Genomic DNA, 72,089 nt, shown 5'->3' on the forward strand with positions numbered 1-72,089 from the left:
ATATGAATAATTCACCAAAGTTTCATGATAATTGGTGTGTTTTTTTCTGAGTTATTGTCGGACGTGTTGATGACGGAGGGATAGACAGAGGTATACCATACTACATCCCGTATATGGGCGTACAAAAGATGTGTCTATTTATCAAGAACATTTCATTTAAGGGCAACAACTTCCAATTTTTGGATTGACAAAAACCTGGTGTTTCAATGTTATCAGCACCATTATGCAGATGGGGACAACAATGACTAAGGCAGTTAAATAACAAGTCTTGTCAATAAGAGGTTTATTCCCCTTTTAAATACAAGTGATAATATATTACACAGCAGGATCTTATAAATAGGTGATATGGAGAGGTAACTATTGGCAGATTAAAAATTACAATGTCCAAAGCTTCCTTACTAAAAATTTTATAGTCTGTTCAATATTTAAACTTATAACCTTTGACACATTTAGCACTTAACCTTTTAAACACATGTATAAGTAACATCTTCACAGAAAACGTCTTTTTTATACTTATGAAGTATGAATTTTAAGACTTAGAAAAAAACACAAGACAGGATTCAGCAAACTGTCTGTATAATAATCTGCTGCATAATTTTTGAGATGTAATCATAGTTTTTTATTTCTCAAAAATACTTATACTTGCTCATCTGTTTGATTTCAAATAGTCATAATCAATTCTTCATCTATCTGAACAGGTTCTATCATAGACCATTGAGTTCTAATGTCGAAAGGTGTTTATATAACAGGTGTCAAATCATTTCTAAATTTCCTGATCAACTTTTGATAAGAAAGGCTTTCAAACACTATACTGTCAATAGCAAGAAACACAAATGATCAATAAATTACTGAAGAGATCAAACATTTAACAGCTGAAAGGAATGATAACATTAGGTAAAGGGAGATAAACATGTTCAATGTGATCCAACTTGAAAGACGGTTAACTAATCAATGTAACATGATGCTTTATAATGACAACCATGATTTCATTACCAACTATACACAGGGCTACATATCATGTAGTACCCATTGAACAGTCAATGTCTACAAAACCAATATGATGTAGAATCCAATTTAAATATTATTTTATAAATTTACATATTTTTTTTTTCATATATAGAACATGAAAATTTCAGTAAAAACATACAAACTACCATGCTACCATCTTTCAGTCAAATTCACTTTTGCTACAGCCATTAAAATTAGCAGCACTATTAACAAAGTACATGGTTAAACTAATAAGTACTAACCAACATACTTTAAACATATTTGTCAATCAAGCAATAGATATCTCAAAAACAATGTAAGTATAAAAGAAAATAATGCACTTTTAAAGTTTTTGGTGCACTATTTATAATCCTCAGAAATGCAGGTTGTTTATGAGAATTTAATGAAATCATTTTGCACTTGAAGTGTCCAAATGGGGAAGTATTCTCCTATTAGGATGCACTATGCAGCAGATTTGACCAGACTTGGAAAGTCAGCTTCATCGTCAAATCTTGGAGCAGTATCCCGAGAATTTCCTCTTCTGTCACCACGACCAAGAGAACCCCTAGGACCTCTTCCTCCACGTGGCCTCCTACCACCTCTTCCTCCTCTTCTGGGAGAATCATTGAAAGTAATCCTAATTGGAACTTGACTCTTCGACTTGTGGTCATCCTCCTAAAAATTGAAAAAAAAACCAAATGAACTTTCAAGTAGACAACACATCATTTATAATTATTACACCTCAGTTATCATTTTCTGTAATAAAATAAGTACACAATGTTTTCACTATTTGTTAAATTGCAAGTGTTGAACTATTTGAACGGTCAATACTTTCTAACCATTTGCCCTGGAAACTATTTGACTGCAAGCGTCATTATAGTTCACGAAATTTCAACTGCAGCTACAGGATTGGCTAACGTTTTTTTAAAAATTCTTTCAGGACTATCAGAATTTATTTCAATTATTAATGTCAATTCCAGAGTCGTTCAAACACACACCAAGTCACATCAGAAGACAGGACAAGAGTTGTTAAAAGTGCTCAAGATTTAAAACTTGTAGACATTAAATTGCATACAATCAAAACCTCTAGGCACAACACTATAAGCATTCATAGGAATCATAACTCAGAACAGACATTAGGCACCAATCAATGAAATTTAAACCTCAAAACAGTTCATTGCAATCATTTATTAAATGAATGGAGAATGTGTCCTTGCGACAGGACACAGATGATGCCCCTGCTTCCATATAACCTTATAAAGGGACATAACTAAGAACTGTAAAAGTGATGCCACCCAAATTTGAACTCGAGTTTAATGGCAACAAGCATTCTGTGAGTATTGCATGGTAATACATAGTCCCCTACCAGTTAAAAATTCATTGTAATGGAACGAAATTCTAACTTGATCTATAACTTGTCATGGTGTAAACTACATAAAAATATCAAGTCAAAAACTTCAAGCATGACGAAAAAAACTGTTGTCCAAAAACCACAACTCTGCACAAAATCATCAAACCGGAACAAAATTCCAACTTGATCTGTTACTTGTCATGTAAAACTATATACTAATTATCAAATCAATATCTTCAAGGATGACAAACAAACTTCCACTAAATTCTTCAAACAATTTACCAAAGACAAGGAAAAAAATCCAAAATGTCATTTTGTCTTGAATTTTTTTTTTAAAATGAGTTATTTCCCTTTGAACAGAAATCTACTAATTAATAAGTATTTCATCAAAAATTTAATTCTAGGCAAAGGGCTTTAACTGTGCAAAGAGAAAAGCTAAAATCGTGAAAATTGAACTTGACCTGTAACTTGTCATGATAAAACAATAAACCAAATATCAAATCAATATCTTCAAGCACGAAGAAAAAAAGTCTGGAAAACTGATATGTCGGACTGACAGACAGACAGACGGAGTGCAAACCTAAAGTCCCCTTCGACTTCGTGGGTAGGAGACTAATAAACAGCTGCGCCATGAGTGCATGATACGCCCGTCACATTTTCTAAGAATAAAGTTCAATAACTTCTCAATGTCATATCAGAAATTTATGAATAATTAAAGGGAGGTTACCTTAATAGATATAAACCAGGCATCAAAGTTAAATGAAAACTGCTCAAAGCACTGTAAAGGTATTATATATAAGAATTAAACCTGACAGGAGTGTTGTCTAGTGAGAAGTAAGAAGGTTTTAACTTTATATCAATAAAAGACTTTAGCAGAAAGTAATTTTTGATATATACAAGAACATATGCTGAAACCTCTTAAATCTACTAACGTTTTTCAAAAGTTTCAAGCTATGTATTGCATTAGAAAACATACATAGGTGTTTAAGAATGACAGACCAGGAGCCTGTTTAACAAAATATTATGGCTTGATCTGGGCGGAGTCTCTGATTTGCGTCACAAAGATGGCCATACGCGATGGCATAAAAGCAATTGCTTTAAAAACGAAAGGGAGCTCACGTCAATAGATCTAAACAATTCACCAAAGTTTCATGCAAATTGGTTAAAGCATTTTTGAGTTAATGTGCGACATGTTGACGAAGGACAACAGTATTCCATAATACGTCCCATAAACGGGCGTATAAAAAGCATTGTGTATAAGTTTCACAACATTTGGTTGAGGCAAACTAAAGTTAGAGAATGGAAAATAATTTTGGGACGTAGGTACATACAGACGGACACCGTTAACACTAAGCCCCTCTGCTGCCGCAGGGTCGTAAAAAGAGTTTAACCACTAAACATAACAATATTGTTATCACAAACACTCAATGAAGATGTCAACAACAAACTGTCGAAGAGTTTCAATCTCTAGACATTACACTGCAAGCAATCGAGATTTTAACCTCTAGACATTACACTACAAGCAATAAATGAGATTTTAACCTCTAAACAATTCACTACAAGCAATCAATAAGATTTTAACCTCTAAACATTATACTGCAAGCAATCAATGAGATGTTAACCTCTAAACAATATACTACAAGCAATTAATGAGATTTAAATCTCTAGTTACACTACAAGGTAATCAAAGAGATTTTAACCTCTAGTTACACTGCAAGCAATCAACAGAATTTAACCTCTTTACATTACACTACAAGATATCAATGGGATCTTACTCTATAAATTACACAATAAGCAATCAATGGGATTTTACCTCTAAGCCAAAAATATATATATATATCTGTTTACGGTTACACGACCGACCCCATGTCATTTTATTTCTGTTGTAAAGTGAAAAATTAACTAAACTCATGTCAAAAGCGAAGTTCAGAGTTGCCAATAAAATAAATCAATTGCCTGATACATCTAAATGGTCACAATAGTGAATATGACAGCTGTTTTATGGAAAATCGCGACTTGTGTGATGAAACAAACATTTTGCCGCCATTTTCCCCCAACCAATAACCAAGGGAAATAATACAATCATTTAGAATATGGGCAAACTTGGACCACAGCAAGACGAACAGCACGACTCAAAATCATGTTGCAAAAAAAAAATAAGCTGAAATATAAATAAAATGGAAATAGACATTACACTGTAAACTATTAACAAAATCATTATTTTGTACATAAATTACGCCGTTAGTTTTCTCGTTTGAATTGTTTTACATTTGTCATTTTTGGGCCTTTTATAGCTGACTATGCCGTATGGGCTTTGTTCATTGTTGAGGGCAGTACAGTGACCTATAGTTGTTAATTTCTGTGTCATTTTTTTTGTCTTTTGTGGATAGTTGTCTCATTGGCAATCATACCCAGGGTTTGAAATTAATGCAGGACCGATAGCCCGAGTCTAAAATAATTACCCTCCAGGTAGGCTCAATTGTTTCATCATAGACTGTGTCTCTAGACAATTTGCATTTATCAATTTCCGGAAATTCTGTTCCGTGCGGTATTTGTTCTTTATATAAAAATTCATTATCTTTTCGATGCTTTAAATAATACTATCTTTTCAAATGAATATTAAAGAGCGAACATGACTTTGATAAAGTTCAAGGTTACTTTTAGTTTACTCATGTACCTCAAGCTGCCATATATAAAGTGCAGTTGAACGAGCCTGTGATCATGATGATAATTTTGACAAATTAAATTTTAAAGTCAATGCTCTGCCAGTCAATGTTTGAATACATCTGTTGAAACTCGTTTTAGAAAACAATGAATTTGAATTGATGGGAATACATACATAAACAAATAAAAGGTACAACTTTTTTGGTGCAGTCCCTTCACCAGAAATCTGTGACATACTTATATTTGAAACAATGAATCAAGTAGTTTTTGCATTTCAACTTTAAGACAAAATATTCTATTAAGTTAGATACAGGGACGATGGATTCACAATATAAAATGGAACATCTAGCCCTGTGGTCTAAACTACATTTTAAACTAAATTATATCCCTGCATACCACATCTTTTTTATATTTAACCTTTAAACATTACACTACAAGAAATCAATGAGACCTTATACTACAACCTATCAACAAGATTTTAACCTCTAGACATCACACTACACGCTATCAATGAGATTTTAACCTCTAGACATTACACTACAAGTTATCAACGAGATTTTAACCTCTAGACATCACACTACAAGTTATCAACGAGATTTTAACCTCTAGACATCACACTACAAGTTATCAACGAGATTTTAACCTCTAGACATCACACTACAAGTTATCAACGAGATTTTAACCTCTAGACATCACACTACAAGTTATCAACGAGATTTTAACCTCTAGACATTACACTACAAGTTATCAAAGAGATTTTAACCTCTAGACATCACACTACAAGTTATCAACGAGATTTTAACCTCTAGACATCACACTACAAGCTATCAACAAGATGTTAACCTCTTCATCCTCTTCCTCTTCCTCATCATCACTGGTATTTCCTGGTTTCTTGTAGGCAGTACCCTTCAACTGGGATGTATCTGATCCTTCATTAGGCTTTCTCAGATTGAAGTCAGTCTTTAATCTCTTTTTCTCTTCCTGGGCTTTCCATTCATCAAGTGTCAGTTGTTTTGGGGTCTTGTCACCTTCTGCAACGGTCTGTTCTGTTGATTCTGTGCTTTCACTAACCATTTTAAAACAATGTCAAATATTAATATTATTCTCTCTTTAAAGTTTAAATATAAATTTGCATTAATTATCAACTTAAAAACTAATTATTTTTAATGTATATTCAATATTTTCTCTCATGGTCCAAAATAAACTGCCATTTTGATTAAGTGATTTATGGTGATGATCTCCCCCCAAAAGGTTGACAATTTCAATTTTTTTTCATCATTGAACTCATCCCAATTTTTGACCAGTGAAAACCTTCATTAAAATTGAAGAGGAACTGATAAAAATATGAAGGCAATTTCCTAGTGACAAGAATAATAATGAGATAATTTTACAAACCCCCCTCCCACATAATGGTTCCAAATTCAGATTTTCAAATTATATAATTTGAAGATTTTGATGTTGGAAAAGCTTCATAAAAAAGTGGAGGATTTGATAAATTTATTTCTTTTTTGAATTAACCAAGATCTGTGAGGTTTTTCAAAGATTAGTAGTCCCCACATCCAATGATTTGTGCCAACTATATAAGGTGTTTGGCAGGTATTTCTTTATCTAGTCTCATTACATGAAACCACATTAACTCTCATTCTTTAATGGGTAATTGATATTTGAAGGTTTTAAAGGGTTAACATATCAGTTTGCATCAGTTGTTTAACTTTTGATATGCAAATAATTTAACTACTGGTGTGTTATACACATGATTTATGTAATGTATATGAATAAAATCATAAGGAGTGCTCAATAGTATTTTAATTGATGACCATTAAGTCATACTTAGGGTCTTGGTTTTCTGCATCTTCTCCTTGGTTCCATGATTCTTTGGGTTCCTCATTTTCTTTGCTTGCTTCTCTAATAAAATATAAAGTAAATTCACAAAAATTAAAGTTTGTAATGTACAAATCCAATCAATTTTACGTATTGATCAGGGTTCTCACTAAGGCGATTCCACGAGTCCTCTACTCACCATTTTCAAAATTGGCTAGTCCAAAGATACATCAAATTGGTACAAGTTGTATCAAGATTCAACTGAGAACATATATATTATTATTTTATTTAAAATAATCTAGATTTGATTTTATTTCCATGCTCTTTTTTGTCATGGAGACTGATAATAATAAATTTTATTGCAATAAATTTCATCTTCTCAATATTGGACTCGCCATGGCCAAAAAATGACAAGTCCCTGGACTCGCCTTCAAAAATCCTAAGTGAAAACCCTGTTGATGACAGACAGGATGGAAAAAAGTAAAGATATTTCCAATTATAGTAGAATACTTATAAAAAGCCATCAAGTTCATCCTTTTTCACCATATGTTCCAAGGAGAGCAAATTGAGATATAGCCATTTTGGTCACTGTATTTTAGACTACTATTCAATAATGACTCCTGCAAGATCAAATACCTTTAGAGGACAGTGGTTTAAACAAATTCCATAATTTTTTTTACTTCTTTCATGTTTGGTTTAAATCAGATGACGAAAAGTGAAAGTGTAGACCACAGATGATGGACTCTTCTGGTTCATTCAAACCAAAAATATGAGAATGAGGTTGCCGAAATGAAAATCAGCTATGCAATATAAACAACTCCATTAAGGACCTCAGATTTGGAGTTTTCAATCCTCATGATCCTGATGTACTAGTATAAAGGGAGGGTTGCTGATTGCTGGACTGTTTCTCTACCCATTATACAGATGAACACATTACATGCTGGTTTGACTGCAAAACATATTTAAGAACTTCTAAATCTTTCAAGCCGTGTTTTAACTCCAGTACAAACTAGACATCATTGAGATGGGAGCCATCTCTGTTGGCCCCGCTGACCTTGAACTTTGACCTAGGAAGTTGTACAAACATTATGACACACCCTCTGGTGTTGGTTAATATAAATGTCAAGTATAAAGTATGAAATTATAACGGTTCTCTAGATGTTGAGCGGACACAATTTGTTACGGACAGACTGATCACTATAGGGCAGGGCCCTAATTATAAAACCACAGCCAAATGAGCTCAGCCTACCGGAACAGTTCCAAGAATACAGAGTTTTTTAATTCTGGTTTATTGCATTTTTTCTTGGGTATAACCACATAAACAAACCCTAATCAGACAATTGGGCCTTACATAGGGTCTTCATTGTTTATAAATTGCACATGAATCCATTGACATACAAGTCAGCTCACCAAGATTAACCCATGTCCTATCATAAATTAAATTTAAATATTCCAAATTCTATGCAAAATCAAGTATTAGAAACAGGACTTTAATGCAGAGTAGAAATAGCATGTGAACACAGAGAAAACCCATGCTTAGTTTCCATTGTCTTTCCCTTGACTTACTCATCCAGATCATCTTTAAAGGTTCCCCAGTTGTGAGCTCCACTTCCTTCTCTCTTCTCCATGGCCTTCACACCACTGCTATGTCAAAACATGGAAGAAAAAAAAGTTTTTATTTGCAAACTATTACTAACTTTTCAGTACAAAAATAAAATCAATGCAAGCAAACAGTTAGGCAAATTAACAATATACTTGTTTATACAAGTAGTTACCAGAAAGTCACTTATTTGTTTATTCCTGACCATTAACATTTTTTCTATCTTAGGAAAATGAATGATCAAGTTCTTTTTTTTTTGGCATGAAATTAGTGTTCATTAACAATTTGGCTTTCAAAATCAAACGCTGTGGGAAAAACAAAAGATGTAGGTGTAATTGCCTTCTATCTCTAAATAATACATGTAGTCCTTGTCTTGGTAAGGGACATCCCAAAAATCACTGGGATCAAATATTTGAATAGCATGTTTGTGACTTCTGGTGGTGTAGAAAAATATCTTAAAGTTCTGTCCAGCAGTTTCATGGAGGTAAAATTCAACATACAGTAACATAGATGGCAACACAACATAAAAGAAGTGATCCCTGTGTGTTGCTGCAGCTGGATGCTGTTAGGCGACATAATAAAATACATCAAATTTTAATTTAAAATACCGGTAAATGTTATTAGTATAAAGTAAATGTGTTTCTTTTTTCAACAATTTATCAAAAATTTTCTCTTTCTATGTAACATTTCTGTCTTTGAACTGCAGAAAATGCTGCAAATTACTATTGTGTGATGATTGTGTTACCTGATTGATCAATAAAAGGAAAATTAAAATGAAATTGAAATGCTGACGAGCCAACCCCATTTTTTCATGGATGCATCTGTTATCATACAATTGTTTTGGCCTTAGAAGTATTAAATACTGGTATAATCTGTATGGGTTATAGAAAATTTAGAAACTTAAAAACACTGGGATACTTCTGTGTTCTAAGGACTCTTTTCAATCAGAAATCTTCTTTGGACTGCAATGATTCATAGAGAATATGATAATCTAATTTGCTGTTTCAAAGTAAGTCAGACTTTGAAAATAACTAGTTGTGTTTCAAAATGTTGAATGAGATACCTCTACAAACTATGAAAGAAGAAGGTACCTTCTGTGTTTATATAACATCCTACATGTATGTAAATTTCAAATATTGACTAATTTTCATTAAGCAATCAAAAATAAATGTGTATACTATACTGTTACCAGACCAACCCTATTTTCACATAAAACAGTGTTTTTTAATAATATATTCCAAAATTCTATTTCCAATAGTTTTTAACATTACATGGCAATAAACAATGCAACAGTGATTGTGTGATGACTATGTTTCTTGAACAAAAATAATATAAAATTGAATTGCCAGCATCCCTACCCACCCAATTTTTGTTATTGATGTTCCCTAATTTTAAAATTCAAATGCACCTTCACTGGAAAAAAGTCTTATATTCCAGTTTTCCAAGTTACTGAATCAGTTAAAGCTATTCCAAACAGAAAGATAGATATCGATTCTTACGTTCTATCACTTCCACTGTGTCTTTCAAATTCACGTTTTCCACCAAATCCTCCTCCACCAAAGCCACCCCGCCCTCTACCCCTAGGACCACCTCGTCCTCTTGGTCGTCCGGAAAATCCTCCTCTCGATTCCATCCTGTTACCAAACCCACCTTCTGGCTTGTCTCTAAAATCAATGGAACAGGATTGTTATACAAAATATGTTTCCTATGGGAAGTTTTTGCATGAGCACGCGACAGTATGTCATATTTGAGCAATAAAATGCCTGTCCATAGGTATTCATACCTACATGTACAAAATGTAAACTTTCAGTATCAGCCAGTATTCTTTGATAATGTCAAATTCTTTACTGTGGATTCATTTATTTTCTTGGGCATCTATTTTCGTGGATTGCTGGAAACTTGAATTTTCGTGGATATTTGATAATCTCTGTATACAAAGCATATTGAAAATGTTATTCGTTGAACATTTGAATTCGTGGTTCACCTAGCCCCTGTGCCCACAAAAACCCACGAAAATTGGTATCCAACGAAAATAATAAAGAATCCACAGTATAATATTATACAACTTTAAGTTTTTTGGTTGGTTGCTTACAATCCATGGATGTTGTAATGTTTTTGTGGTCTTAATAACATGTAATTGTTTTTCCTGGTATTGATTTATATTGTATAAACATATTTTGTTCCTATACTGATTGCGATTTAAAAGGGGAAGAGTTTGAGATCTCAAAATCTAGTTTAAACTGTCTCATTCAGACGCCTATCACTAGTCGAGAAACTTTCAGTGGTTGTCTACAGTCACTCTGGAGCCTTGTCAGTGGACGTCTTATCGAACTCACAAGCTGAAAAACAAACTGACAATGTAATGGCAAAAAACAATAAATGGGGAATGTGTCCATGGGACACAGATGATGCTCCTGCTTGCATGTAACATTATAAAGGGACATGACTCAAGAAAGGTAAAAGTGACACTATCCAAATTCGTACTTGATCTGAGTTTTGTGGTAACAAGCATTGTGAATAAGTTTCAAAACATTTGGTTGGGGCAAACTTAAGTTAGAGAACGGAAACGAAAAATTCAGCAATTTTCCCTTTGTAAAGGGGCATAACTATAGAACGGTAAAAGTGACGCCAGCAAAATTCAAACTTGAGCTGTGTTTTGTGGTAACAAGCATTGTGTACAAGTTTCGGAACATTTGGTTGAAGCAAACTAAAGTTTGAGCACGGTAACCAATTTTGGGATGTACAGACGCCCAAGGGTAAAAAATGCCCCCTCCGCTACGGCGGGGGCATAAAAAAGACTGACAAGTCTACAAAACACAACATAGAAAACCAGGGACTTAGCAACATGAAACCAGGGGTGATATTGGGTGCCCAGGATGGGTAAACAAATCTTGGTCCACATGTGGCACCAGTCTTGGTGATAAGTCTAATTTGGTAGATCATATCCGAGGAAAAGAGGACTGTGGTTATGACAATTGAAACATACATCTGTCCCAAATCAGGAAAATTGTTAAGAGCCGTCTCAGGAACCTTGTCAGATGTCACTTTGCAAAAACACACCTGGTCCTGACAGCCAAAATTCCATCAGGTCCACCTTTATCACATTTGAGCTGGTCAGATAGTCAAATTGATTTGGACAGACAAAAAGCGTCATTGCTTTTAGTTCTGTCAGTAGTTGTCTATAGTCGGGAGCCTCGAGTGTTGTTGTCTCGAGTAAAGAACAATACAAATAGTTGTCCCATGGCAGGAAATTTGTCATTTGTTGTCTCAAGTCAGCAACCTTATCTTTTGTTTTAAGTCATATAAATCTTCATGCCTTTTTTTTGGTATTTTAAAAATTAGGAGTTGATGGAAGATTTTTGATAATTTCTGTTCAATTTATTTACTACTTTTTAGACACTGGTGATTTTTAAGTCCAATATATATTAAAGATGACTGATGTACACCTGTATTTGTTGTTGTTGGGTTGCTGTCTCATTTTTGAAAACCCATAATATCCCATTATTCATACGGAATCCTGCTTTGAAAAACCTGGCAGAAGAAAAATCCAACTTTGTTGGTGAAAGCCATCCAGTTCTCAGACACAACACTCCATGACAACTACAAAATGTGTACTATAAAGTTTATAGAGGTACCTGATCAGACATTTCTTTCAGCATTGACAAGATTTTTGAACATGCTGACACAAAAAATTATTTTGGGAATCAAGCCAGGAAATATTTTCATAGTGTTTCCATCATCTTACACTTTGGTAGTTTGACATATATATGATCAGTCAATGAACAAAGCAAAAATGTTAATGCTATTGTTTAATTTTGTCCATATCAGTTTTTTTTTATTTGTATGTAATAAAACCGATATATTTATACCTTGGTTCGTTAGTCATAGATGAGTTTTCTTCAGGTCTTCTTGGCCGTCTATCTTCCCTTGGTTCTCTGTTTTCTCTGTTTTGTCTTGCACTCCTTGGGGGCCTTTCATTTTGCTGGGTCCTAGCTTGGGATGGAACCACCTTTTCTGTAATTGTAAATAAGGATTCTATTTTATCAAACATACAGTGATCAATTAGTGCAAATCCAAAATGGACAATTCCAAGGATAGGGGAGCTTATAAAATTCCCCATTTCACACTATTTGTTAAGTATCACTTCTTATCAGGCCAGGTAAAAATGCATATTTTTTAAAGGTTGTTCTTCTGAATTTTCCTTTAATTTTATGCCTACTCTAATAAACTGCTTCGCTGAGCGCAGCTGGATTCGCCCGCAAAGGTCTAACCCTGAACAGTTGGGGCAAAAATGGACACAATATTCAAGCTTGATACAGGTCTGAATTTGGATTGTTAGTAAATATTTGACATACATCTATTATAGGTTTCTGAATAAATGTAGTCAAAGAACTTGAAGTTGGTTATATGAATTGAATTTATATTCAATTAAAGATTTCTTGCTGTTGTGCAATACACTGTGCTGTTGCGCAATACTTAGTAAATCTGTTGTCGGACTATAAACAAATAAAATTTATAAAATTCTAAAGGGATCTTACATCAATAGATATCAACAATTCATCAAAGTTTCATGAGAACTGCTGAAAGCATTTTTGAGTTACTGCCCGAAAACTGGAAAATCCCCCTTTTTTTTATGAATAAAACCCCATAACTCGGAAACGTAAAATCTAAAATTTATAAAAATCCAAAGGGAGCTCATGTCAATAGATATAAACAATTAACCAAAATTTCTTGCAAGTTGGTGAAAGCATTCTCGAGTTATTGTCCAAAAACAGGAAAATCCCCCTTTTTTTAATGAATAAAACCCCATAACTCGGAAACATAAAATCTAAAATTTATAAAAAACGAAAGGGAGCTCACGTCAATAGATATAAACAATTCACCAAAGTTTTAAGCAAATTGGTAAAAGCGTTTTTGAGTTAATGTCCGACATGTTGACGACGGACGGACGGACAGACGTACAACGGTATACCATAATACGTCCCATAAACGGGCGTATAAAAAAATTGTTTGGACTATGGTCAATTAATGATGAAGTAGATTGTTTTCCTATTTATTTAATCACATAGCCTTCTTACACTAAGGATATTTAATTATTCGTGGAGTACCCAATTTTGTGGATTTCCTGTGTACATTTCAGATGAAGCACAAATTTAAATCATAAACGAAATTTCCTCTTAGCTATAACAAAACCATGAAATCAAATACCTAAGGAAATAAATGATCCATAGAATGTAAATATAATTTGGAAAATAAAAATTATTTTACGGTTTTTATAACCTTACTACTATTTTTATAACCAATGAATCCCTTAACTATAATGGTTTTGTTGTATCATGGAAATTTATCTTTATATGCTCTATTGTATATATTCGATTGATATTATATATCTTTTTTTATTATCAACCAATTTTTGTTTGTGTGACAAGACTGAAAAGTAAGGTAATGTCACAATCAAAAGCTGTAGAATTTCCAGCAGTTTTTTAATTACATTTTTGCTAGTCAGTCTTGAGTCTAGAGGCAGAGACATATAATACATGTATTATATGTCTCTGCTAGAGGTTATTGGCACAGACTGGCTATTTAGCGAGTATCCATTTAAAAACACAGCTGCAGGTAGTACCTGGCAAAGAAATCTTGGCAATTTATGCAATCTTTTAACAATAGTTAAATTTGACAGGCTGGACTCCAGGAGTACATTGAATTTGGTACCAGAAAGATTGTGGACACCTGGGATATCTAACAAGGACACAATGGTCACTAATCAAGACACATCATGTATCTTCTCACAGAAGAGCTGAACATGACATATATTTTACTCGTGTGTTTTAAATTAAAATTGTAAATTTTTAAAACATTTTGGTAGTGATGTTCTGATGATTGATAATTATAAAATGGGTTTCTTGAAATTTTTTGATTAAGCATATCAACAATGTCATTCGTGTTCCTTTTAGTTCTTTTATACACAACTGTATCATGTATGATAAAGAGTTAGCTGGTTTATCAATCATAACCGATCATCTGTAGCAATATTTTTTACTATGCTGTGTGTCAAATAATGTGAAACCAAAAACGACAAAAACATTCACAAATTACATCCCAACTTTAATAGCATAAACTATATTACACTTGTTTCCCTGAAAGACATATAACTAGGTTCAGGATCAGAGAACATGGAGGAACATCACCAAACATGGTAAAGAACACACGAGAAACATAAAATTGGACTTCAGTATCATTGAAATATACACTGTATATATCTATAATCTGGTACAGCATGTAACCAGTTATCATGCCTTTACATGTGAATGTGAAGAAAAATAACAAATTTTAACAATTTATCTTGGACTTCAAGCGTGCTATCTGTAAACAAATGTCAAACAGGGTTACCTTCTAAACAATCAAGACAATGCAAATTATCATTGCTGCACAATACAATTATTACCTTCTTTCTTTTGTGTGTTTTGCTCTGTCAGTTTAATCTTGTTATCGGTTTGTGGTGCTGTCTTTTTAGACTTTTTTGTTGGTTTAGACTTGTCAGCTTTCTCCTTCGCTAAAGCCTCGGTTCTCTTCTGTTCCTCTTGCTTAAGGATTTCATATGGATCGACATCATCATCGTCGTCAAAAAGACAGAACTTATTCGTCACTGCTATGCCGTATTGCGAGTCCATTGTTCCTCTTGATGCAGAGGATGGCAATGGATTTTTACGGCCTTACTTTTTAAGGTGCTACAAAATGGCGTGTTTCTCTCCAGACACTATGAGCATGCTTTGGAATTAGAATATTCGGAGGAAAAATCCTTCGTTAGTTGTAAGATAAAAACCCGAGAGTTTCGACAGTTCAAGGTTGTTTTCTAGTTCCATATATAGAAATTTGGCGGGAGTAAGTCAAAGAAATTTTATAGCCGCAGTTTTGCCACTAGATATGTCATATTTTCACAATTTCAGAGGATAATGAAAAACAACAGTCGCCATGCAAAATTTAATTCAGACTCAAAATAAGGTGTTTTAAGAAATTGTAATTTATATCCCACAATGCATAGCAACGACGGGGAAACCACGAAATCCTTTTTTTAGATCTATTTTTATACCACATACCCGATTGGTGGAGTTCAGTTGGCACGATAACGGGTTTATACAGGTAAGAATTAAATACCTATGAACAAGGGTGACACAACGAAAGGTAAAGAAGTGATTTAACCATGCCGTCGTGGGGATTTAAAGATGAAAGTAAACCAGAATCTATAATTGAACCAGCATCAAATATGGATAGGAATTCCCCTGATGAAGATTCAGCTGATTTAGAAGATTATATGAAGAGAGGACGTCCAAGGGCCGAGCTAATCACTTCATTGATCTTCAAAGGTGCAGTGTCCCACAGTGGAATACGTTGTCATGTGTGTAATCGGGTTTTTCCTCGAGAAAAATCTCTTCAAGCTCATATGAGAACGCATACAGGTCAGTATTTAATTTATTTTACTTATTGAAAAAAATGCATGTGATGTTGATAATTTACTATTTACTGACCAAACCAAAAAGTGTCAAACTTGTGAAATCAGAAAAATCTTGGCTTTCAAAGTAACTATTTGACAGTTCCATGGAATTTAAGTTTATTATTACTATAAACATCAGTGTTTTCAGAAGAGGTTACTGATTGGAAATTATTCAATTGCTACAGTTGGAATAGTTACGGTACATTGACCATTTTAGTAAAACATGTACAGTTGAAGTTATGTAACATGTGAGAAACGTCTAATGTAATTTAATACTGGGACAGGTAATGAAATCAAAAGTAGAATCATGAATATAATATTTGTGAAGTGCAAACCACGTTGTAATGTTATTAATATTAATCTTTGTTTACATCTATATTTGTTGCAGACATTTAAACCTCCAATTTAAATCTACTACATGTACGAATATTTCCAATCAAAATTTAATTGGGGTGATATTTAAATGGCCGATCGATCAATTCGTTGATCCACTGTGTCGTCAAGCAGACAGGTAATAGGAGATCAAACAGTACACCATTATCTTCAAGCTTTAACATGCTACCTGGCTTTTTAACAAAGTCCCGCCCCTTTCTTTTCGTCATGGTCGAGGTCCCGTTACACGCATGTTAAACCACTAAAGAGCACTTTGTCTCAATCCATTTGTAACGGGTTTCTTTAGCAACAACGAAATAAACAAACACAACACAAAATACCTATTTACAAAGACAAGAGATGTGTTTGAACGCGTCCCAGTATTACACCTATATTGATCACGGATTTTACCTGTGTAAATCGTCTTACCTGATTTTTAGTGGTGTTATTTTTCACTCCCGTACCTTGTCTTTCTTCTACCAAATTCTACCCAACAAATGTTAGAAATTTTCAACATTTCAAGCCTTTAAATTCATCATTTGGGACATTTAAATTTATTACCGTATGTTTTGAGGTACAAATAAAAATTTAAATGCTCAATATCTTTTTAAACCGAAAGTTGCACTTTCAGAGACATTTAAATTTTAGAGCACGTGTAAAGACATTTAAATCCGATATAACCATTTAATTTTGTTTTCAGCAGCCGAGAAGGTCCATTTAAAAGTTTTTATTGGAGTAAAAGGGTATTCCCTTAACAAGCTATTTATAAATTCTACATCATATATACCCGGAAGGCTCGTCACAGACCAATAAGCAAATAAGATCCGTATGTTGTCAGCATATTTTAAACATAACGAGCATGTTATACTTTTTGTTTGTCAAAACTTGTTCCATTTCGTCAGTTTTAACCCGTGATCACTAGTCCCACACGATGTTTTATTCTATATGTATAAGACCATCATAGATGTCGACGGGAAAGGGGGGGGGTCAAAACTATGTTTTGCCTACCCACTGTTGGCCTACTTTGTTTATTAAAAATGAAAATGGTAGAGGACAATGACTACGAAAATGTTATTTTTGCTTGTCACTTTCAAAAGTTTGCTCGAGTTAAAAAAACAAAGTTACAATACCCAAAATGATTTAACAGAACAAAACCAGCGTATATTGACAATGCCTACGATATTTGCTTCTTAGCGTTGTTTTATTGAGACCCATTAAGCATTTTGAAAGACTAATTACGTAATATACAGGAAAACCCCGTGGTACATGCAAGATAAGTGTCCTCGAAGTAGCAAAAACATTCAAAACTTTTTCACTTAGGTACAAAATGTCATTTGTAATGTCCATTTATTATACTTAAGACATTCGACCATTTTAAATATAGATTTTTTTTTAATTCAAGGGATATGAAAAAGATACCGCGATAGCTTACATTGCATCCAGTTGCATAGTGTTCTGCTTTCCTTTTGGGATTCTAAAGTAATTATTTGCGCTTCCATCAACCATTTGTATATATAAGCAGACTGGTTCGTCATCGTTTCTCATCTTTACTTTTTCCATGTATTGTGATTTGTGGACTTTTTATCTATTTTTTCCTAATTAGAATAAGATAGTTTATGTGTATATAGCCCTGAAGCTCTTTTATAATGGCGTAATTGTATTCTTAACGGGATACATGATTTTTCTGTTACCATTCAATTATAATGTGTCTATACTGTTACCAATCTAATAGGTACATAAAGTATGAAAATAATTTCAATTTTATCAGTGCTATTGTATGAGCTATTTATTCTTGCGAAATGAACCGTAATTTCGTGGAAATGTTTAACAGTTGACGTAGTTTCACGGAATACACCTACCTGTATTACAAAATTTATACTCGACAAGATATTATGCAATACTGTTGGTCAATATTTATTGAAGTTTGAAAACTCGGATTGTTTAATAAACCAATTTGTGAATAGGTCGTAGCCCAGTCAACTGGAAAGCAAACAAAACTCCGTTATATTGTTGTACTAATATTACTGAACAATTTCACATTCTGTTCAGTTTTTCGACTTTCTTTTCAGTTTACCTTTTTATTTTACCTTTTTATATCTGTAATTGTGCAGATTTAGTTCGATTCTAATGACTCATGTATCGGTAACCAGAATCAAATTTAGTTGGTTTACTGGATGTTCGTATAAAAAGTTGAAATGTAAATACATTGAATAGATTTTAGGCTCGAGGTTTATAATATTTTACTAACTAAAATATTGAAGTAAAATATCAAGTAATATTTGTGTATTTTTGAATGGCCTTTGTATGACTAAGTAAGGTTTACGAGTGATTAAGCAGGATAGGCCAAGGACAAAAGGAGATATAGTTAACTGAACCGTTATTGTTCTGTAGTTTTTTGTAAAGTGTGTTGTGTACATTTTATATTCCTTTGAACACGCAGTTTGCAGAGTATCTGTTCGGATTACCAACAAAAGATTACAAAAATTGTGAAATTTTAACAATTACATGCCCGTAATTGCACACACACATTGATCTACTTGATTTATTTTTAACATCACGATAAAACCATATATATATATATGCATTAAAAAAAGGATACAAAACTTCAGATTGCACCACCGCAATGTTCATTTTATTGTACTTGAACACCACCTTTCATAGGTTTTCATAGGGTCCGATCCGAAAAATTAAAAATTAAATATGAAAGGAAACATTTTTTTCGTTTGAATTGATTCATATTTTGTCATGTCGGGGCCCTTTTATAGCCTACTTTACAATATGGGTTTTGAAGGTCGTATGGTGACCTACATATATAGTTGCGTGCTTAAATCAACTTTGTTGTACTCTGTTAGATGTACTGAGTTGTCACATTGGCCATCATACCACATCTCCTTATTTTTATATCATACCATATTTTCTTTATTTTATATCACACTACACAGTCATATCAGAAACATATAAAACCGTAAGAAAATTATAGGGTAGGTCGGTAGAATTTTCTTTATTAAGCTCATTTTCTGGGACTAATACACTGACTGATCTTTTATTCCCAGTCATTTTGTACTTGAGATTTTGGGGATAATTGCAACACTGTCATGATTCACTACCAAGACTTAAGGGTAGGCATTGTTTGGCTTAAAATAGGTAGGTAGGTAAATCCTATCCTTTACCCAAGTACTTTTGTCTTGAAATACCGTAAACTACACTAATAGGGTGGACAAGGATTGCATGCACATTTTTGTTTGAAAACTCAGATTGTGTGTTAAACCAATTTGTGAATCGGTCGTAGCCCAGTCAACTGGAAAGCAAACACAACTCCGTTATATTGTTGTACTGATACTACAGAACAATTTCACATTCTGTTCAGTTTTTCGACTTTATTTTCAGTTTACCTTTTTATATCTATAATTGTGCAGATTTAGTTCGATTCTAATGACTCATGGTTCGGTAAACAGCATCAAAGTTAGTTGGTTTACTGGATGTTCGCATAAAAAGTTGATATGCAAATACATTGAATAGATTTTAGGCTCGAGGTTTATAATATTGTACTAACATTTTCTTCTGCAAGAAAGGAGGATTTATGTATTGATACTATAGAAAAGCAGACATTCAACACATAATTTAAATGTTAACTTCCACCCTTTTTTTTAAACCGGACATTGTCAGACTTTTAGGAACAGAATCTTTACTGTTCTCGCTAACCCAACTTTAAAACTATAACTTAAAATACGACTTTCCCCGTAGATAGAACTTATTGATATGAATGATGAGGACAAGGGGTATAGTTATCAAAGAGAATAGACGGGTCATTTTGTACAAACAAAACAATTATTGACATTTTTACCTATTATGTCTGTTTGTTTTGCTCACACATTGTTGTCAATATAATGGAATTCTATGCACTGTCATACAAGTGAGAGGTTTAGCTAGCTATAAAACCAGGTTTAATCCACCATTTTTCTACATAAGGAAATGGCTGTACCAAGTCAGGTGACAGTTGTTTTCCATTCGTTTGAGCTTTTGATTTTGCCATTTGATAAGGGACTTTCCGATTTGAATTTCCCTTGGAGTTCAATATTTTTGTTATTTTACTTTTTGTTTTTATACAAAAAATAATTTGATACAGATAAAGATCAGACAAATTTTAGGTACACAGTTTTCTAGTGTTATATGTTTTATTGGTACACAGTTTTCTTATGTTATATGTTTTATTGGTACACAGTTTTCTTATGTTATATGTTTTATTGGTACACAGTTTTCTTATGTTATAAGTTTTATTGGTACACAGTTTTCTTATGTTATATGTTTTATTGGTACACAGTTTTCTTATGTTATATGTTTTATAGGTACACAGTTTTCTTATGTTTATATGTTTTATTGGTACACAGTTTTCTTATGTTACCGGTTTATATTTTATTGGTACACATGTCTCTTTGCTTTGGATTTTTCTAGTGATTTAGAAGTTTGAAATCAATAAGCAAAATGTTTAATTTTATACATTGCTAAATTGTGTGATATTTTCTTAGGTGAACGTCCATACTTGTGTGATTATCCAGGATGTAACAAATCCTTCTGTCAAAGTGGTCAACTTAAAACCCACCAGAGGCTCCATACAGGAGAAAAACCATTTCTGTGTACGGGAGAAGGTAAGTGGTATTATTAACTCGATGATCTAGAATCAGTTTATAGTATTTCATACACAGTTTACATTGTTTCTTTTACTTTGTTTCAAATTTTTGAACTTTTTTTAGTTAAGTGGATCAGAATATTATCCAATGTTTCACATGCAATGGTGCTTTAAACTTCTGCTAGCCTATTTTTTTGTAAAATGAAAGTGTAAATTTTCAACTTGTGCCCAAGTTTCAGTGCTTTTCCCATTTAAAGCATCCAAGCAACAAGGAAAGTTTTTTTTCTAGGAAACAGTATCTTTAAAAAGCAAAATCCTAGAGAAATTAATTTCTGATATTACCAGAGTACCCTTACCAGTAAAGCCTTGAGGATGAACATTAAAGTTTAACAATAGAGAATCATTTTAATGTGATAATTTGAGTCTGAGGACTCAAAAATGTAGTGAACACTTTTCTAAATGTAGTTTTGTATTTCAGGATGTCTAATGAGATTTACACATGCCAACAGACATTGTCCTGATCACCCTCATGCCTCCCTACAAAGAATCTCGGCCAAAATTGCTGTGGAAGACCTAGAGAAAATGAGAGATGCTGAAGCTAACTGTGACATTAGAGATTGGCTGGACAGGTATGTAGAAATAAGATAAAACAGACTTGTTAATCTTGTGACCTACACATCAATCGTGTGGTTATATAAAGATCTTCCAGTATAACCAGTGGCATAGCTTCCATGCAGGCTATGAGGCAACTTTCTCACCAGATGAAATATTACATGGTGACCTTATAGAGTTAAGATAGCTCTTAACATTTGATCTCTCTATCCTTTACACATATATATTGTTCCACATTGTTAACTTATAGACAGAGTTAAATAATTAATCCAACTGTTTTTTTATAAAAGCAACCTAACTGTGAAACTCAGACAGATGCTTGATTTTTTTAATTGACAACATGTTTGTAATAATTGTCCATTCCATTAGAACCAATTGTTGTCCTCTACTGACCAAAATAGTATACATAGATATCTACCATATTAAATTGACAAATAAAAAAAAGATAGACAAATAAATGGCCAAAAGAAAAAAAGATTAGACATACAACAATCCACAAGCACTATACACAAAACTAAATGGAACCAAAATTCATAGTAAACTTTGTGTTCCTGAAGGATATGATGAGTTCCTGCAGGCTCCAGTTATGGCACCAGTCCTGTTGCTCCTGACAAGACATTCAGTGATGTCAAAGACAAAAAAAGGAAGTCAATATTTAGATCATAAAGTTTTATTACTTGATTATTTGTTCAGCTGGTCTTGCGTACCTTCCAGCTAAAAACTCTTCTTGCAGATAAATGTAGTTTAGATCAATTTTGTTTAAGGCTTCAAATATTATGAGTTAACAGCTGGTGGATATTTGGGCACAATTTATTTAAAGCTTAGTTTCTTCAGAATAATAATGTTCCACTATTGTTGCTGTTTATATGTGTAATATAAAAATATAAGGAGATGTGGTACATTGTATGATGGATAATGAGACACTATCTTACAGAGAACAAAGGATTGAGGATGTAAATAACATGATTTAACTGTTTAATTTCAGGCAAATTGGCATTCGACAAGACAGAGGAAGTTACCGCTCACGATTACAGAAACGATTCCGTCCAAATCCTTCTGAAAACAGTAACTCCCCAGAACCATCCTTAGACGATAGCAATACTTCACCTGAACCAAGCATAGATACACAAATTTACCCACAAGCCTATCCACATCCTGTGTACCTATATCATAACAACAACAATACTGAATTCTCTACTAAAGATTATACTCAGAAAGACTATAGTCCTCCAATGGAAAATCCTCATATCATGAAAGACACTTACAGATACCAACAGATGGAGGAAAACTACTATAATCTACAACACTCATATGATCCTTATAATGGATACAGTATGTTCAATGGTGTTCAACCAATAGAGGACTGTAATGCACATCAACCAATCAGTGATTTCGTTACATATCAACCTGTGATGGATACAGATTATGGCCTCCATGTTCCTGAAGAAGAAATCAAATGTGAACCAAGAGAACTGACTCTGAGTGAACAAACTGACAAGTGGATATCTGCTTTAGCCTTGGTAGAATTATCCCATGGCATGGAGTCGTAAAGACCACTGGATATTTGTTTTAGCCTTAGTAAAGTTATCTCATGGAATCCTAAAGACAATCAAAAAAGGGCAGGCTATATCAGAGAAAGTTTTATACTATTACATTCAGATACAATTTTATATTAACACTTTTGCATAAATGCTTGATTGAAAAGAAATGATGGCTAAGCTCAAAATGAAAAAAAAATGCAGTCCCATTGTTTTCAATTATAAGGATATGTAATAAAAAATTAGGATGAAGTTTGTGAAACTTTAATGAATATAAACCAATGAAATCTGTATGTCTGTTAATGATATTAGATTCTAATTTCAGACTAAAGTGATAAAGTAGTCACTCATACTAAAAAGGAGTTTGAAACCCTCAAGACAGTTGTTATATTTTTCTATATTTCTCCCTAGACAGCTATAAAGTAAATAATTTAATTTTTGAAATGATATGTACAACCGTACCTGCAATCAAATATAAAAGATTAGCTATCGGAAGAGCATCTATGCAAAAGACAGATTTTTATATTATATTTTTACCTAATAGATCTGAATTTTTTTATCTCAAAGTTTATTCAATATTATTATATATGACAATAGATGTTTGTACAGTTTTCTAGACATTTATATATAGTGTTTAATCTAACTGCTGTAGAAACTAAATATGGTGATAATGTGATATATTATGTATGTATATACACAACACAGTTCATGCTTTTGTGATATTGAAATCCATGATAAATCTACTAATATCCTGCATTTATTATTTATATATAAAAGTTTGCATTTATTAATCCTATATATGTGAGTTACTCTCAGTTGGGAGTGAAACTGTTGTTGAATTTTGTTAACATTTTGAAGATGAAGAAGTCCTACTACATTTGTTATCTACAGACATACATATTGTTACTATGTAAAAACCATCATTTTATATACATATTAAAATTTAAACCTTCCAGGATTAACTGCTGTTTTTCAAAGTTTCAAATTTGTTTAAGGATGTACACCTCTGAGGAGCCAAAAATTTCTAGAATTAAACTTTTTTCTTTACCTGATTTTTGGGTTTAAATGACTCTAAAAAAATAATTGGTGAAGAAAAAATCATATTGTGGTGCACTTCTTTTTTTTGCTACGACCACTTGAAAGTACCCAATTCTGACAATTTTCCCATTTTTCATCATTTTTTACCCATTGTTGGGCTATTATCTAGAAAAAAATCACAGTTTCACAATTAAACTTTTTTTCATACTTTCAATAAAGATGAAGTGGACCAATCTGAATAAATTTGACTTAGAAAAAACTATAGGTAGGTGTTAATATAAGAAAGTTTTATAAAATTTTGTTGCCTTTTTGTGTCAAATTTACCTTGCTGTCAGTTTTGTAAATTTTGGATTTTTCTCTTTTTTTAGAACAAAAAGCATATAATTTCAACTTCTTTGTTATAAATGATTGAAAAATACATATCTAAGAAAATTGAAACGAAAAAATTGATATGGGATGCACATGTTTCTGGTAAAATCATTTCTTGTATCCCTCACCCATTTTTTCAACATTTGGCTAATGAGACGGACTCGATTGGTAATAAAATTTGAAAATTTTATTACTCAAAAACTACTTTTTGTAAAAGCAAAATTTTTTCACAGATTTAAGTTTGATTATAATATTTTTTAAATTCATTGATATTTTCTTCTTGTATCACATGTTTTGGAAATAATTCTAGAACAAAATTTCAACGAGACTGAAACGTCAGAAGAATACATCCTTAAAATGCAGTTTTAAGAAGATTAAAAATAATTTTTTTAAGAAAGGGAGATAAACCTTAAAAATTTCCACTGTGGAGAAAATTACCTATTTATTGTTTTGTTTTGTTGTTGTTATTTTTTTTCTTTTTCTAACTGTTTTCATTTGACTAATTTTGTTCGATTTAAGAAATATATGTACTGGTTCCTCAAAATGATGAACAAATTAGAATTAATTCTGTTTGCAAATAAGTTTAATAACTATGTTGTATTGTTTTTGAACAAATTTTAATTACACATTCCTAGCGAACAAATTATAGAATTAATATTGCTTAAGACCAAGATTTGATCTTTACATGAGTTGTTATTCAATATACAGTTTGAATAGGAATATAACATGAAATCCAATGACTATATTATAGAATTTCCACATTCCTGATGTATTTTATACTCAAACTATGTTTTACATATTTATATTTCTTTCTAGTTATAATTTGTATAAATATATATTTGTGAGTACTTGTTTATCTGAATAGCTTTGTTTACCATATATAATAGAAATCCATTGTAAATATTTACTCTTGTTAAAAATTGTTTATTATTGAAAATTTATGAGTCAACAATTCTGACTGCCGTCCATCCATTCTGTTGATCTTATATAGAATAATAGTCACAAATTCTGCATTTTACTCTAATATCAATGTGTTCAATATTGTCATCGATTTCATCATCATTATTATTACCCATATAATATTTAGCTTGAGTCTTATAGCAAACTCTATGATCTATTGTATACTTTATGGATTGTTATTCAGTAAATGATCAAGTTCAAGTAAAACTATATAAGGTTAGGCCATCAAAAAATCTAAATTGTCATCAAACTTTTATATTTAAATTGTGGTTGGTTGGAAATTTCATTATCATCTGTTTTTCTGGTCAAATTTTGTGAAAATTAAAGCAAATTTTAGAAAACAGCCAGAAATCAAAATCGGAATTATTTTTTAGTCTTAAATATTGGCCAAGAGGAGCTGAGAATCTCTGTATTATGGCCTTTATGTGAGTAACAATGCTTTGTTCTTTTATATTTAAATGATTATAGATTGATGTCCAACATGTGGCAATTAAAGGTAGCATTCAGCATGAACAAAATGTTCCTATTTAACACTTTATAAAAAGTTTGAACATCTTAACAACAGATAAGTACGAAATTTTGTACTGACCAGATCAACTTTTTTTCATTTTTTGGCTTTTTACATTAAAATTCCATAATCAAGAGTACAAAGTCAAAATGTGTGTTTTTACTAATAATTTACTATTGCATACAGTTTTGGTTAGGTGAAAACATTTATACAATCCATTTTTTAAGTAATTAAAGTGATGTTTTTATTGTTATAAGATTTCCAAAGTTAAGGTATCACATGGCTTAATATCACTACTTGTTTAATTTGTTTGGCACAGGGTAAAAACTGTTTAACAACTCTACAAATTAACTGCTTACTTTTGATAAAATATGCTAGGTTTAATGAAATATGCAGGTGGTTTTATTTCTTCAATCAAATATGCCAAGTTTAACCTATAATAAAATGTGCAATGTTTGAATCTTTAACAAATATGCCATGTTTTAACCTTTATAATAAAATATGCCAAGTTTAACCTTTTTAAAATAAAATATGCCAGTTTTGAATTATCAAACTCATATTTGATGTTTATGCAATATTCCTCACCCAAAGAAAACTTTTCATTGTGTTTTTCTTTTCACCCAAACTCATAAAGTTTTCTGTGCAAATAGGTATGATGAATTCTGTAAATGTTATGCATAATCAAATATTATCATTGAAATGGTGCTTTGAATGAACACATAAGTGCCCCAAACTTTTAAAATCAAAAATATTAATCAAATAACAATACATTTAATCATTAAGGAGATAGTAGTTCATATATCAGTTTATTCTTTTTTTGTGTACTAAATGACAATATAAATATTTTTTAGTGTTCTTGGAAGATACCATTGTACATGCTTATTTATGGAATGATTAGTTCAATTATGAAAACACGGTTTCAGACTTGTAATGGGGATCATGGGAAGGAGTGTGTTCACTTCAACTGTGTTTTAATTGATTAAGATATATACAGGGGATACAGTACAGAAAACTAGAGAGTGAATAGCGCTATCCCACTAAAAATAAAATACGGTAATAAAATATGTGTTACAAGGCAACTTACATTCAGAATTTATTGTAAGGGCTTATCTTTTTCCAGTAATATATTGTACCTTAAAAGTATTGGCAATTTTGAACAAAAAACACCATTCACTCAAAACCGCCTTTAAGCAGACATAGTGATGGTTACTGTTGGTAGTATGTCCCAGATTAAATGTTGAAATTGTTATTTGAAATAAGACAATCAATAAGTTACCAGTTCAGATTATGTTGTTGTCATGTTATATTGTCATGTGACTTGTCATGTGATTTGTTATGATTGAGAATGGTAAAATAAAAGGTGGCAGTATGTGTGATACTGTATTGTTTGTTATATATCTTATAAGTTTATGAGTAGTGTTTTCATCTTTTAGAATATTTTAGTTTTTGCATTTAACTAACACTTTGTATTATAGTGTTTCTATGGTGATATTATAATGTATTAATCATTAGATCTCGGGGTGAAATAGAGATTTTTGTACTAAACTAAACTTTTTTTGTACTTTTTGATTATAGACTTTAGATTGAATTTATATGATCCAGAAGAAGATGTTCTGACATTTTAATTATTATTTATATTTAAAAAGCTGTTTCTTTTGTAGAACTGCTACTCTTCTAAACACAGATGTAAAGAGTATTTTCACAAAAAAGATTCTGTGTTTATGACCCGAGGTCTAATTAATCATAGTGTGTTTTCTACTAAGTCATGTGACAGATCTGACCAATCATGATGTGTGTTTCATTTCTGTAGTGCTAATGAGCAGTGTTCAGACATTAACATTAATATGCTCTTTATACTTTTGACATGTTTATACAGAGACTATTTTGCAAATAAAATCTGAGAAAATATCCTGAGCTTACTTTTTTATTGCCAATTTGTTCCACTCAGTCTAGTGGTAATCAAGGGTAAGTAACTAAATAAATAAATTGTAATAAAAAAATATCTGAATTTACATTTTTGTCAATATTTAAGTATATTGTACATTCTAATGAAATGCATATAAAAGAATATTATTTTTAAAGAAGCTCAAATCTGCTCTTGATTTTCGAAATTAGCAAGTTTTTTTTTTGGTAACTCAAATTCCATGAAATTGGATTATCACTCTCTTATACTTAATTTAAGTAAAATTAATGACAATGTAAAAAGTAATGTACATACTATTATACGAGTTCAGTATATATTTTAACACTATATCTTAGAAGAGAGGCGAAAGATACCAAAGGGACATTCAAACTCATAAGTAGAAAATAAACTGACAATGCCATGGAATTATTAATCATATTAAGCAATTTATACACTATAGTAATTAATTATTCATTAAACAGAATCATAGATTTAAATACAGAATAATGTATGAAGAAGGTAAAAACTGCTATAATGAATTATCAATTCTCATAGAATCTAATGTCAAGTCAATAATTGGTCATTACAATGCACCACGTACACAGTACATTAGAGTCCTATATTTCCCATACCGACCGTGCAAGACCCTCATGGGTAGTCAAGCTCGTTAACCCCCCCCCCTTATATTTCCCATACAGAGTACAGTCCACGTGTTTAATGCCACATCCGCAATATAGCCCACATTACAGAAGGGATACATTTGTCTTTTTTAGTCATCCGAAACAATGCTGGTTTTCATTGTTTACTGAAATTGATATTGCCAAGGTTCTTGATTCATTTTATGAACAACGTGTTTGTACTTGTTATTCAAAAGTATAAAATAATAAAATATTATTCTCCACCTTAAACTTAAAAAGAGATTCGAAATAAAATAGCCCAACATTGTCTCTTAAAAGCGAATGGCCGTTGATGAATCATATTTCTTGTTTTAGGAATGGACACACCATACTTTGAAAAAAAATCCAATTCTAACAAGCAGTTCGCTGAAATTGACATCACCAGCAACATATTTGTTACATTTTGTGAACGAGTTTTTCAAATGACATTCGGCTTTTCTATAAAAACTCCTTTTCTTGTAGACTTTTTTCTTTTTTGCGTAGACCATACCAGGACAGGGACAATTAGACTCTTCAAGTAGAATTGTCCTTAAATGTAAAGTTTGGCTATTAAGATAATGACCTTCCCTAAACAATTCAAAGCTAGGTTAATATGTTGTCAAAGACAGATGGTATATAGTAACCAAAACTAAGAATGGACAACGTAGATTCAAATAAATGTCTCTAATTGAACCGACCTCGTAATGATGCACGATTTATGAACATACAACTATTCAGTAAGGTCTAAATCACTCACCTGCTGATACGGCACCTGCTGATTTTGCACCATCTGCTGGCGATACGGCACCTTTTTGGTAAAATTTGGTTTGCCTCCCTTTGCACAGTATCTTAAGTTTTCAGAGAATAACTAAACGAGATGTGTGCTCCCGCAACCATTTTGAAATTACAAATATATCCACAAATGTATTTTTCACAAAAAGATTTAATATACATCTCTTTTCTTCTCATTTTAAACTTATGCAAATTGTTTTTGTCAGGATTTATATGAATTAATATTTAGAAAATGTAAGTATTTTTCATTGGCTCGGTAGTTTAAATATTATGTAAACTATAAGCTAAAAAGACTAAGATATAAATTTTGTTTTAAATATATTTTTATATAACTATACAAATAATGATGCCTGTAGTGTCATATGCATAATGAAGTTTTGGGTGGAGTTTATACAATAGAGAATCATAGACAAAGACCACAGAAAAGACACAAAAAAAGGAATAAAAATAATAGGATAAAAATAGAGAATAATATGTAAACTAAAACAAAAAGACTAAAATGTAAATTTCGTTCTGAATTTTTTTATTTAACTAGACAAATCGTGATGCCTGTCATATACATGAATGAAGGTTTGGGTAGGGTGTTGAGAGAGAATAATGGTAAAAGACTACAGAATGGACTAAAAATAAACAGAAAAAAAGAGTAAAAATAGAGAATAATGTGATGCTAAAATTTAAAGAATAGAGAATAAATAATAGGGTACTAACATATATACAGAATAGAAAAAAAAACTGGGGTGCTAAAATACAACGAAAATATAGATAGAGCAGGAGCGATTTTTTTTTCTATTTGAATTTATTGTCCAAAAAAAGAATTGCTCTACGAAATAACTGTGTTCAATTTATTTTAGAATTCTTTGACTGCACTACCTAGTACTCATCCCGTTATTATGATCCAAATTCAAAGGCTTTGTCTTTCGGCCTCTTTTATTTATCTTCTCTTAAACTATGATAATAATGATTAAAAAAAAACGGTAAAAAAACTCTCTGTGCATGACACTTCGAATATTCACCTGCTTAAAAAATCGCGTTTATAATATAAATTCGACTTCCGCTAATCGAAATTGAACTTAAAAACTTAACACATTTCGTAATCACGACAATTGTGGTATAATTCTGAAGCTCAGTAGATTGTTCAACAAAAACACACTTGTATAGATCCACAAATATTTCCGAGTAATGAAAAACTAAAAATGGACTTCTGTGATTTAACTATTCCATTTGAATAATACATCAAGACAAATTTAAAAATTTAGATTTGTCAGTGAATGTCTTTTAATTTTACACCCTTATTTAGTTCTACATTAATTAGAAAAGACTTGCAATCTTCGATGTATTAAAGACATTTAAGTAAAAAATATATACCATCTTCAATTTCTTTTTTTGCAGTTTTAAATCTTTCAATAAAATTGAAAATGGAAATGGGGAATGTGTCAAAGAGACAACAACCCGACCAAAGTGCAAAAACAACCGAAGTCCACCAATGGGTCTTCAACAAAACGAGTAAATCCCGCACCCGAAGGCGTGCTTCAGATGGCCCTTAAACAAAAATGTGTACTAGTTTAGTGATAATGGAGGCCATATTAAATTCAAAACATACAAATAAACTAAAATTCAAAATCATACAAGACTAACAAAGGCCGGAGACTCCTGACTTGGAACAGGCGCAAAAATGCGGCGGGGTTAAACATGTTTTGTGAGATTTCAACCCTCTCCCTATACCTCTAGACAATGTAGAAAAAACAAACACACATCAATACATACATTTAATCTCATTTAAAAAAAAAATCCGAGTCCGATGTCATAATAGGTAACAAAAGAAACTAAGCAAAGTGACAATAATACATAAATTAATAAAGGACTACTAGAAGTTACTGACATGCCAGCTCCAGACTTCAATTAAACTGATTGAAAGACTATGTCTTCATCATTTCAATCTCTATTTCTAATTTATGTGCAATTATAGTCGACATTTAAAAATCTATAAATAAGAAGACAATCGAAATAAATCAAGACCGATACATTAGGGGTTATAGTTAAGTCCAGGAAAGTAGCTAATAGATATAAGAAGATGTGGTATGAGTGCCAATGAGACAACTCTCCATCCAAGTCACAATTTATAAAAGTAAACCATTATAGGTCAAAGTACGGTCTTCAACACGGAGCCTTGGATCACATCGAAAAGTAAGCTATAAAGGGCCCCAAAAATTACTAGTGTAAAACCATTCAAAAGGGAAAACCAACGATCTAATCTACATAAAAAAACGAGAAACGAGAAACACTTATGAACCACATCAACAAACGACAACTACTGAACATCAGATTCCTGACTTAAGACAGGTACAAAGTATTGCAGCGGGTTTAAACGTTTTAATGGTACCAAACCTTCACCCTTATCTGAAACAAAACAATAGTGTAACATCACAACATAGAAAGACACACTATAAAATATCAATTATAATGGCTTAACTCAATCAAAAGACATATTAACACAACAAGTTTTTATAGCGAGTTAGCTAAGTCGTTTTAACGAGTTAGTTAAGTTGTTTAATCGAGTAAGCTAAGTCGTTTAAACGAGTTATCTTAGTTGTTTAAACGAGTTAGCGGTGTTGTTAAAACGAGTTAGCTAAGTCGTTACAACGAGTTGTTAAGTAATTATAACAAGTTAGATAAGCTTAGTCGTTATAACAAGTTTGCTAAGTCGTTATAACGAATTAAAATTAAAACTCCACCTTGACAGAACCGGCTTCCGTAGGCTTTCATACTGCGACATATGTACTTTCACGGTACTACAATCTGTCGATACCTATATTCTGGCATTGCATAAGGTCATGTTAATGACGTCTTTACACTAAATCCATTGGAATTTGGATGTGACCTAATCGATATTTAAGTCTTAGATAAATGAGCTTTTTATTAGTTGTTATTGGCTTTGAACTTGATGTAAGTAACTGTGAGTACTATCAGATCTGAGTGTCTTTTTGTTGTTAGGGATGAGGGATGGATAAACAACCTCCCGCGTCTGGTCTGTGTTTTTGATTGATGCTTTTCTGCATTGTATCGATCTGTTGTGTTAATTCTTTTCAACTGATTTTTCTAGATTGTTCTTATGTTGTGCTGTTACAACACTGTCTCGGGTTAGGGGAGGGTTGAACTCTCACCAACATGTTTAACCCATCATATACTCTATGTGCCTGTCCCAAGTCAGGAGTCTGTAGTTCAATGGTTGTCTTTGGTATTTGGTTTTCGTAAACGCGAAGTCGAAAATGCGAAAATGCAAAGTCGAAAATGCGAAAATGCGAAGTCGAAAACTCGAAAACAGAAATTTGAAAACACGAAAACGCGCAAAAACACAAAGTCGAAAACGCAAATGGTTTCACCTACCAATTTTTACGTTTTTGCGTTTTCGCGTTTTCGTGTTTTCGACTTTGCGTTTTAGCGTTTTTGCATGTTTGATTTCGCGTTTTCACTCTTTAGAATATGTTGAAAAGCGAGATCACGAAAACGCGAAATGGCCTTAACTGACCACCATACCAATGAAACAACTCCCTACAAGAGACACAGAAACTAATTACTACTTTAGTTGTTATTTCTCGAAACAGTGCCACACACGTACCTCGTGAGAAAAAAAAATGCGGTTTCAATACGTTAGTTAACGCAATGGCTGCATGAGGGTAGTGGAGAGTCCTTCAATTCTGTATTCTTTAATTTTCTATGCCATTTTTCTCTATTCTTTATTCTTTCTTTTTTAATAAGGAGTGACAAAGGGACAACTATCCACGAGATTTCAAATGAATATGACGCAAACAATCATAGGCAACCATACGGCCTTTATTCTCTATTCATTATAATTTAGCAACTCGTTATTCTCTATTCTGTAAACCCCCATCCACATCCTCATAACTTGTTCCAAAAATGCCCAGCATGATATTAAGTCGTAAAATAAATCTTACCATAATCCTAAAAATGTAAGTATATAAGGATCTATGGTATATAAGACAAGATAACCGGTGCATTTGCTTATAAATGGCACCTAGAACCAGATGCATTTCTTTGCTTCCTATATTTCATTGTCCATTTTAAAATAGTAAATAGTTAAAATCCGAATGTAATCTGTGTAAAAAGTGCAAAGTTCTGAAATTTGATCAAAATTTACGTGAACGACTTCGCGTAACGTTACCATTGGTAAACCGAATATTTCAATATTTTCATCAAATCACGTTCACGGTTTAAAGTTTTTAGTCTACATTTTTCAAACCCGTGAGAATAAATTATCCACCCCCCCCCCCCCCCCCCCCCCCCGCCACTAAAAAAATCATTGTTACATTTCTGTATTCTTTAATTTTTTGACCGTTTTTCTCTAGTCTTTATACTTTTTATCCATCATCCTCTATTCCTCATATTTTAGCTTCTAATTATTGTCTATTTTCTATTTGTTTGGTCTATTTTTTTCTCTATACTTTATATTTCTTTGTCCATTGTTCTCTTTTCTGTAAACCCTTGCCCACATCCTCGTGTGCCTATTAATCAAATTTGTTCTGATTGATTGATTGATTGTTGGTTGCTTAACGTCCAGTGGCAAATGTTTCATGCATATTCAGGACGAGAACAAGTTAACAATAAATTAAATATGCAGGTCCTGCAATAGAGGCCATCCGGAATGATGGTCGGGGAAATTTGGACGGCCACTGGAAAGTGAGGGTATATTGGATAGGGACAGAAATTTTGCCTTGCAACAGGCCACCTACGGACCCCTCAAAGAGTTGTTGCAAGGGTTCTTAAAATGCAAAGAGCATGGCAATCTCTTTACACGAGGCATCGGATTAAACGTACCCATTCTGATCGAACGTGGCTGCAAACTTGATACATCCCGCACAGCCAAACGGACGCCCCACTTTGGCAAGCGTTTTACTGCCGGTCGGAAGAATACCAAATGACCATATTTCTATTCCCCAGTAGTGTTTTATCTCAGAACTGAATAAAGGCATGGCATTTTGTTTACCAAAAGGGCACTTTGCGCGTCGACTATACCAAATAGGGCACATAAATAAACTAGTAAGTTATACATATTCAGTGTTTCTCATTAAAAGATATATAAATTTAACAAAGTTAAGCTGATACATTGTATAATGATATAATTATAATAGTCCCAGAGTTGAGCAACTTTAATAAATAAATTGAAACAATGCATATACATGGAAATATATACATTAATGAAGTTGATCTAATTAAAAGTATGTTAATGCGTGTAGAATGCGTAATTTTTCCTTTCGGGATCAATATTCTTCCGTCAGCTGTGCCATTCATGCGTCCGTAGTCATTATCGTAAAGATCCGGATTTCGTTCATAGCTGGTCCGTTTCCCGACTCCGATAAACATTTCAATGGCGGACGAGGAAATTTACAACAAAAAAATTGTGTAAGGCACGCAATTTGGAAAGGAATATGACGTTTTTAATGCTATAAATGAATAACAAATTTACTTCATGCAACTTTCACCACGTTCTAACGAAGTAACCGACTTATTATGCCGAAATTAAGAATGATTTGAGGTACGCTCTCGAGTATCGCGGAAGTGATAAATACTGTCTTCATGAAATAACATGCAACTTACTTTAGACGATGCTTGTCGCCTTTCGATCAGCGAAAAAAACCCAATACCGCGATCCAATCTCGACCCTTATTACGCTTAAGGGCAAATGGAGTCAAATTTTTCAGAAGAAAAAGGGCATGGCGTCGAAAAATGGGCATGGCGTCAGATAAAAAGGGCATGGCTTCAGGAAAAAAGGGCATGTCACCCTTGGGGAGGGGCAAATTTGTTCTGTGATCGGTCCGAAGACATGATTTAGAGTGAACTGAGGACTGTTTTATCCTACGATGCCGAGCATGTACATCAACGGGTTTTACAGAATAGAGAATAATGACCCAAAAAGCCACGGTAAAGAATAGAGAAAAATGAGATGCTCAAATATAAGGAATTGAGAAAAATGTGGTGCTAAAATATAAAGAATATTCTGTAAAAAATAAAGAATAAGGAGAAAATTGATTTAAGAAATAAATGATTAACAGAAAAATAATGAATGTAAGTTTCGATCGGATGAGTTAAATTCTTTTGAACTGCTTTTTTATAGTTTGCTCTTATGTTGTACTTTTACACCACTGATCCAGGTTTGTGGAGGGTTGGCGCCTTCAAAGATGTTTAATCCCGCCACATTATTTATGCGCCTGTCCCAAGTCAGGAGCCTGTAGTTCAGTGGTTGTCGTTGGTTCATGCTTGTTATATTTGTTTTTCGTAAATAGTTTTGTTATTATTCGACCCGTCCTGCGCCCCCAAACTGCATTATTAAAGTGGCATGTTTTTTTCTAGATTTCAAAATAAGCTCAGGATATAAAATCGGTACCCCTACATATATATTGAGTGAAATCCATATGTCTGATCGACCGTTATTGTAGGTGCCGCGTACTATCTCCGTATTTCGTGGATTCGTATTTTCGAACATTACATTTATCAAACCGCAATTTAGGTGTCTTGATAGCAGCTAGAGTTGCTAATCTGTTCGGAGTACATACATAGTTTGTCCTATATGTCCTATTTTTTATGGGCCCTGGGTTTGTATTTGTCTGGTGATTTTCAAATTACTTACCAACTTTTTTTCTGAAACATGTCATTCCATTTTCATGATTTAAATGGTTCCTAAAGTTATCTTGTGTAAGCATATTCAGACATTCTGCAAAAAATGAAATATTTACAAAACATTGATTTTTATGATCGTGAAAGATCGCGTACCGCTTTTCGAAGATCGTGAAAAGGATCGGGGAAGATTTGATGTAACGAAAAGGTTCAAACCATTATTTAATTATATGATGGTTTATATTTCTAATTGGTATAGCAAATATTGGATTTGCATGACTCATTGCTGTTCTCTTTTGTTGGTGAATAGGGCTATACTCGTTCAATGCCATATGATCTGATTATTTTATACAAATTAAGATTGAGAATAGAGCCTAATCTAAATTACAGTTCAAGCATGGCATCAGGCAGAATCTAAAGCGATGTTTGTTGATTGGTAATTTGTCACAAACTTAATGTTTAAAGTTTATATGGCAATAAATATTTGAATTGGTAATTTCGCCACTAAGTTGGGTACAATGACGTATCGCTATTGTGAACACACTGATCAAACAATCAAGTAAAATAACGTTATCTTGGTACCTTTTCAGTTTATGCCAGAGCGAAATAAACAATAAATAAGCCAATATTATATAAATAACACATAGCTGAGAGGGTGATAGAGCAGATTGTTACCCCGAGAAAACATTGTCAACTGAGGCGAAGCCAAGGTCGACAATGTCTTTTTGAGGGGTAACCATCTGCTCTATCACCCTCTCAGATATGTGTTATTTAATTTATTATACTGAATGTTCTGTTATTACTGTCGATTAAATTTCAAATTCAAAGTAATAAACTATGACATCTTGTACATAACAACCATCCATATTTAATAAAGCGCACACTTGATCAAGCGTCTCTGTGAAGGGTAATAGAGTATTTGCCATAGGATAGAGTCGTATTTAATAAAGCGCACACTTGATCAAGCGTCTCCGAGAAGGGTAATAGAGTATTTACCATAGAATAGTATATAAATAACACATAGCTGAGAGGGTGATAGAGCAGATTGTTACCCCGAGAAAACATTGAAAACCGCGGCGAAGCCAAGGTTGATAATGCTTTTTCGAGGGGTACCAATCTGCTCTATCACCCTCTCAGCTATGTGTTATTTAATTTATTATACTGAATGTCCTATCATTATTGTCTTTTACAGATTAATTTTATTTTAAAAGTATTTTCTATGACGTCACGTAACAACGTTACGGGTATTAGAAAAACAAAACAAAAGTGAGGCAAGATGTTTAATTTTTTTATTTTGACAGTCAAATAATAAAATCTGAGCCAAAACGTAGAACTTAAGCATTGTATTTAATTACTTGATGTAAATTCAATTCATTGTTCTTTAAATTATCGATTTTTAATTGGTCTGAACGAGAGGGTGACATTAAAAAAAATTGTCATCCGCTCAGCCATGTGATAGAGTAAATTAACACCCTCGAGTTAGCCAATCAAAATATGGCATTTTAACGTGAAGTATTATGAGGTAAATTAACACCCTCGTATAAGCCAATCAAAATATTCCATTTTTACGTGAAGTATAATAATGTCATATATACTATGTACGCACGAACGACACTCCATATAACTGAAGGTAACAACCCTTACACACACAAAAAATGTGTACATATGCATATATTTCCAGGGCGGATGCATTAAGCATTACAGATACATATATTTTTTACTTTTCGAAAATCTTACGCTGCTGAAGGTCCTTTTATCTTGGATATCTTCTTATTTAGACACGTTTTTGGTTATTTTAATAACTTTTAAGTAAAAGTGTTGAAAAAAAAAAAAAAAAAAAAATGAAAGCATTAATGTTCTTTCTTATTAGAATAATTACACGCTTCAACTAGTTGCAAATAGATCAATTGGTAAACAAATTTTTAATGCTGGTCCTGCGCAGGACGTTTGCGCTTAAATTTTTAGGATATTGCGCTTTTTAAAAAAAAAGACATTGGCTTTTTTTTAATAGGACATTTGCGCTTTATCAACATAAAAAAAATCATTCTATATATAAAAAAAGCACAAAACATTCATATATTTATATACAGCCAAAATCATCAATACCTTACAACAACCACGAGTATTAGTCTTTTTAAAAGTAAACAGGTACAGCAAGTCGTTTAAAAATAAAATTTTGGTCTTCACAAATTAAAACAAACTTAAAAAAACTATGATGGTACAGTTCCTCGACTATTCATTAACAAAATAGCCACAAGAGGAATATAGTTTCTAATTCTAATCCACTAGTAAGAAAGCTTATTAAAGACTTTCGATCAAAATTTAAATGATCCATCCATAAAATTTTCTTTTTTTTTCTATCGTTTTCCCAGAAACGTGTACTATTTTTTTTTTTAATATGTCTGGATAACCCGAATATTTTTTTTTCTGATTTTGTCGTTTGTTCGGAAGAACTATCAAAGAAAATGTGAACATCTTTTCATGACTTTGGTAAATTTCTAAATATTACATGTAAACTATTATGGGTAAAAAGCGCAAATGTCTTGTCAATTTTATTCAGGTGTATCAAAGTCTAAGGCGCAAATGTTCTTTATAGTGCTACAGGTAAAAGCAAAAACGTCAGGTGCGTCCGTCTGGTCACGCCATTTTTTTCACGATCAAAATTATGCGTTGCCCGATCTTTCACGATCAATTTTGATAAAAAAAATTAACAAAATTCAATGTTTTCAAAAACAAAATGAACGGTTTCAAGGGGTAAAAACTTATATGTTTACTGTACTATCTGACACACCAAAGATTCAGTTTCAAATATACCATTATATATTGGAATGTGACCATTATAGGTACACAACGTGTTTTGTTTCAATACATCCAATATACTTGTGTTGCGCCTTTTGTGTTTTCTCATAAAGTACTGCATATTTTATTTATCTTATTACACAGTATTATTGAGAAAGTTAAATCATTTTGACAGACAATTTATTTGTCCGGATTTGTTCCGCGTTTTGAAAATACTATCGATTTTTCACAGATTTTGAAGTAGAACTACTATTAATTACATTCACAATCCGATACCAGATCCTCGCGATCCGATCGCAATGCTTGACCACCATTAGGTATTCTTTCACGATCATTTTCTCGATATACCGAATGACAGCCGTGATGATGGCCATAGGACATATCATAATCATAAGACTGCTTCGATAAACAGGCATTAGCAATATAACTTGACACTATAATTCATGTTTAAATCAGTGTATAATACAGAACTGTCTTAAATCTTACGACTGCAAAATAAGATAATGGCATCTATCAAAAAAATGTAAAAATGTAAATAATCCTAAAATTGCAGTTTTTACATTCAGTAAAGTGTTCTTTTTTCTATTGACCGTTTGTTTAATGTAAATACCCAAACGTATATTCGCATTCTTTTTTTATACTATTATTGTGTCAAAATTATTTCAGCGTTTTTTCACACCAAAACATTAACACAAATCGAAAGTTTCCATAGAAATATAAAAACTGAATCCTTTAGGTTTACGACGGTGAATTATTGGAAAATTCGATGATGTTTTGTTTTGTTTTAAAAAAATGTAAAAGTGCTGCATATAAAGTTTATATAGCCTAGAATTTGATATAATCTATATATTTTATTTTTATTTTTGTCATTCTTTAATTAACAACTCAAATATCGTTTGACATGACTGGCTGAGATATCAATTTAAAACAAAATATAAATAGATTATCAGTTGGTGTCCCAACTATTTTTGATTTTTTTTCTATTTCTTATAAGATTGCACGGATTAAATATATACAGTTATTTTATCAAAGGGGAAAATATTGGTGAATAATCGTTATATTGTCTTATAACATGATAGGATAACTTCACTGGCGGTTAATTATCTGTGAAGATTCCATGAAATAAATATCTCAATAAAGCAATTAAATGTAAATAAAATGCAATCTAATGTCTAATACTGTTAATATCAAATGACACGAATGCAGTAAAGATGTCATTGAAGCAATCTCTTCATAGGCTGACAACTGTAACAGGTGCTCATCTCTGACCGCTATGATAAGCACCGCGTATACATGCATTATCATCATAAATATCTTGGTTCCATTGCGTATAATTATGATCTGATTTAAATTCCCTAGATTTTGCTGACATCAGAGAAGCTACCTGATTGTGCAATTGATATAAAAATAAGAAGATGTGGTATGATTTCCAATGAGACAACTCTCCACAAGACACCAAATGACATAGAAATGAAAAGTCTACATTATTTATGTGTTAAAAATTTAAACTAAATGCGTCCTTGACCATACAGTTAAACCTACACCGTTATATGATAATTAAGTGTGGAGAATGTTTAACTCGCGTTCAAATCTAAATTAAGGAATGGTTTGATGTCCTTTTACCGAATGTATGACAAAAGTTTTGCAGAAAAAAAAGCATTTGTAAATTTATTCTTAGTACCCACCAAAAGCAACACATATAGCTGTTTAAATGGATTAGGAAGAATTCCTTTATATTGCGATATTGTAAAAGATATGGATATACCTCATTTGAAGTTAAAGTGCAGGTGATGTTATAAATAAAGAAAGGGTCTATACAGACACTTTCCATGGTGCCTATAACAAGGGGTCATATCAGCAGGTGATGTTTTAAGTAAAGAAGGGGTCAATAGAGACACTTTCTATGATGCCTATAGGAAGGGGTCATATCGGCAGATGATGTTATTAGTAAGTAAGGGTCTATACAGACACTTTCCATGGAGCCTATAACAAGGGGTCATATCAGCAGGTGATGTTTTAAGTAAAGAAAGGGTCAATATGGACACTTTCTATGATGCCTATAGGAAGGGGTCATATCGGCAGATGATGTTATTAGTAAGTAAGGGTCAATAGAGACACTTTCTATTGTGTCTATAGGAAGGGGCGTATCAGCAGGTGATGTAATAAGTAAAGAAAGGATCAATAGAGACACTTTCAATTGTGTCTATAGGAAGGGGTCGTATCAGCAGCTGATGTTATAAGTAAAGAAAGGATCAATAGAGACACTTTCTATTGTGCCTTTAGGAAGGGGTCATATCAGCAGGTGATGTTATAAGTAAAGAAATGGTCAATAGAGACACTTTCTATGGTGCCTATAGAAAGGGGTTATATCAGCAGGTGATGTTATAAGTAACGAAAGGGTGTATAGAGACACTTTCTATGGTGCCTTTAGGAAGGGGTCATATCAGCAGGTGATGTTTTAAGTAAAGAAAGGGTCAATATGGACACTTTCTATGATGCCTATAGGTAGGGGTCATATCGGCAGATGATGTTATTAGTAAGTAAGGATCAATAGAGACACTTTCTATTGTGCCTTTAGGAAGGGGTCATATCAGCAGGTGATGTTATAAGTAAAGAAAGGATCAATAGAGACGCTTTCTATTGTGCCTATAGAAAGGGGTCATATCAGCAGGTGATGTTTTAAGTAAAGAAATGGTCAATTGAGACACTTTCTACTGTCCCTATCAGAAGGGGTCATATCAGCAGGTGATGTTATAAGTAAAGAAAGGGACAATAGAGACACTTTCTATGGTGCCTTAAAGAAGGGGTCATATCAGTAAGAGATGTTATAAGTAAAGAAAGGGGCAATAGAGACACTTACTTTGATGCCTATAGGAAGGGGTCATTCATATCAGCAGGCGATGTTATAAGTAAAGAAAGGGGCAATAGAGACACTTTATATTGTGCCTTTAAGAAGGGGTCATATCAGCAAGAGATGTTTTAAGTAAAAAAATGGTCAATAGAGACACTTTCTATGATGCCTATAGGAAGGGGTCATATCAGCAGGTGATGTAATAAGTAAAAAAAGGGTCAATATAGACACTTTCTATGATGCCTATAGGAAGGGGTCATTCATATCAGCAGGCGATGTTATAAGTAAAGAAAGGGTCAAAAGAGACAGTTTCCATGGTGCCTATAAGAAGGGGTCATATCAGCAGGTGATGTTATAAGTAAAGAAAGGGGCAATAGAGACACTTTCTACTGTCCCTATAAGAAGGGGTCATATCAGCAGGTGATGTTATAAGTAAAGAATTGGTCTATATAGACACTTTCTTTGGTGCCTTTAGGAAGGGGTCATATCGGCAGGTGATGTTATAAGTAATGAAAGGGTCAATAGAGACACTTTCTATTGTGTCTATAAGAAGGGATCATATCAGCAGGTGATGTTTTAAGTGAAGAAAGGGTCAATATGGACACTTTCTATGATGCCTATAGGTAGGGGTCATATCGGCAGATGATGTTATTAGTAAGTAAGGATCAATAAAGACACTTTCTATTGTGCCTTTAGGAAGGGGTCATATCAGCAGGTGATGGTATAAGTAAAGAAAGGGTCAATAGAGACACTTTTTATGGTGCCTATAGATAGGGGTCATATCAGCAGGTGATGTTATAAGTAACGAAAGGGTGTATAGAGACACTTTCTATGGTGCCTTTAGGAAGGGGTCATATCAGCAGGTGATGTTTTAAGTAAAGAAATGGTCAATAGAGACACTTTCTATTGTGCCTTTAGGAAGGGGTCATATCAGCAGGTGATGTTATAAGTAAAGAAAGGATCAATAGAGACGCTTTCTATTGTGCCTATAGGAAGGGGTCATATCAGCAGGTGATGTTATAAGGAAAGAAAGAGTTAATAGAGACACTTTCTATGGTGCCTATAGGAAGGGTTCATATCAGCAGGTGATGTTATAAGTAAAGAAAGGGTCAATAGAGACACTTTCTATTGTGCCTATAGAAAAAGGTCATATCAGCAGGTGATGTTATAAGTAAAGAAAAGGTCAATAGAGACACTTTCTATTGTGTCTATAAGAAGGGGTCATATCAGCAGGTGATGTTTTAAGTAAAGAAAGGGTCAATAGAGACAATTTTTGTAGTGCCTATAGGAAGGGGTCATATCAGCAGGTGATGTTATAAGTAAAGAAAGGGTCTATAGAGACACTTTCTATGGTGCCTTTAGGAAGGTGTCATATCAGCAGGTGATGTTTTAAGTAAAGAAATGGTCAACAGAGACACTTTCTATTGTGCCTATAAGAAGTAGTCATATCAGCAGGTGATGTTATAAGTAAAGAAAGGGTCTATAGAGACACTTTCCATGGTGCCTATAACAAGGGGTCATATCAGCAGGTGATGTTATAAGTAAAGAAAGGACCAATAGTGACGCTTTCTATTGTGCCTTAAGGAAGGGTCATATCAGCAGGTGATGTTTTAAGTAAAGAAATGGTCAATAGAGACACTTTCTAGTGTGCCTTTAGGAAGGGGTCATATCAGCAGGTGATGTTATAAGTAAAGAAAGGATCAATAGAGGCGCTTTCTTTTGTGCCTATAGGAAGGGGTCATATCAGCAGGGGATGTTATAAGGAAAGAAAGAGTTAATAGAGACACTTTGCAGGGGCGGATCCAGGATTTTGGAAAGGGGGGGCGAAGTATTAAAGTTAGCCGAGCGGAGCGGAGCGAAAAATTTTTGGACCTTTTTTTCATTAAAAAACATAAAATAAGTGTAAAATGCATTTTATACTTAAAGTGTAGGGGTTGGACATTTCTGGTGCCGTATTCTCTCAAATGATTGGATGGATCCAAAACTATGTACTAATTAATATATTTGATGTGGGTTTTGTCAGTAAAAAATGGACATGGAAAATTCTCGTTTGTTGTTTGGTTAGTTAGCATAACCTCACAGATTTCTTGTTGTAAACAAGATATACGGCTATTCAATGAAATTTACAATACGACCGACACGAAGAAAGACAAACAAGCAATTTTCATCCAAATGTTTGGTTGAAATGTTTCACCCAACAAGGGAAGTGAGGGGTTCCAAATCAACCAGAGGCTACGAATGAGTCGGAAATGACAATGAAGTTGTGAATGACGGTCGACACATGGAGACATATAAGCCACACCCAACAGGCAGGTTGCAGTCGGGCCTGAAAAAATATTCAGTATATAAGTTCGGCGAAACAGACATTCCGGTCAGATATGGGTCACATGCAACCCCCCCCCCCCCCCAAAAAAAAAAAATTACGCCCGTTTTTTATTTATCATGTTCATTTAATGCTAAATAATTCTGTTGAAAATATTTTTTTCTAATAGCAAAAAAGTGGACAAGATTATTGTTTTCAATCCAGATACGGCCAGAATTTTTGTTTAAGGCAAAAATCAGGGTCATAATTTTTTCTCTAAAATATCTCAGACTGCCCCTTCAGATCAAATGTTCCGTACCTTAGACTTTAAATGTATATCTAGAGCTTACTGACTGCGGATCACTATTCATCAATATTATTAATGGGCTGGGGCGTGTGGGGTTAAACATGTTTTCGTAGGTAAATAATATTGCTGTGGAACTTTTTTTTTCATGAGAGTGTAATAGAGTATAACTTTCTGTTGGGTGGAATTGTGAAATAGAAGTCAATACGTTCTTGCTCAATACTTTCTCGCTTTGAAGGCGTCATGCTTGTCATCCTCAGCCTAAGCAATGTGTTACTGTAATTTGAATTTCAAAATGACTGAGTGACGTTTTTTTCGACGAACTGGTCAACTCCACCGTAGAGAATCACATGACTTTGACATAATCAATAATATATTACAGTAAAATACGAGCGAAAAATATCTTTATAATTAAAGAATTGTCGCATAAAAATTAAATACACGGGAAATGGCACAGTTCACAAAGTCTAGTCTGATTAATCATTTTACAAAAAAAAAAAAAAAAAAGTGCAAGCAAAGGGGGGGGGGGGGCGTACGCCCTCTACGCCCCCCCCTCTGGATCCGCCACTGCTTTCTATGGTGCCTATAGGAAGGGTTCATATCAGCAGGTGATCTTATAAGTGAAGAAAGGGTCAATAGAGACACTTTCTATTGTGCCTATAGAAAAAGGTCATATCAGCAGGTGATGTTATAAGTAAAGAAAAGGTCAATAGAGACACTTTCTATTGTGTCTATAAGAAGGGGTCATATCAGCAGGTGATGTTTTAAGTAAAGAAAGGGTCAATAGAGACAATTTCTGTAGTGCATATAGGAAGGGGTCTTATCAGCAGGTGATGTTATAAGTAAAGAAAGGGTCTATAGAGACACTTTCTATGGTGCCTTTAGGAAGGGGTCATATCAGCAGGTGATGTTTTAAGTAAAGAAATCGTCAACAGAGACACTTTCTATTGTGCCTATAAGAAGTAGTCATATCAGCAGGTGATGTAATAAGTAAGGAAAGGGTCTATAGAGACACTTTCCATGGTGCCTATAACAAGGGGTCATATCAACAGGTGATGTTATAAGTAAAGAAAGGACCAATAGTGACGCTTTCTATTGTGCCTTTAGGAAGGATCATATCAGCAGGTGATGTTATAAGTAAAGAAAGGGTCTCAATAGAGACTCTTTCTATTGTCCCTATAGGAAGGGGTCATATCAGCAGGTGATGTTATAAGTGAAGAAAGGGTCTATAGAGACACTTTCTATGGTGCCTTTAGGAAGGGGTCATATCAGCAGGTGATGTTTTAAGTAAAGAAATGGTCAACAGAGACACTTTCTATTGTGCCTTTTAGAAGTAGTCATATCAGCAGGTGATGTTATAAGTAAAGAAAGGGTCTATAGAGACACTTTCCATGGTGCCTATTACAAGGGGTCATATCAGCAGGTGATGTTATAAGTAAAGAAAGGGTCTATAGAGACACTTTCCATGGTGCCTATAACAAGGGGTCATATCAGCAGGTGATGTTATAAGTAAAGAAAGGACCAATAGTGACGCTTTCTATTGTGCCTTTAGGAAGGGTCATATCAGCAGGTGATGTTTTAAGTAAAGAAAGGGTCAATAGAGACAATTTCTGTAGTGCATATAGGAAGGGGTCATATCAGCAGGTGATGTTATAAGTAAAGAAAGGGTCTATAGAGACACTTTCTATGGTGCCTTTAGGAAGGGGTCATATCAGCAGGTGATGTTTTAAGTAAAGAAATCGTCAACAGAGACACTTTCTATTGTGCCTATAAGAAGTAGTCATATCAGCAGGTGATGTAATAAGTAAGGAAAGGGTCTATAGAGACACTTTCCATGGTGCCTTTAACAAGGGGTCATATCAGCAGGTGATGTTATAAGTAAAGAAAGGACCAATAGTGACGCTTTCTATTGTGCCTTTAGGAAGGGTCATATCAGCAGGTGATGTTATAAGTAAAGAAAGGGTCTCAATAGAGACTCTTTCTATTGTCCCTATAGGAAGGGGTCATATCAGCAGGTGATGTTATAAGTGAAGAAAGGGTCTATAGAGACACTTTCTATGGTGCCTTTAGGAAGGGGTCATATCAGCAGGTGATGTTTTAAGTAAAGAAATGGTCAACAGAGACACTTTCTATTGTGCCTTTTAGAAGTAGTCATATCAGCAGGTGATGTTATAAGTAAAGAAAGGGTCTATAGAGACACTTTCCATGGTGCCTATTACAAGGGGTCATATCAGCAGGTGATGTTATAAGTAAAGAAAGGGTCTATAGAGACACTTTCCATGGTGCCTATAACAAGGGGTCATATCAGCAGGTGATGTTATAAGTAAAGAAAGGACCAATAGTGACGCTTTCTATTGTGCCTTTAGGAAGGGTCATATCAGCAGGTGATGTTTTAAGTAAGGAAATGGTCAATAGAGACACTTTCTATTGTGCCTTTAGGAAGGGGTCATATCAGCAGGTGATGTTATAAGTAAAGAAAGGACCAATAGAGACGCTTTCTATTGTGCCTATAGGAAGGGGTCATATCAGCAGGTGATGTTATAAGGAAAGAAAGAGTTAATAGAGACACTTTCTGTGGTGCCTATAGGAAGGGTTCATATCAGCAGGTGATGTTATAAGTAAAGAAAGGGTCAATAGAGACACTTTCTATTGTGCCTATAGAAAAAGGTCATATCAGCAGGTGATGTTATAAGTAAAGAAAAGGTCAATAGAGACACTTTCTATTGTGTCTATAAGACGGGGTCATATCAGCAGGTGATGTTTTAGGTAAAGAAAGGGTCAATAGAGCCAATTTCTGTAGTGCCTATAGGAAGGGGTCATATCAGCAGGTGATGTTATAAGTAAAGAAAGGGTCTATAGAGACACTTTCTATGGTGCCTTTAGGAAGGGGTCATATCAGCAGGTGATGTTTTAAGTAAAGAAATGGTCAACAGAGACACTTTCTAGAGTGCCTATAAGAAGTAGTCATATCAACAGGTGATGTTATAAGTAAGGAAAGGGTCTATAGAGACACTTTCCATGGTGCCTATAACAAGTGGTCATATCAGCAGGTGATGTTATAAGTAAAGAAAGGACCAATAGTGACGCTTTCTATTGTGCCTTTAGGAAGGGTCATATCAGCAGGTGATGTTATAAGTAAAGAAAGGGTCTCAATAGAGACAATTTCTATTGTGCCTTTAGGAAGGGGTCATATCAGCAGGTGATGTTATAAGTAAAGAAAGGGTCTATAGAGACACTTTCTATGGTGCCTTTAGGAAGGGGTCATATCAGCAGGTGATGTTTTAAGTAAAGAAAGTGTCAACAGAGACACTTTCTATTGTGCCTTTAAGAAGTAGTCATATCAGCAGGTGATGTTATAAGTAAAGAAAGGGTCTATAGAGACACTTTCCATGGTGCCTATTACAAGGGGTCATATCAGCAGGTGATGTTATAAGTAAAATAAGGATCAATAGAAACGCTTTCTATTGTGCCTTTAGGAAGGGTCATATCAGCAGATGATGTTATAAGTAAAGAAAGGTTCTCAATAGAGACACTTTCTATGATGCCTATATGATGGGGTCATATCAGCATTTGATGTTATAAGTAAAGAAAGGGTCAATAGAGACACTTTCTATGGTGCCTATAGGAAGGGGTCATATCAGCAGGTGATGTTTTAAGAAAAGAAATGGTCAATAGAGACACTTTCTTCTGTCCCTATAAGAAGGGGTCATATCAGCAGGTGATGTTATAAGAAAAGAAAGGGTGAATAGAGACACTTTCTACTGTACCTATAAGAAGGGGTCATATCAGCAGGTGATGTTATAAGTAAAGAAAGGGTCTATAGAGACACATTCTATGGGGCCTTTAGGAAGGGGTCATATCGGCAGATGATGTTTTCAGTAAGTAAGGGTCAATGGAGACGTTTTCTATTGTGCCTTTAGAAAGGGGTCATATCAGCAGGTGATGTTTTAAGTTAAGAAATGGTTTATAGAGACACTTTCCATGGTGCCTATAACAAGGGGTCATATCAGCAGGTGATGTTTTAAGTAAAGAAATGGTCTATAGAGACACTTTCTATGGTGCCTGTAGAAAGGGGTTATATCAGCAGGTGATGTTTTAAGTAAAGAAATGGTCATTAGAGACACTTTCTACTGTCCCTATAAGAAGAGTTCATATCAGCAGGTGATGTTATAAGTAAATAATGTGGCAATAGAGACACTTTCTATAGTGCCTTAAAGAAGGGGTCATATTAGCAAGAGATGTTATAAGTAAAGAAAGGGGCAATAGACACACTTTCTATGGTGCCTATATGAAGGGGTCATATCAGCAGGTGATGTTTTAAGTAAAGAAATGGTCAATAGAGACACTTTCTACTGTCCCTATAAGAAGGGGTCATATCAGCAGGTGATGTTATAAGAAAAGAAAGGGTGAATAGAGACACTTTCTACTGTACCTATAAGAAGGGGTCATATCAGCAGGTGATGTTATAAGTAAAGAAAGGGTCTATAGAGACACTTTTTATGGTGCCTTTAGGAAGGGGTCATATCGGCAGGTGATGTTATGAGTAATGAAAGGGTCAATAGAGACACTTTCTATGGTGCCTATAGGAAGGGGTCATATCAGCAGGTGATGTTATAAGTAAAGAAAGTGTCAATAGAGACACTTTCTATGGTGCCTATAGAAAGGGGTCATATCAGCAGGTGATGTTTTAAGAAAAGAAATGGTCAATAGAGACACTTTCTACTGTCCCTATAAGAAGAGGTAACATCAGCAGGTGATGTTTTCAGTAAAGAAAGGGGCAATAGAGGCACTTTCTATTGTGTCTTAAAGAAGGGGTCATATTAGCAAGAGATGTTATAAGTAAAGAAAGGGGCAATAGAGACACTTTCTGTGATGCTTATAAGAAGGGGTTATATCAGCAAGAGATGTTTAAAGTAAAGAAATGGTCAATAGAGACACTTTCTATGATGCCTTTAGGAAGGGGTCATATCGGCAGGTGATGTTATGAGTAATGAAAGGGTCAATAGAGACACTTTCTTTTGTGTCTATAGGAAGGGGTCATATCGGCAGGTGATGTTATGAGTAAAGAAAGGGTTTATAGAGACACTTTCCATGGTGCCTATAAGAAGGGGTCATATCAGCAGGTGATGTTTTAAGTAAAGAAAGGGTCAATAGAGACACTTTCTATGATGCCAATAGGAAGGGGTCATATCGGCAGATGATGTTTTTAGTAAGTAAGGGTCAATGGAGACGCTTTCTATTGTGCCTATAGAAAGGGGTCAGAAGGTGATGTTATAAGTAAAGAAAGGTACTATAGAGACACTTTCCATGGTGCCTATAACAAGGGGTCATATCATGGAAAGTGTCTCTATAAACCCTTTCTTAACTTAAAACATCACCTGCTGATATGACCCCTTCTTATAGGGACAGTAAAAAGTGTCTCTATTGACAATTTCTTTACTTAAAACATCACCTGCTGAAATAACCCCTTCTTATAGGCACAATAGAAAGTGTCTCTATTGGCCTTTTTTTTACTTATAACATCACCTGCTGATATGACTCCTTCCTATAGGCATCATAGAAAGTGTCTCTATTGATCTTTTCTTTACTTAAAACATCACCTGCTGATATGACCCCTTCCTATAGACACAATAGAAAGTGTCTCTATTGACACTTTCTTTACTTATAGCATCACCTGCCGATATGACCCCTTCAAATAGACACAATAGAAAGTGTCTCTATAGACCCTTTCTTTACTTAAAACATCACCTGCTGATATGACCCCTTCAAACAGACACAATAGAAAGTGTCTCTTTAGACCCTTTCTTTACTTAAAACGTCACCTGCTGATATGACCCCTTCCTATAGGCACCATAGAAAGTGTCTCTTTAGACCATTTCTTTACTTATAACATCACCTGTTGATATGACCCATTCTTATAGGCACAGTAGAAAGTGTCTCTTTTGACCCTTTCTTTACTTAAAACATCAACCGCTGACACGACGCCTTCCCATAGACAAAATAGAAAGTATCTCTATTGACCCTTACTTACTAGTAACATCAGCTGCCGATATGACCCCTTCCTATAGGCGCAATAGAAAGTTTCTCTATTTACCCTTTCTTTACTGAAAACATCACCTGCTGATACGATCCCTTGTTATAGGCACCATGGAAAGTGCCTCTATAGACCCTTTCTTTACTTATAAGATCACCTGCTGATATGACCCTTTCCTATAGGCACAATAGAAAAAGTCTCTATTGCCCCTTTCTTTACTTATAACATCACTTGCTGATATGACCCCTTCCTATAGGCATCATAGAAAGTGTCTCTATTGACCATTTCTTTACTTAAAACATCACTTACTGATATGACCCCTTCCTATAGGCACAATAGAAAGTGTCTCTATTGACCCTTTCTCTACTTATAGCATCACCTGCTGATATGACCCCTTTCTGAAGGTACCATAGAAAATGTCTCTATTGACACTTTCTTTACTTATAGCATCACCTGCTGATATGACCCCTTCCTATAGGCACAATAGAAAGTGTCTCTATTGACACTTTATTTACTTATAGCATCACCTGCTGATATTACCCCTTCCTATAGGCACAATAGAAAGTGTCTCTATTGACCTTTTCTTTACTTATAACATCACCTGTTGATATGACCCTTTCTTATAGGGACAGTACAAAGTGTCGTTATATACCAATTCTTTACTTATAACATCACCTGCTGATATGATCCCTTGTTAAAGGCACCATGGAAAGTGTCTCTTTAGTACCTTTCTTTACTTAAAACATCACCTGCTGAAATGACCCCTTCTTATAGGCACAATAGAAAGTGTCTCTATTGACCCTTTCTTTACTTATAACATCACCTGCTGATATGACCCCTTCCTATAGGCACCATAAAAATTGTCTCTGTTGATCCTTTCTTTACGTATACCATCACCTGCTGATATAACCCCTTCCTATAGGCATCATAGAAAGTGTCTCTATTGATCATTTCTTTACTTAAAATATCACCTGCTGATATGACCCCTTCCTATAGACACAATAGAAAGTGTCTCTATTGACACTTTCTTTACTTATAGCATCACCTGCCGATATGACCCCTTCCTAAAGGCACAATAGAAAGTGTCTCTATACACCCTTTCTTTTCTTATAACATCACCTGCTGATATGACCCCTTCCTATAGGCACAATAGATAGTTTTTCTATTGACCCCGTCTTTACTTATAACATCACCTGCTGATATGACCCCTTCAAATAGACACAATAGAAAGTATCTCTATAGACCCCTTCATTACTCATAACATCACCTGCCGATATGACCCCTTCCTAAAGGCACCATAGAAAGTGTCTCTATAGATCCTTTCTTTTCTTATAACATCACCTGCTGATATGACCCCTTCTTATAGGCACAGTAGAAAGTGTCTCTATTGACCATTTCTTTACTTAAAACATTACCTGCTGATATGACCCCTTCCTAAAGGCACCATAAAAAGTGTCTCTATAGACCCTTTAATAGTTTCTTTACTTATAACATCACCTGCTGATATGACCCTTTCCTATAGGCACAATAGAAAGTGTCTCTATTGACCCTCTCTTTACTTATAACATCACCTGCTGATATGACCCCTTCCTATAGGCACAATAGAAAGTGTCTCTATTGACCCTGTCTTTACTTATAACACCACCTGCTGATATGACCCCTTCCTATAGGCACAAAAGAAAGTGTCTCTATTGACCATTTCTATACTTATATTATCACCTGCTGATATGACAATTTCCTATAGGCATCATAGAAAATGTCTCTATTGACTAATTCTTTACTTAAAACATCACCTGCTGATATGACCCCTTCTTATTGGCACAATAGAAAGTGTCTCTATTGACCATTTCTTTACTGAAAACATCACCTGCTGATACGACTCCTTCCTAAAGGCACCATAGAAAGTGTCTCTATAGACCCTTTCGTTATTTATAAAATCACCTGCTGATATGACCCCTTTCTCTAGGCACCACAGAAAGTGTCTCTATTGACCCTTTCTTTACTTATAACATCACCTGCTGATATGACGACCCCTTCCTATAGGCACCATAGAAAGTGTCTCTACTGATCCTTTCTTTACTTATAACATCACCTGCTGATATGATCCCTTGTTAAAGGCACAATAGAAAGTGTCTCTATTGATCCTTTATTTACTTATAACATCACCTGCTGATATGACCCCTTCCTATAGACACAGTATAAAGTGTCTCTATTGACCATTTCTTTACTTAAAACATCACCTGCTGATATGACCCCTTCCTAAAGGCACCATAGAAAGTGTCTCTATAGACCCTTTCTTTACTTATAACATCACCTGCTGATATGACCCTTTCCTATAGGCACAATAGAAAGTGTCTCTATTTCCCCTTTCTTTACTTATAACATCACTTGCTGATATGACCCCTTCCTTTTAGCATCATAGAAAGTGTCTCTATTGACCCTTTCTTTACTTAAAACATCACCTGCTGATATGACCCCTTCCTATAGACACAGTATAAAGTGTCTCTATTGACCATTTCTTTACTTAAAACATCACCTGCTGATATGACCCCTTCCTAAAGGCACCATAGAAAGTGTCTCTATAGACCCTTTCTTTACTTATAACATCACCTGCTGATATGACCCTTTCCTATAGGCACAATAGAAAGTGTCTCTATTTCCCCTTTCTTTACTTATAACATCACTTGCTGATATGACCCCTTCCTTTTAGCATCATAGAAAGTGTCTCTATTGACCCTTTCTTTACTTAAAACATCACCTGCTGATATGACCCCTTCCTATAGGCACTACAGAAATTGTCTCTTTTGACCCTTTCTGTACTTAAAACATCACCTGCTGATTCGACCCCTTCCTATAGACAGAATAGAAAGTGTCTCTATTAACCCTTACTTACTAAAAACATCACCTGCCGATATGACCCCTTCCTATAGGCATCATAGAAAGTTTCTCTATTGACCCTTTCTTTACTTAAAACATCACCTGCTGATATGATCCCTTGTTATAGGCACCATGGAAAGTGTCTCTATAGACCCTTTCTTTACTTATAACATCACCTGCTGATATGACCCCTTCCTATAAACACAATAGAAAGTGTCTCTATTGACCCCTTCATTACTCATAACATCACCTGCCGATATGACCCCTTCCTAAAGGCACAATAGAAAGTGTCTCTATAGACCCTTTCTTTTCTTATAACATCACCTGCTGATATGACTCCTCCTTATAGGCACAGTAGAAAGTGTCTCTATTGACCATTTCTTTACTTAAAACATCACCTGCTGATATGACCCCTTCCTAAAGGCACCATAGAAAGTGTCTCTATAGACCCTTTCTTTACTTATAACATCACCTGCTGATATGACCCTTTCCTATAGGCACAATAGAAAGTGTCTCAATTGACCCTTTCTTTACTTATAACATCACCTGCTGATATGACCCTTTCCTATAGGCACAAAAGAAAGTGTCTCTATTGACCTTTTCTTTACTTATAACATCACCTGCTGATATGACCACTTCCTATAGGCATCATAGAAAATGTCTCTATTGACTAATTCTTTACTTAAAACATCACCTGCTGATATGACCCCTTCTTATAGGGACAGTAGAAAGTGTCTCTATTGACCATTTCTTTACTTAAAACATCACCTGCTGATATGACCCCTTCTGATTGGCACAATAGAAAGTGTCTCTATAGACCCTTTCGTTACTTATAAAATCACCTGCTGATATGACCCCTTTCTCTAGGCACCATAGAAAGTGTCTCTATTGACCCTTTCTTTACTTATAACATCACCTGCTGATATGACCCCTTCCTATAGGCACAATAGAAAGTGTCTCTCTTGGTCCTTTCTTTACTTATAACATCACCTGCTGATATGACCCCTTTCTATGGGCACAATAGAAAGTGTCTCTATTGACCCTTTCTTTGCTTTAAACATCACCTACTGATATGACCCCTTGTTATAGGCACCACGGAAAGTGTCTCTATAGACCCTTTCTTTACTTATAACATCACCTGCTGATATGACCCCTTCCTATAGGCACAATAGAAAGTGTCTCTATTGATCCTTTCTTTACTTATAACATCCCCTGCTGATATGACCCCTTCCTATAGGCATCATAGAAATTGTCTCTATTGACTATTTCTTTAATTAAAACATAACCTGCCGATATGACCCCTTCCTATAGGCACAATAGAAAGTGTCTCTATTGGCCCTTTCTTTACTTATAACATCACCTGCTGATATGATCCCTTCCTATAGACACAATAGAAAGTGTCTCTATTGACCCTTTCTTTACTTTTAACATCACCTGCTGATATGACCACTTCCTATAGGCACTATAGAAATTATCTCTATTGACCCTTTCTTTACTTAAAACATCACCTGCAAATACGACCCCTTCCTATAGACACAATAGAAAGTGTCTCTAGTGACCCTTTCATTACTTATAACATCACCTGCCGATATGACCCCTTCCTAAAGGCACCATAGAATCGTGCAATCTGTGTCCACCACCTGTAAAAACGGCTGGTTTGGTTCCAACATAATGCACGTATTGTGAATGACTTTTTTTATCCTCCCATTCCTTGTCCAACAGAGTACGGGGTATACGGGTAACTGCATGTGTATCTGTCCGTGCGTCCGTCCGTAACAACATTTTTCTCAGTAACTATTCATCACAGCAAAATACTACTCAGTTTCCTACTTCCTGTTTCCCCAACTCTTTTTATTTTCGTACATATGGAAGTTTTGATGGCATTTTCTCAGAAACTATTTCCGGCAGAAATCTAATATTAAGTAGCAAGCTTCATGAATTTTTACCTGTCAGTTCCCTTCCTACTTCTTATCTTCCAACTGAAAAAGTAAAATAACAAAAATTCCGAACTCAATGGGAAATTCAGAACGGAAAGTCCTTTATAAAATGGTAAAATTAAATGCTCAAACACATCTAACGAATGGAAAACAACTGATGCCACTTTGTTATGTGTGGGTTGTACTTATTGTTGAAGGCCCTACGATGACATATAGTTAATAATTTCTGTGTCATTTGGTCTCTTATGGAGAGTTGTCTCATTGTCAATCATAGCACATCTCCTTAATTTTATATCTACTTTCCTCAATACAAATACTAATATATGGAACAAATCTCCGTGATTTTAAAAGCTCTCACGAACAAAAAACGCACATAACAATTTTAGTCTTCATTCGACTCGTATATGTCGAAGTTAAACAAATAACTGACCAAAAAACCACAACAAAACTACAAATTTTAATACGGTTGCGATTGTTTTGAAACGCTATATATGCGGAGCTTCCGGGTGACTTCGTCCCCGGCCCCCTACCAGGACTTTCAACGGCCCTGGACCAACTGGGGGCCTTATATCCCTCGCTCTTCAGTTTGTGATTCCACTTCATTAACAAGGTAGCTACGCCCCCGATTAAATTGTTTTTAATATTATAAGTAATACCCAATGAAAACTAAAGCAACATTATAAATAATAATGGCATAATCGTTTTATAATAGTGCAATATTATCATCTTATTAAGCATTAATTCTCATAAAATAACACAAGTTTACAATTATAATAATATCAACAGTTTAATTAAATTTGTTTAATATTATAAAGTAACACCAAAAGAAAACTAAAGCAACACTATAATTAATAACGACATATTTGTTATATAATATTCCTATATTTTCACCTTTTAAGGCATTATTTATCGTAAAATAACACAAATTTACATCGAAATTACTAATAACGCTTGACCGATATACGCTTCCGTAGGTATCTCTATCAAAATATATGTGATTAAAATAAGTAATAAAATTGTATGTATTTATACAAATTATAAAATACATTTACACCATGATTACATTGATAGTATAAGGATACCCTACATTTATCATGATAATCATGATCATCATAAACGTAGTCAAATTTCAGATGACTACCTCCCCCTTTTTACCCCTGGTAAATTACTGAAATATATCGTTTTGCATTAATCATAAAATCATTGTGAAATTATATCAATTGTATGCTTAACTTCTATTAGAGGTGTCCAAACAATAATATTTTAAGAAAAAAAAAATAACCTAACAGTCATATAAGTTATTTTCCTGCTACATGTATAAGTTTAAATAATTTTATTTCACTATATTTTTTTTTAACTTTGCAAGATTAATAAATTATTGTTTTCCAAATTAATATATGTATTCAAGGATTTGTATAGTACGACTTTACAAATTGTTGATATATTCTTATTGTTAACTATAAAAAAGGGCAAAATGTTCAACAGTGTATTCAAAATTATACAAACCATTTAAATTATAATATCCTGCAATTTTACATAATTAATTTCTAGCTGTTATTTATCTTAACTTAATTAATAAAGTAACATGACATTAATTTTCAATTTAAAATCGGTTAATGTACAAAGGGAAGCAACTTTAATTGTTCTACATAGGGGCAAAATTGGCAGGTTAATGGTGCAAAATCAGCAGGTGCCGTATCAGCAGGTGAGTGATTTAGACCCGTCTCCAACTATTGTCAACATGTATGTTAAGGTGAGTGGCCGCGTTTTTAACAATCAGTTGGCATTCCTCGAAGAAGCAATTTTGCTGCTCTTTGCGCTGACTTTTCCACATACAGTCTGCTCAAGAGAAACGGAATTTTCTTTAACGTTTTTGCTATATATAGATGATGTCATTTCACTGAATAATTTAAAGTTCTCACAATCTCGCAATGGATTAAAGGAGATGCGGGATATTATCGCAAAAAAACTCAAATGACATATAAAGAAAACTATCCACCTAAGAACAAATCTAAAGGATGCGAACAAGTAAAAGTCATCCGTTGGCCTTCAAAAATGAGACAACTCAATACCTACCCGGTATGACAAAATGTAAAACAATTCAAGTTCGAAAAATAACTGACTGATTCAAGCTAATAAAATTAAACGAAAAACTATTATGACTTAAAGCAACCAACAACATGAACAGGCACATAAGCAATGTGTCGGGGTTAAACATGATTGTGAGAGCTCATGTAACCACTACAAAGAACAATGGTGTTATAACACAATATCGGAGAAAAAACCGTAAGCATCAGTTGGAAAGGGTTTTATTTATCAGAAAAGTGATAAGCAAAAAACAACTTACAAAAAGACGTAAGGCACAATCTACCGATCTTACAGTACTTTCAATTACTAGTACTGAAAGCTCGTTCAAAGCACGCGTTCGACTAAGATCGAAACATTATACCTCCAATGGATAATGCCGAGACGCCATAAGATATCAGAGTAAATCATAATCTTGTGCAATACCAGAATATCGACAGGATGTAGGACCATTATTGTAAATAACTGGATATCAATACATCCTAGTTACGCGTCCCGCATACCAAATGGTTATAAAATGTTGAATTATTCGAAATAGCAAAGTTTTTGCTACACCCAGGCTTAGATTGCCCAGTCGTATTTGGCACAACTTTTCGGAATATTGGAGTTTTAATGCTCTTCAACTTTTTGTATTTGATTTTACTTTTCGACTGCTTTGGATAGCTCCACTGATTAGTCTCATATAGACGAAACGGGTTTCTGGCGAACCAAGTTCTAAGCCTGGTATATCTTTAACGGGTTTGGAATGTTACAATCACTGGGTTGATGCCAATGTTAGTGGACGTTTCGTCCCCGATGGTATCACCAGCCCAGTAGTCAGTACTTTTGTGTTGAGATGAAATACCACTGATGTGAATTTTTCTGTAAATTTACTAATTATTAAATGTTGAATTATTCGAAGCATTAAGGTTTTCTATCCAAGGCATGATTGCCTTAGCCGTATTTGGCACAACTTCAACTTTGACATTATAGAATTTTGATGCTCTTCAACTTCGTATTTGATTTGACCTTCCAACTGCTATGAATCAGACGCCACTGATCAGACTAATGTAGCATAAACCCGCGTCTAGCGTACCAAATTATAAGCCAGGTATATTTAATTAGTTTTTGCAACTACTTTGTCGATGCCACTGATGGTGGACGAGGGTATAACCAGCCCACTGGTTTATGGGCTTCCTATTGTTTTAATTTACCTTGGAGTTCGGAATTTTTGTTATAAGTGTTTTCCTAGTTTATTCTTGTGTTGTGTTGTTTTAAAAACCACTTTCCAAAGTTAGGGGACATATTTACATCTTGAACAAATGTAGAAACATTTCAGCAACACATGTTTGTCCGTTTTGGACAGCAATATGAAAAACATAGTAAAAAAAGAAAGATATTTGCACAATTTGATTATATCGTGAGTGGCGCTAATGCTAATATATACGTGAATATTTTGATATTTAAGATTACTGGAATCTAGTATGGACGAATATTCAAAAATAATAAACCACTGAAACGGAATAATTTTCACCATTGCGTAATAAATATTTTAAAGACTCATAGTTTCCATGGCTAGCTGCTTTATTTGCTGGAGACTGCTAGAAAATAACCTTTTTTATTCGGTTAGCAATGTTATCTACAAATCAAAGATATAGGGATAGGCACACATGTTGCATCCACATACGCAATATCTTAAACACAAGCTTTACGATCAACTACACATTTCATTTGACAAAGAATGCAATAAGTGAGGGAAAGATTGGAGCATATCCTTTCCGATTGCCTTATCATTTGGATTAATATCATAATAATATGTTAGCATCAGTGAATATAGCTTATAGGTGTACTAGAAATTGCAAAAGAAAAAAACAATTATGTCAAGATTAAAAAAGTACTAGTATGCAAAATCAAGGATAAAACTGTTTCAGCCTAAATATTTTTTTTATTTGAGCCCTTGGTACGTGAAGAATTTATCACATATAGACCTGATTTTTGTAAAGATGTTATCTGGACAGAACTAGTGGATACAATTCATGAAAATAAGGTCCAACTCACTGGCAACTGTGGTAAAATTAAGAGAGAGAGAATACAGGAAAACATGAACTATTCATTAAGGAACAACATTATTATTGGAATGGACATTATACTGCAATCATATATCAAAAATATCAAGAAAGGTATCGAACATTTTGGACTAGATCTTTAGAATTTGATAGATCACAATCGTAATATATCTGAAGGCCATCTTTTACTGTAAAAATAATGATGGAAAGAACTTTAGAAAAACATTCACAATTTATGATTTAGAACGATAAACTCAACTTGTGTTAGTACAATCAATAATTTACATCTGTAAAGCGTATAACACAATAGAGTAATCTTAAGCAAAACAATTGTTTGAAAAAATACTGGAGGTTTCCTAAATGAAAATAACAACTCTTTGTGACAACATACTGTCAGTTGATTTGCTAAATACGTCTTCCCATAGTTCCCGCAACATTCATGTTTTATCTCCTAAAATATTCCTTTTTTCTGTCTGATTTATATTGCTATTGGTCAAAGCATTTGATTTACATTTTTTTATATGATAAAATTTGACTCTAAATTAAATTAGCCAAAATCACTTTTAAATTACAGTCTATTTATTCAAACTTATATTTTACAATTTCTATTGGATTCAATAAAAGAGTTGCATGCTGTTCGGTGTGAGCCAATGCTCCGTGTTGAAGGCCGTACCTTGACCTATAATGGTTTACTTTTATAAATTGTAACTTGGATGGAAATTTGTTTCATTGGAACTCATACCACATCTTCCTATATCTATTGAAAAGAAATGGATCAGAAGAACGTCTTGGCAACATGAGAGGGAAAGATGGAAGTAAACTTAACACGGATGATATGTTTTTCAAATCAAAAATGAACACTAATGTATGTCGTTTGTTTCTCCCATGCTAATTCGATAGAATTATACAATATTATGATGATTATCATTCAAACAGGGAGCTTTTCAATGATAATCAAGCTAGTGAACATGTTCAATTTTGGATAAATACACTTAATGACTGTAATGAAAAAATATTAAAAGAAAACATCGCTGTTAAGAAAACATGTCTGTGTAAGTAAACATGCACACACATTTATAGTAGTACTGCATGATCTGCATTGTACATTATCATAGGCGGATTTTGTGGGGAAAAATTTGGTTGATTATATAGGGAATCACTGAAGCATGACTGGAGCGGCCCCCCCCCCCCCCCCTTAGGTCAGTCAGAGGGCCCCCCTCTTATAAAAAGTTCTGGATCCGCCACTGATTATACATTTTTAACACTTGTTTCAGTCTAATGTTCTATATACTTATTTCATAATTAATACATTTAGAGAAAACATCCTTTTTTGCTGGTGGATAGTTGTCTCATTGGCAGTCATACCACATCTCTTTATTTCTTAAATCTAAAATGTACTCTTGAATACAGAAGCTCTTCACACAAAATATTGAGATTCAAATTAATTGATAGCAAGATACCGAATATATCGAGTATATAGCGAATTGTTCATGATTTTTTGTTTTCAGTTTTTTTTCTGTAAAAGGCGAGAGGACTTTTAAATCAATTTCATTATCTGTCAAATTCATGTTTACTTATTTGACTCAAATTCTCAAATTTGATTTATGACATACTAAAACGTATATTCAAATTACAATAAGTCTGAAATAAACAATTAACAATGCACAGACTCGATAACATCTATGAGCATTTCGTGTGTATTTTAGTCTAGACGCCATCTAATTAACCACCGAGATGACCCCGGAAGACTGCCGACGGTCACATATCCCGATATAAACATAAACATCAATATGAATATTATAAATATATGATTTTTGGTGGATCGAATCAGTCAACAAAATGGTTCACCTTTGTTTCACTTTCAATGTTGACATTCTTTTCCTTTTAATGGCTTAACACGACTAATACATTCGTAACCAATCTCTAGCTAATGGGTTAAATTGAAGGTAACATGAATACGGATTTAATGAAGTCGAATTATTCACTTGCAAGTGAATAATTCATCAGCTATGTTTCTTAGCTTATTTTGACAAAATTGAACCAACCTGGCTGCTAAAAGCGAATTATTATTTCACTATTTCACTTTCATTAATGATTGAACAAAAATAAAAATCTTATTTTTTTTTATTTTTTTCTATATCCCGTAGCTAATGCCCTTGAACACAAAATGAAAACACTACTTTTTTGGTTTATCTCCCTTGCGACAATACATTCTCTAGGGAGACATAGAGGCATTGCTTTTGTGCTTGTTCTTTTATTCTTAACATGCCATTTCGTTTAATTAATATGTCCACAAATATAAGCTTTGATACGCTAAGCTTTCGATATATTATGGTTTTATTCAGAATTCCACCCAGTGGTTATCTATGGGTGTCATTGATAAAACTCACCCACGGAATATCCGTGGATAAATAATTTGAAGGAAACAATTTAAATCATGCTAGTTAACAATATTTTCTAGTATTTTGTAGACAAAACAAGACAATACAATACGATTATTACATTATTCTTATTCTTCATTGTGTTAATTATTGATATTTTATTTACAGATGAGATGTTTGAAATTTATGTATATGAGGTCTGTGACTCTGTACATTATCATAATTTAAGCTTAACCAAAATCCTGTTATTCTCATCAATTCAGAATGAGGAAGACAAGGGTTGGAGTTACAAAAGTGAAAATTGCTTGGACTCCAAATTTAGACCAGGAAAAATCTCCTGCTATGCATACATCACACGTCGTGTAATTCCGAACTTGGATACGTGTGTGATCATGTGTAAAGATGGATATATCATTAAATGATACTTATTGGTGATTTTTAAAGTCATCATTTTTTCATAATATCTCAATAAAGATAAATTATGATAAGATTGACCGCGTAACCAGTTCATATGTATCTGTATTGCTGATGATATTCAAAGAGAAGATCCACTTTTTCATCGCAAGAAACTTATAGTATTCTCACCACAAAAAGAAAAAACCTGCCTTACAATATAATTTAGGACTACGGAAGCGTATTAGGGCCATCCTTTTTTTATTCATTTTTTCAAATTGTCGACTTTAATCTTGGAATTATCAACTTTAATCTTGGAATTTCCAATTTTAATTTTGGAATTATCAACTTTTCTTTTTCTTCTTTTTTTTTAAATTCTATATAATTTTATTTGAAATGTACATTTGTTAGAGATACATAAAGTACCGGTACCTTATCCCGGTCTCGTTAACGTTAGTATATAGCATTTCATAAGGTTAGTACTTGTTAGTACACAACATACAGTTTTGTAAATAATGTGTAACAGAATAAAAAGAAATTACTATGATATATTATAAATCTTAGTTAAGAAGATGAATTAATTTTTTCTGCAACCAAATTGTAGAAGTTTTTATATTTGCCTTGTTTATTTGTCAATATTTCGTAATGTTGGAGAAGTTCACTTTTAAAAATTTCAAACACATTAATTTGTTTTGTTTTTGCTCGGATATGTAATACACTTTATATATAGTAAAAAGTATGATTGTTAGAAAATCGTTGATATTGTAATAATTTGTATCGTTTATCTTATATCCATACAAAAGTGATGCAAGTGATATTATATGATGTCCTATTTTAAGTTTGTCTAGTATTAGTTTTATTTGATCCCAAAATAATTTTAGATATTTGCATGTCAGAAAGTAATGATCATAATCTTCAATGACATTACATATATTACATAGAGGAGTTTTAGTTATTTTCCAAGAGAAAAGTAATTGTTTTGTTGTTAAAATGTAATGTAGAAATTTCCATCTTAACATTCTTAATTTATTATCTTGGATATAGTTAAAGATGAAGTACAGCATTTGTTCTCTTTTCCTTGTATTGTTATCTAAATTAAGAATTCTGTCCCATTTTTGAAATCCTATTGCTTTCTCATAATATCTATTTAAAAGCGAGATGTAGATATCTTTCGAGGAAAATCTTTTTATTGGTACCAATTTTCCTTCTCTATCTTTGAATTTAAATTCGGAGTCGGTAGCAACTTTTGTTTTGATTGACTCTTCTTTTATGAGCTCTTGTAACCACTGTTTTGGTATTGCTTTCATCAATTTAGTATATTCCGAAAACCAATTAGCATGGCAAGATAGTTTATCTAAAATCTTATTTTGATTAATTTTTCCTTTATCATCAATTATGTCATTTACAAATAAAATTTTGCTGTTTATCCAATTTTTGAAAATAAGACATTTACCATTTAATTTGATATGCTTATTGCCCCATATTAGTTGCTGTCTGATATGCTTATATGTTAGTCGATTTGATTTTTTTTCAGATTTTGAGTTTATCCATGATATAATTATTTTTAAGTAAAATTCTGGAACAATTTCTTTTAGTTTATTGATTAAATTAATATTTTTAAAGTCCATTTTAAATATAAGGAATTCTTGTCCAAACTTGTCTAAGTAAAATTTTGGTAAGACTTTCCAATTGGGTGATGAGTCTTCATTATCAATGAGTCTTTTTACCTAATTAATATTTATGGATTCTACATATTTATCTATGTCTATCATTTTAAGCCCGCCGGCAAGATAATTTTTACTTATTATAGCTCTTTTAACTTTTTCTGGTTTATTATTCCATATAAAACTATATATTATTTTTTTAAATTTTGCGAGATATTCTTTATCAATTTCTGTTACTGATGCAACATAGGTTATGTTTGGTAGGATTAGTGATTTAACAAGAGTTATTTTACCTAACATAGTTAATTTTCTTTTATTCCAATCTTTAATTATTTTTTCCGATTTTTCGTATTGTCTTTGCAAGTTTAATTTTTTACACTCATTTTTATTAAGTCCAAAATATATTCCTAATACTTTTATCGGTTCTTGTGTCCACTTAATGTTTTCAACTTTATCTGTACAGGATTTTAAATTTCCGAGCCATATCCCCTCTGTTTTATTTAAATTAAGCTTTAGGCCTGAAAGTGATCCGAAAATTTCGATAATGTTCAAAGTTAATGAAACGTCTTGTTTTGAATTAAAAAAAAAAGTGGTGTCATCTGCAAGCTGGCTTAACTTTAGAGTATGGGTTTTATTATCTAGTTTGATTTGAAAACCTTTAAATGCTTTATCTTGTCTTAATCTACAGGCTAAAATTTCAACAGCAATAACGAAAATTATAGAACTCGCGGGACACCCTTGACGGATCCCGCGCTCAATGCTGAAGGGTCTTGAAATCCACCCATTATTTAATATACATCCCTTTATATCTGTATATAAAGTATTTATCCACTTCAATAAAGATTTCTGAAAGCCAAATTTATTTAATTAACAATACATAAATTCCCATTCTAACTAGTCAAATGCCTTTGAAAAATCTAAAAAAAGAATTGCCCCGACTACGTTGATTTTTTCTGAATAGTCTATAATGTCTTTGATTTGTCTAATATTAAACCCAATATATCTGTTTTTTACATACCCGTTTTGATCACTGTGAATGATTTTATGCAATACTGGTTTAAGTCTTTGTGCAAGAGAATATGCTATAATTTTGGTATCTACATTTAATAAAGTAATTGGTCTGTAATTGTCTAAATTTAACGGGTCATTTTTCTTGTAAATAAGGGTAATTAATCCTAGTTTTTTTCTCATAACAATGGTTAAAGACATCTACAGCAAAATATTGTAAGTTGGACCAGAAAGATCTATAAAATTCAATTGGAAGACCATCAATACCCGGTGTTTTGTTAAGTTTCATTTTAAAAACAGAATTTGTACATTCCTCTATTGTCAGCTTTCCTTCAATTTCATTACTTTCGTGTGTAGTTAGTTTGCTGTATTTTCAATATAATTCTCAATTTCTCCCAAATCTGGCTTAGTTGACGTATATAAATTTACATAATAATTCCTCCCCGTTTCTACTATTTTACCTTGATCCTCAGTTATTTCCCCTTCACTGTCCCTAATAGCAGTAATATTTTTTCTTGTCTGTCTCGATTTCTCTAATCCCAAAAAATATTATGTATTTTGTTCGCCTTCTTCTACCCATTTAACTCTTGATCTTATTTGTGCCCCTTTTATTTTATCAGAATATAGAGTTTGTAACATTTCTTCTGTTTTCTTTATTGAATCTATTATGTTATTATTTTTCTTTTCATCAAGGACATTATCCTGAATTTCATTCAAAAGTTTTAGTTCTTGTTCTAATTCTTTAATTTCATCTCTTTCATTTTTAGCTTTAATTTTACAATGTTCAATAGTCGTCTCCTTTACCTCTATTTTAAACAGATCCCACACGATTGCTAAACCATTTTGGTCTCTTAATTTTTCATATTTATCTATTAAAGTGTTTATTTTCATTTTGTATGAATCGTCTTTGAGAATACTATTGTTTAATTTGAAATAACCCTTTCCTTTCTCCTCCTGAAAATGATTTATCTTAAGTGAAATCGCTAGATGGTCTGTATATTGAATTGTAGCGGGTCTTATATCAGTGTGGAGTACTCTAGGTCTCACGTCTTGACTAATTATCAACTTAAATCTTGGAATTATCAACATTAATCTTGGAAATGATTGATATTTTACTTCTAGCTCATAGTTTATTGTATTACTCAATATATAATTAATCTATTTATAATTTCTGTCTAAATTTTTGGTAAAATGTAAAAAAAAGTAGGCATGTATCTAAAGTTTTGTATAGCTTCACGTTGCCTAATATTCATGAGGGGTGTAACTTCCTAGTAATGGGTATACGTGGATATGCCAAAAATAGGGGTCATAATTTTGCGAGATTTTATATATATGACACTACTTTTTAATTTGTTAATGAAATTCTATATTGATATGCATTGTTCTTTCGTAACTTTATATTGATTTGGGGTATGTTCTACATATCTTATATAAATATGTTATTGGAAATCTTATATTAATGGCCAATTGTGGTATTTGAATCAATGAAGGACATTATATTCACATAAATATAAAGTACCTGAATCTATGCATTTACAAATTAGAATAATGTATAAAAGTAAAGGTCGTTCTTTCTATATATTTATATATAAATTTAGGTACCAAATATAAATGAATGCTAATGTCAAAATTTAAATATCCATTTGTAATTATGTATGCAGTATATGCATTCATTATATTATATTGCTGAATAGGCGGATGTGCATCGATATTTACAACAGCAATCACCCACAAAAAGTAAAGTAAAGCACAACTGAAGTGCACTGTTTGGCAGAGGCGAGAGTCCAGTGAGCCAAAAGTCATGATGTTCTCAGATTAGAGATTCAGTAGGTTAATGAAAGTCGGAAAAATCAGTGTCAGACTGATGAAGGTGGTAAGATTGAAGTTGGAATTTCCAAGATTAAAGTTTGACATTCCAAGATTAAGTTGGAAATTCCAAGATTAAAGTTGATTATTCCAACATTAATGTTGATATTTCCAAGATTAAAGTTGATAATTCCAAGATTAATGTTGATAATTCCAAGATTGATGTTGGAATATCCATGATTAAAGTTGATATTTCCAAGATTAAAGTTGATAATTCCAAGATTAATGTTGATAATTCCAAGATTAAAGTTGATAATTCCAGGATTAAAGTTGATAATTCCAAGATTTAAGTTGGAAGTTCCAAGTTTAAAGTTGATAATTCCAAGATTAAAGTCGACAATTTAAAAAAAGAAATAAACAAAGGATGGCCCTAATACGCTTCCGTAGAGGACACTTTGTTTGTGTCCTATGAATGTTAAAATGGTGGGTGCTACCGCATGGTTACAAAACACTTTGTTTGACGATTCTGTCATACATATAAACATGGTGTCCATTGATTTAAAAATCATTTCAACTAAAACAATTAAATGTAGGATATAAACACATACGATGCAGATCAACCATTTTTTGTATGTAAATGTGTTACAAGGAGTTCATTTCTGCTAGATTTATGTCAATTGTTCTAAACGTCATTTTCAGGCAGCAGGTATCCGGTGAATTATGTCGGCTGTACTACACCTCATTTTCAGGCTGCAGGTATGCGGCGAAAGATTTTGGATTAGATCTGTTTCTAATTATTATATATACTTAGTCTAGTAGTCTTCTCATATCTGAGTGGCGTTAGCAACGAAGACATGAGACGGCTTTATCTTATTTACATAGAAGTAATAAATAATTATTTGATTGTTTCTCTTATTCTAAACTGAGCAATTAGTTTTATCTTAAAACAGGAATAGTGTCATAATATCAAATTTGCCAGATGCAGTAAAACGTTCGGAACATGAGTTAAAGTTATGGATGTAGAATAAAATTTTAATGGCTTCTATTTTTCTGTCATCATAATTGATACCTTATCACTGCTTTTATATGGCAGTAGGAATGGCTGTTCTATCTTGTCTTTTTCTGGTTTAATTGCCAAAACCTGAACTTTGTGCAGATAAATGATAACACTATACATGGTAGATAAACTACTAGTGCATTGTGTATGTTGATGTCCTCTTTTCTAGTGGTTAGGCTAAAATACTCTCGTATATTATCAGTATATTAAGATCGAATCATAAATGTGGGCATCATTTCTGTGTGTCACGTCTTGCTATGGATATTAAGATGTAGTCAAGAGTGTTAATTGTATCACAGAGTCACAGAGTAATTTGAATTAGGGCTGTAATTAAAGGGTTTTATTCTAACTGAGTAAGAAAATCATTTTAAGAGGAAGAAAACGCTCTGATAACCTTGGTGATGAAGTTTGACCAGTTTTGGTGATGAAGTTTGACCAGCCTTGGTGACGAAGTTTGACCAGCCTTGGTGACGAAGTTTGACTTGCCTTGGTGACGAAGTTTGACCATCCTTAGTGACTAAATTGATAATTAATCCACTGTTGAACTGACTTTCTTTTCTAACATTTAATAATTCTAGGTACACATATTTTAAAATTATAGTTAATAATACCATGACACCAATGGGGAAAACAATTTTTTTTATATACAATGTAACTTTTTTTCATTGCATTCCTTATATTTTTTTTTAAATCTGATATATTTACAGATATAATATAGCACATATGGTTTTCGAGTTAAAAGTGGGGGGGGGGGGGGATAAATAGGGAGTAAATTTTAAATTTCTGAATTTTGTTTTACTTTATCAATTAGATTTTTATGCAGTTTGTTAATAATTTAATGTGAAATAAAAATTCCTGTGCTATCTCATAAGGTTTCCGAGATAAAAGGGGTCAAAGGGATGAACAATTTCATTTTATATGATATGTAGAATTTTTATCTTCAATTCAATTTGGATAGGATTTTTGTCGGTATTATGTCATTTATAGACATACAGTTTCTGAGATAAAAGGGGCCAAAAATCACATCTTTAAATGATTTGCAGAATTTTCATCTTTTGTCCGATTTGGATTGATTTTTTCATAGAGTGTCTTATGAGAAGAGCTACTGTTTTAATTCCAGTGCTAATCCATAATTGCTTTAAACAAATTCCTTGTCGATATGTTGTGGTCGATTATGTTGCGCCCAGTGTAGCCCTTTACTTACGCTTAATTGTATGATAAGACGTATGCATGATTTTCTCGCTGCGTTGAAGAAGCATTGGTGGCCTGGGGCTTCTTTCTAATCTTTGGTTGGGCTGTTATCTCTTTGACACATTCCCCGTTTCTATTCTCGTATTCTATTGATAAATGTATGTGCCTGTCCCAAGCCAGGAGCCTCAGTGTAATTCAGTGGTTGTCGTTGCATGGTTCGGGTCCATTATATTTGTTTTTCGTAAAGTGTTTTGTTATAAATTAGGCCGTTAGTTTTCTTGTTTCACATATGTCATGTCGGGGCCTTTTTTAACCGACTTTATACGATATGGGTTTTACTCACTGTTGAAGGCCGTTCGGTTGCATATAATTGCTTCAATCCACTTCACTTGAACTCTGCTAGATAGTCGTATTAAATAAATTTATCTATTATGCAGCAAAATAAAATGTACAATAAAGTTTCTTATCTGCATCCGAATTCAACTGGACAGATGTTTACCAAAAGAAGCTATATAAAAAAGAAGATTTGATATGATTGCCAATGAGACAACTCTCCACAAGTGACAAAATGACACAGATATTAACATTTATAAGTCACCGTACGGATTTCAACAATGAGCATATCGCATAGTCTAAACTAACAGCCTAATTTATGTACAAAATCATGAACGAAAAACACAAGTGTAACGCAGCAACAATTTGAACAAACGGCGAATTACAGGCTCCTTACTTGGGACAGGCACATACAGAATGTGGCGGGGTTAAACTAGTTTGAAGGCGCCAACCCTCCCCTAACCTGGGATAGTGGTGTAACAGTACAATGTAAGAACAAGCTATAAAAATTAGTTGAAAAAGGCTTAACTCATCAGATGGATACAAATAGAAATACATCTAACAAAAACACAGAGTGGACGTGGACGGGTACTTGTACATTCCAACAACAAAAAGACACTAAGTACAGATCTGAGAGTACTCGCAATTACTGACAGCTAGTTCAAAGCCAATAACAACTAATACAAAAAATCATGCATCGAAGACTAAAATATGAATCAGTACACATCCAATATCGAATGGATTTAGTGTAAAGACGTCATAAACAGTCCATGACCTTGTGCAAATGCCAAAATACAGGTATCGACAGATTGTAGAGCCATGAATGTGCATATATATATATAACAATAACATTTATTTTGATTTTAATTTATTGAAAACAAACTAGTTTGTCTAGCGAAATATTGCGTTTATTTTTTTTATCGCGTTGAAAATATTTTTAACATTTCATTATTTACATACGAAAAAGTATGTTGAAATTACATTGTTAGGCAATTAATAGTTTTATTTGTGTAATTGCATTAATCTTTGTACTGATTAATCCACACTCAAATGGATTTGTATGTTATGTGTTATATATAAATATGATCACTAAATATATTTCTCCATTATATTGATCATAAATTCATTTCCTCAGCATAAGTAGCAAGTGTTACCAAAATTCTCATGCACAAAGAAGATGTTCTGTCTTTTGGTATAAATTGCATAAAATACAAAAACAAGGACATATTTTTTTGGAAAAATTCTACTTTTTGTTTAAAATGTGGGCTTTTCCTGGCTTCCTTTTCTAAATAGACAATAAAGCGTTGTATTGTCCTTTGAAACTCTGCAGTAGAAATGTGCATATTAAAATAGTATTTCAAATACATTATGTCATCAATACAATCCATTACCAACAAATAAACATCAAAAACACTACATACTTCGGGGAAATCTTCGATTAGATCTTTCATATTTTTACCCAGTTTGGAAATTTCGTTTAGCTTTTTTTCATAGACCTCTACGTTCAATTGAAAACGTTTTTGTTTTTCGTCAAACTGACGTACAACTCCAGGCAGCATAATGTTTAGATTCAACCAACATACTATTTTGTACTCATACTTAAAGTAGACACTTGAACTTACTTCTTTTTTATCTTCTAGGTCATTCATAAAATTAGCTAACCATTGCATATGAAAGTAACGATTTTGACGAAGTGGTTCTAAATAACGGAGACGAGTGCTGACAATGGAGTTGAATGATAACTCTCTCAAATATTTCCCTTCCGGCTCATTGAATATATGACGTAATGTTCTTTGATATAAAAACATATGATCATGATAATTGAATTTCATCCATTTTCTTAAATGTATATATGCTTGTTTTTGTAATAATTTTAACTGACGCAATCTTAAATTGTTTATGTCAACTACAGCAGAACAAATATGAATTGTACCAATAAAATCACAGACATCCATAATCTGTTTAGTCTGAAGTGTGAACATGGAATGTATTACCAAATGAAATACTTGTAGATTGGCGTCTCTTAATACGTTTTTATATAATATGAAGTCATCCTGGTCTCTATTTGCACGTCTACATCTCGAAACTTGTGTTTGTATGAGACCATAATGTTTATAACTATACTGAAGGCCGCATGTCCAATCAAATACATATTGTCTGTTGTAATTGAAGAACATATTATATATCAACAAACTTTCAATTTCTAAGTTTGGTTTGGTTCGGGGAACACGAATATTAAGCATCCATTTCATTATACTTTCTTGTTTGTAAATCTTTGCTAAATAATAAGGCGTTATCTTGTTAAAATCAGGGCAGTTCAAGATCTCCATAATGGTGTCTGAATCAAACAACAAAACACATTTGTTAAGAAAACCTATAAAACCCTTGGCGGCTGCTAAATGTACTAGACTAAGATGGCATTCATTGGGTCTACACAAAAGAGCTGCAATTTTTCTTCGTCTTGATGGCCTAGATGTATATACATTGTCTAATAAAAATACCGCTGTTTCGTCATACTGTAGAGCCCTACTATAATCAATAATCAATTCTTCAGTTCTGTTCTCCGAAACAAATTGCAGTACTTGATATGGAGAGCTTTTACTATATCGCAAAGGTATGACACCATTATCTAGAAAAGGAGCTTTATTAATTAAAATTTGTAAAGCTGATTGTCCATGATGAGACACATGTAATAATTTCATTCCTTTGTTCACTAAGAATTGTGTTCCTAGCAAGTTTCCTCCCATGACAGCTCTGTGAAGCAAATTATATCCATCCTTATCGAAACACCTGTCTAACATTGTGCAGGAGTAATCCGCCAAGTATTTGTTTAAAATTTCATGATTATAATACATTGACTGGGTATTTCGATCGTTCATTATGATCTCATGAAGAGGGCTAAAACTGCCATCACATTTGAAAGCATTATCTTTCGTCAAAAGCAATTCTGCAATATCTGGGCCCTGGTATTCTGTAATGAAGTGAAGCAATTGTGGATTATTCTGCACAACATGTTGGAATTGTTTTTCAGCATAAACTTTAAGCATTAAAATTGGATAAATCCTAGATTTTATGATTGCTGATGATAGAAATTCAGAGATA

At 33.3% G+C, this 72,089-nt stretch overlaps 3 protein-coding genes across 4 annotated transcripts in view; 1 reads left to right on the top strand and 2 right to left on the bottom strand.

Annotated features, from left to right (window-relative positions):
- Positions 1–268: 268 nt before the first annotated feature.
- Positions 269–15,202, bottom strand: LOC127736601 (plasminogen activator inhibitor 1 RNA-binding protein-like). Of its 2 annotated transcripts, XM_052247167.1 has the most exons (7): positions 14,869–15,202; positions 12,293–12,437; positions 9,923–10,087; positions 8,390–8,467; positions 6,833–6,907; positions 5,846–6,068; positions 269–1,662 (listed from the first exon to the last, which is right to left on the bottom strand). In XM_052247167.1, the coding sequence occupies exons 1-7, from the start codon at positions 15,092–15,094 to the stop codon at positions 1,450–1,452; spliced, it is 1,125 nt and encodes a 374-aa protein (XP_052103127.1). In that variant the 5' UTR covers positions 15,095–15,202; the 3' UTR covers positions 269–1,449. The 2 variants fall into 2 exon arrangements, with proteins under 2 accessions (XP_052103127.1, XP_052103122.1); XM_052247162.1 differs by lacking the exon at positions 269–1,662 and having other exon boundaries at positions 5,786–6,068; positions 8,390–8,464.
- Positions 15,203–15,316: 114 nt separating this feature from the next.
- Positions 15,317–27,847, top strand: LOC127736588 (zinc finger protein GLIS1-like). The gene is made up of 4 exons (XM_052247155.1): positions 15,317–15,880; positions 20,814–20,933; positions 21,393–21,543; positions 22,512–27,847. Exons 1-4 carry the CDS (start codon positions 15,625–15,627, stop codon positions 23,074–23,076), a joined length of 1,092 nt encoding a protein of 363 aa, XP_052103115.1. The 5' UTR covers positions 15,317–15,624; the 3' UTR covers positions 23,077–27,847.
- Positions 27,848–71,222: 43,375 nt separating this feature from the next.
- Positions 71,223–72,089, bottom strand: part of LOC127739117 (uncharacterized) — a 9,395-nt gene continuing 8,528 nt past the window's right edge. Inside the window, exon 3 of the mRNA XM_052250704.1 lies at positions 71,223–71,265. Coding sequence (XP_052106664.1) covers positions 71,223–71,265 — 43 coding nt within the window. The remainder of the gene's footprint in view (positions 71,266–72,089) is intronic.

The sequence above is a fragment of the Mytilus californianus genome, unplaced genomic scaffold (genome assembly GCF_021869535.1).
Source record: "Mytilus californianus isolate M0D057914Y unplaced genomic scaffold, xbMytCali1.0.p SCAF_1, whole genome shotgun sequence".
Lineage (NCBI taxonomy): Eukaryota > Metazoa > Mollusca > Bivalvia > Mytilida > Mytilidae > Mytilus > Mytilus californianus.

Excerpts from the sequence above, each read along its gene's own strand:
- LOC127736588 (XM_052247155.1), top strand. The coding sequence starts at position 15,625 with ATGCCGTCGTGGGGATTTAAAGATGAAAGTAAACCAGAATCTATAATT. Across the intron at positions 20,934-21,392 it reads ATTTCTGTGTACGGGAGAAG|GATGTCTAATGAGATTTACA; the intron begins GTAAGTGGTATT and ends TTTGTATTTCAG. Across the intron at positions 21,544-22,511 it reads ATTAGAGATTGGCTGGACAG|GCAAATTGGCATTCGACAAG; the intron begins GTATGTAGAAAT and ends GTTTAATTTCAG.
- LOC127736601 (XM_052247167.1), bottom strand. The coding sequence starts at position 15,094 with ATGGACTCGCAATACGGCATAGCAGTGACGAATAAGTTCTGTCTTTTT. Across the intron at positions 8,468-9,922 it reads CACAGTGGAAGTGATAGAAC|CAGTGGTGTGAAGGCCATGG; the intron begins GTAAGAATCGAT and ends GTTTTGACATAG. Across the intron at positions 6,908-8,389 it reads TTTAAAGATGATCTGGATGA|AGAAGCAAGCAAAGAAAATG; the intron begins GTAAGTCAAGGG and ends ATATTTTATTAG.